Source organism: Phascolarctos cinereus, unplaced genomic scaffold (genome assembly GCF_003287225.1).
Source record: "Phascolarctos cinereus isolate Bilbo 61053 unplaced genomic scaffold, phaCin_HiC Scaffold_5;HRSCAF=322, whole genome shotgun sequence".
Taxonomy (NCBI): Eukaryota; Metazoa; Chordata; class Mammalia; order Diprotodontia; family Phascolarctidae; genus Phascolarctos; species Phascolarctos cinereus.
This window is the reverse complement of record NW_027555958.1, coordinates 35,091,364-35,163,452: the sequence shown is the minus strand read 5'-3', so window position 1 is coordinate 35,163,452 and position 72,089 is coordinate 35,091,364. Positions and strand designations below refer to the sequence as shown.

The following is a 72,089-nucleotide window of genomic DNA, read 5'->3' as shown; positions in this document are numbered from 1 at the left end:
AGGGATCAATAAAGGCTTTGAAACATGGGTGCGCTCAGAGTGTTTGGATGTGGGACTCCTTTAATTATCATTGTGGTAAATGCGGTATGTAGGAGGTAGGGGAGAGGGAGGTTCCTGAGTAACCATGTTTTTCTGATTGTATTTCATGTTGCTGCTGAGCCGCCATGCATACCGTGTACTGCTGTGGAGGAAAAAAAGGTGATGGTAAGGTTACAATATCAGATCCAGGCTATGATTGCCTATCTAAGTTATGGGAGCTAAGGCGGATCCTAATTCCTTGTGTGTTTCCATGCTGGCACTGGTATTGGGCTTACCTCATAGTCCCTGACAGGCATCTCTTATGTTCATGCAAATACCACTGACTTTCTTCCCTGTGTTTAGATTCCTCAGCCATCTTTTTGCAAATACCTTCAGATCCTCCTCCGGTCTTGGTGCCTGCATCCTGGCACTAACTTTTGGCTTAGCACATCTCCAACTAGCCCCACCCATGCCTCTATTTTACTTCTGCAACCTAGCTGCTTCAATTGATTTGAGTGAAGCCAGCAGCTCTCCACTCCTGCCCCAGGAACAACCTACAAAAAAGTCACTAGCTTTGACATGTCACCCAACTATGGCACGCAAAGAACTCTTGACTAAAACGTAAGTGGCACACATCTCCAGGAGCATTCTTCTCTTCTTAAAGATCAACTTCATAGTATAAATGCAGGAAGACAGGGAGAAGACATATGGGCTGTATTTAGTGTTGTATTCAGCCCAAGAAAGGAATATTTTACTAGTTCCGACAGCCTAAGCCTTTGTGAATAGTTTAGTGAGAAAAGTGAGCAGTTTGAGGTCCATAACTCTAGTTGTGAGGAGCTTCTTGTCAATCAGTCCAAAGGAACTTTCCTGATCTTTTTCATCAGGAACAGGAGAAAATAGGATGCTCTCAGAAAAACCTGGAAAGACTTACATGAGCTGATGCAAAATGAAATGTACTATACACAAAGTAACAGCAATATTGTAATGTAAATGACTTAGCTATTCTCAGTAACACAATGATCCAAGACAACTCTGAAGGACTTAGGATGAAAAACGCTATCCACACCCAGAGAAAGAACTGATAGTGTCTGAATGCAAATTGAAGTATACTTTTTTTAACTTTATTTTTCTTGAGGTTTTTTTGTCTATGTTTTTTTTTTCACAATATGATTAATATAGAAATATTCTGCATGACTACACATGTATAACCTATATCAAATTGCTTGCCTTCTCGATGAGGAGGAGGGTGGGGAGGGAGGAAGGGAGAGAATTTGGAACTCAGAGTTTTAAAAATGAATGTTAAAAAATGTTTTTACATATAACTGGGGGAAAATAAAATACTAAATAAATTCCAAAAAAAGAGATATCATTAATATGCTCTATGAAGACAATTATTTTCTTAATATTGAAATATCTGTATAATCTCTATAGGAATCTTTCTTGATCATAACAATTAATTTTGATGTTACTATATCCCATTTGACAATCACTTAATAAATGTTTCAATACTAAAAAAAAAAAGGTACCTGCTATAACCAGCATGTGACAAATATATTTTGAATAATATCTCAATTTGGCTTGTGTCTATAATGATGAAAGGAGTGGCTAAGAGATGTATGGAACATGTATGGAAAGAATGTTTGATAAGGAGACAGAGGTCCTGGATTCCATTTCCTATCTATGAGACCTTGGACTAGTCATGTAACCTCCTCTGGGTCTCATCTATAAAGCGAAGGGTTAGATTTGATGACCTCTAAGGTTCTATACACTCGAAACCTATAATCCTATAATCCATCCCCCAGTTGTAACTGAATCACAGAAAAGCTGAGCTGCTGAACACATGGTAGATGTGATCCAATAAAATCTATTGATGTCAAGATTATCCAGATAATGTTGGGTTAGTAGCAGTTTAATCTTCCCTCAGAATCAAGAAATTGTACTGCTTTTTCATGTCTTCATTTAATGTTTTTATTCTATTGTCTTCATGCCCTGTACTGACGTGTGCATTTTGCCGGAAGACAGGGATGGGATGGTTCTCTTTGAATAAGACTCACCCAGCATCAAATCATACATGATTGATCAATTGAAATAGATTATGTGATCATTACAGTGATGGATGACAAAGGCACGGTTGCCTAAAAACTTAGTAGGTTTTCATTTACCAAATTTATCATGATATAACCAAAATATAGCATCACACGCTGGAAAGAGCCCTACACCAGATGTCAAAAGACCCAAATCCAATCCTGTTTCTGCCACTAATTAGCTACATGGTCTGGAGCGAATTGTGTCATTTCTCTGGGCTCCTATTTCCTCGACCATTTAAAAATAGTAATAATAAAATGAAGAGCCCAGGTGAGGTGATCTCCGAAGAACCAAAAGGCTCTAACATTCTATGGACCTATTTGCTGCTGTTCAGTCATTTTCAGTTGTGCCCAACTCTTCATGACCCCTTTTGGGGTTTTCTTGGCAGAGATATTGCAGTGGTTTGCCATTTCCTTCTCTAGCTCATTTTTACAGATGAGGAAACTGAGGCAAGCAGGGTAAAGTGACTTGCCCAGGGTCACACAGCCAGTAAGTGTCTGAGGCCAGATTTGAACTCAGGAAATTGAGACTTCCTGACTCCAGGCCTGGCACTCTGTCCATTGCACCACATAGTCACCCTATGGATCTATGGATGCCATTAAATTCAATTCAGCAAATGTGTTACGGGTTTACTGATAAAATGATATAGAATGAAGAAATAGATAAAATCCAGATCTCCCTTGCTCTGTACAAATATATATGTATATATTTATATGAACATACACCTACTAGCTGTGTGACCCTGGGCAAGTCACTTAATCCCAATTGCCTCATCAAAAAAAAAAAAAAGAAAAAGAAAAAAAACATACATCTATACATAAACAGGTGTGTGAAAATACACACAGTGTGAACATATACATGTGCATAGATATATCTACACAGTCACTATATATGTATACATACAACACAAGGAAATCCTGAATTTTGTTTCCTTTTTTTCTTTATTATTTCATCAGCATGCACACATATCTATACCTGTGTCTACATGAATATGTGTGTACATATATGTGTGTGTGTGTGTGTGAGTGTGTACTTGTGTATATATGCCTCTTGCCTGTATTATCTCACTCAGTCCTCACAACAATCCTGGGAAGTAGGTGTGATATTACCCTCATTATATAAATGAGGAAAGTGAGGCACAGAATGATTAAGGGAATTGCCCAGCACCTAGTGTCTTAGGAAGGATTTGAATTCAGGTCTTCCTGATTCTAAGTTGAACAGACTATCCATGGTACCCCCTAGTTGTCTTAATGCATGTGTACCACACACACACACACACACACACACACACACACACACACACCAGTGAATGACAACATGCTGAAATAAGAAAGAGCACAGACTTTGTATCAGGATCTAAGTTCTTGTTCTGATGCTAACCTGAATATTTAACCATTGGTGTTTAACTCTGAATATGGGCAGATCACTCACTCGTTTATCAGCATCTGTAAAATGGGGGTGAATGATACTTACATTATCCACATTTTGTAAAGCATTAAACAAGTGAGGGAGAATCTGTAGGAGTGTCTATTCTGCCTGAAAGGATACGATTCAGACCATAAACACTGGCCAAATACTTGTAAACGCATAATTAGGCCTGTTCTCCATCCCCAGTGGTTCAGTGTTGATTCTGTCCTTTCAGAATGTGATACTGAGAGAATAATTTCCGTGAATCACTTTTGGTGACATTATCCTGAGGTGGCTCCTGACACTCCAACTCCTATTACCAGGCCCCAGAAATCAGAAATGATTAAGCAGGAAGGGAGATTCCAGAGAGCAGCCACTGAGCAGGAAAAAAATCCCTCTCCTCCCTATTCCCCACAAACAGAACAGAAATGTGATGATATCCAATTGGAAAAGCTTTCATAAGCAAGTCCAATGTTCTCAATGGCTTGAGATGGGGTGGGGGGAATTACCCTCAGAGCCATACACCTAGAAGAGACTTCCATCTAGTCTATCTCCCTCGTTTTACAGATGAGGAAACTGAGGCACAGAGGGGTTAAGTGACTTAAGACCATGTATGACCATGTATGTAGAAAGCAGCTAGGTGGCACCATGGCACCACTGGGCCTGGAGTCAGGAAAATCTAAGTTCAAATCCAGCCTCAGATACTTACTAGCTGTGTGACCCTGAGCACTCTGTTTGCCTTAATCCACTCGTGAAGAAAAAGGCAAACCACTCCACTATCTCTGCAAAAAAGCAAGAAACAAAACCAAAAAACCAACCCATGGACAGTATGGTCTGTGGGATCACAAAGATTTGGACAAGTCTGAACAATAACAACACGTAGAAAGCATGACATAATTTCTGGAATCTGAACTCATGTTCTCAGACTCCAGAGCCAGTGGCCATAGGCCCATTGGTAAATATCTGGAAAAGACCTTAAAGGTCCTCTAGTGCACCCCCCTCATTTTATAGATAAGGATACTGAGGCACAGTAGGATTAAGTGACTTGTATGAAGTCATATGAGCAGTAAATATGAAAGGCAAGATTTGAACTCAGCCTCCAGATCCAGTGGCCATAGGCCCATCGGTATATCACTGGAAGACACTCTGGAGGTCTTCAAGTCAACCCTCTTACTTGACCACTGAGTTAACTGAGAACGTGTCATAATCCGACTCCAGTTGGGTGATTAGTAGGCAAGGTAAGTCCTCTGTTTTCAAATCTGGGATCCCCTCCATTCCACTTGCCTCCAAAGAACTTTGAACTATTACTCAGTGATACTGTTAATTCTCATCTTTGACAATGTTCTCATCCATCGTTCACTGGTAAAGACAAGTAGGTCTAAATTGAAAGGATCGTGGTGTATTGAAGAAGAGCCCCAATTTGGAAGTCAAAGGAACCATTTTCAAACATGAACTCTGCTACTTTCCACCTGCATAAACTCAGGTAACCAAGTTAGTCACCCTCTGTGGGCCTCAGTTTCCTTCTCTGTAAAAGGAGGGGTTGAATTATCTGTCCCTTCTAGGTCTAAATTCTGAGCATAATCTGGAAGAGGAGGAGCAGAAGCACATGTTCCTTTTTGATGGTAAACTCTTTGAGGGCAGGGACCAGACATCTATATACTTTATTACTCCCTCTGGGACTAACACACCAGCTGAATGGGCCTCTAATATTTGTTGACAGCTGATTCTCAATATAAAACATGAAAAATTCATACTGGTAACTCTGGCCAAGCCTCTATTGATTGCAGAGCAATGGGTGTGTTGTTCTCTGTCATCAAAACACAACGAAGGAATTTGCTGGGCAAGCAGCACCCAATAAATCGTTCAATCTTTCTGCTTTGTCTTCTACCACCTTCCAAAAAAGACTGGCTGCTTAGGCAACATAGCAGTTAGGTTGTGTTCTAATCAGCTGATGTCACCTCCATTGATGGCAGTTAGACAAAATACAGTGATCAATGAATGTTGGGGTACATTGGGAGGAAGAATTCATGGATGAAGGTCATGGGATCAGAGATTTGGGGGCTGAAGTTTTATGAATCCTAGGTTCATAAACTTAGAATGGGACCTTAGAGGCCATCTAATCCAACCTCCTCATTTTACAGATGAGGAAACTGAGGCGTAGAGCAGTGAAGTGACATGTAATCACATAGAAGTAATCACATAGATTAGTAAGTAGTAGGGGTGGTATTTGAACCTATATCCTCTGACTCCAAAGTCAGTGCTCTTCCCATAGAAAAGAAGAATATTAAAGGAGTTCGGAAACCAGGCTAGGGGTAGCAATTCTGCCCCAGAAAGTAACACTCACCTCCCTAAGGAGGAGGAATGGTGGACTGACACGTGTCCCATCTCCCAGCCTGCCCCACATGCCCCAACCAATTAACCATTCACCAGGCATTTTAAAGCACCTGTGTGCCAAGCACTGTGCTAAATGCTGGGGCTACAAGGACAAAAAATAGAATCATCTCTCCTCTAAGGGACTTTTATGCTATCAGGAGAAACACAATGTACATATGTAAGAACTTAAAAATATATATATTTGGTAATTTGGGGTTGGGGAGAGGCTGCAAGGGGTCCCAGCAGAAACAACACCGATGGCAAATACAGCCAGAAAGATTCATGGGTGGACAGAAGTGAGGGAAGGGAGAGGTCTCCTGCATCTCCCTCTAAGTCCAAGGCTATTTCTATGATGGATGGAATGATCTTACCCCAGGGACCTCTCCCAAGCACCATGAGCATCACGTTGGAATGTGGTCAGGTCACATTTCCCATCTTCAAAGGCAGTTTCTCCATCTCTGGGCACATGCCAGGAAGCAAAAACTTGGCTTAGTTGGGGATTAGCAACGCATTTCTCTTTCCCCTGTCCTGGGAAAGGGTTGGTGTTTCTCCCCTAATTAAAAAGAAAATGGTAACTGAAGGCCAGGAGGTAACAGAAGGAAACTGTTGGGGGTTTTTCCTTAACAGTAAAGAGCTCCAGTTATCAAGGTCACATAGAGGAGCTGGGCCTGGTCCTTCCTTCAAACCACATAGCACATAGGGGCCCCTTTGAAGGCTGAGGCCAGAAATCTACATGTGCACGCCATTTTGTAGCGGAAGGCAGAAGGTGACATCTGGCTTACTCAAACCTAGGTTGTCACCAGCTCTTTAAAATGGTATCCTGGCAATGAGGCAGCAAAGCCTTCTTAATTCCTCCCCCAACAACTTGAAGATGGTAAAAATTCAGATTGGACTCTCCCAGCCTGAAGTTTATTGATCTGTGACCAAAAAATGTGTCTGAGACATAAATGTATACACACACACACACACACACACATATACGCACATACACATATATGTACATATATATGCACACACACATATATACATATATGCACACACATATATTTATATGTAGACACATATAATGCCCCAAATAACGTAAAGGGAAATAACAGTAAGAAAAAAGCTTGTTAACTGAAGCAAGCATAAGGACCAATCTTGCTTCCAAAGGACTGAAGATGAAGCCTATTTCCTGATTCTTAATAGAGAGGTGGGAGATTATGGACACAGCATGCTACATACACAGTGTCAGGAATGGTTGATGTGTCCACCAGTCACTCAATAGTCAAATGGCATTTATTAAATGCCTCCTGTATGCCAGGCACTGTGCAAAGCCCTGGACAAATGAAGAATGGCAAAGACAGTCCTGGCCTTCAAGGACCTCATAATCTTTTTTTTTTAATTAAGAACCTGATAATCTAATGAGATTTCCTGAAACCAGAGTATTGTTGTACTCAGATGTGCTTTGTACATAGTCAACGCTTAATAAATGCTTTATGCATTCATTCGTTCAAATCACCCAGGTCAGGAGCAATCTAGAGTTTGAAAAAGATCACAAAGGAGATGGCTAGGCTATATAGCCCAAACGACATGTGGATTATTGAGACTAGTTCTTGGTGCTGCATTTCTCTTAGAAAATATCAAATCGTGGAATACTACTGTGCTATGAGAAATGATGAGCTGTTGATGTTAGAAAAACATGGAAAGACTTGCACGAAATAATGAAAAGTGGAATGAGCAGAACCAAGAGAATACAATAAGAGCAACATTGTTTGGAGAATTGCTGTGAACGACTAAGTCATTTTCAGTATTATAAACACTCAAATCATCTTCAAAGGAAGATGCTATCCACCTCCAGAGAAAGAACTGATAAATAGAAGCATGCTTAGTGTGGTTTTACATATATGTGTGTGTGTGTATACATTTTTTTTGTTAAATGGTGGCCTTCTCTGGTGTGGAGTGGGGAAGGAGGGAAGGAGCCAATTCGCAATTAAAATGTAACAAAAAATAAAGAAAATTAAATAAAAAAGTAAAAAAGAAAATGTCAAATCAATTTTTACTTTCAATTACTTTAGGAGTTGAGAAAGATAAGAAAAAAGTGTAATTACGCAACACTGAAGATCATTACCATCAGTATCTTCTGTTTACTGTGGCAGGAAAAGCAATATATTTTAGAGGGATACATATATTTATGTATGCAATTATATGCATGAATTTTACATGTGTACATGAACATGTGTTTTATTGATGTCTTTTCTTTTTCTATCAATCACAAATCAAGAAAGTAATGAATAGTTTACCTGTCAGATCTATGGAGAAGGGAAGAATTTATGACCAAACAAGAGATAGAGAATATTAGAAGATGTAAAATGGACAATTTTGATTACCTTATAGTAAAAAAGCCTTGCATAAACAGAACAAAGGAAAGCATGATCAGAAAGAAAACAGAAAGCTGGGGAAAATTTTTTGGCACCAAGTGTCTCTGATAAAGGCCTCATTTCTCAAATATAGAGAGAACGGAGTCAAATTTATAAGAATACAAGAAATGCAAATTAAAACAACTCTGAGGTACAACCTCACACCTATCAGATTGGCTATGACAGAAAAGGAAAATGACACATGTTGGAGGGGATGTGGGACACTAATGTGCTGTTGGCAAAGTCGGGAACTAGTCCTGGACAGCAATTAACTATGCTTAAAGGGCTATAAAACTAGGCATATCCTTTGATCCAGCAATACCACTACTAGATCTGTATCCAAAAGTGATTTTTTAAAAATGTTTTTATTAATTTATTTTGATTTGTCATCAATCACCTCCATATGCTTTTGAGTTTTAAATTTTTCTCCCCCTCCCTCCCCAAGACAGCTCACAATCTGATATAGGTTATACATATACATTCCTATTAAACATATTTTCACATTAGTGATGTTGTAAGGAAGAATTAGAACCAATAGGAGGAACCACAAGAAAGAGGAAACAAAACCAAACAGAAGAAAAAAATAGCAAATAGTATGCTTCAATCTGCATTCAAACTCCATAGTTCTTTCTTCAGATGTGGATAGCATTTTCCATCATGAGACCTTTGCAGATGTCTTAGATTCTTGCATTACTGAGAAGGGCTAAGCCTATCAATGTTAGTCATTGTACAATGTGGCTGTTACTATGTACAACACTCTCCTGGTTCTGCTCACTTCACTCAGCATCAGTCCATATAAGCCTTTCCAGGTTTTTCTGAAGTCTGCCTGCTCATCATTTCTTATAGCACAATAGTATTCCATTACTTACATATAACACAACTTGTTCAGCCATTCCCCAGCTGATGGATATTCCCTAGATTTCCAATTCCCAAAGAGATTTCTTTAAAAGAGGAAAGGATTTTTCCTACAAAAATATTTATAGCAGCTCTTTTTGTGGTGGCAAAGAACGGGAAATTGAGGGGATGCCCATCAATTAAAGAATGACTGAACAAGGTATATAGTAATGGAATACTATTGTGCTATAAGAAATGAGGAGCAGTATGATTTTAGAAAAACCTGGAAAGACTTACATTAACTGATGCAAAGTGAAATGAGCATAACCAGAACTTTGTACACAGTAACAGCAATGCTGACGATTAGCTGTGGATGACTTAGCTATTCTCAGCAAGACAATTCCAAAGGACTGATGATGAAAAATGCTATCCACAACCCAGAGAAAGAACTGCTGGAGTCTGAATGCAGATCGAAGCACAACATTTTTCACTTCTTTACTTTTTTGTGGGTTTTTTTGGGGGGTGGGTCTTCTTTCACAACACAATTAATATGGAAATATGTTTTGCATGATTGCACATGTATAATCTGTAACAAATTGCTTATCGTTTCAGGGAAGGGAAAGGGGAAGGAGAAAAGGGGAGAATTTGGAACTCAAAATTTTGAAAAATGAAGGTTAAAATTGTTTTTACATGTCATTGGGAAAAATAAAATATTATTTGGAAAAGTTAAAAATGTTTAACAAAAAAAAACTGAAGTAAAAAAAAGGAAAATATGGGTCTTTGCTTCCATAGGAAGGTTGGAGTCGGTAAATGAGTTTTGCGATTTCTCAAAGTGTCCAGAGGGGTTGCCCTTTGGATGATGCCCTTTGCTTGGCTGGACATTTGCTTTTTACCTTCCATTGCTTCTTCTTGCTTTATGAGATTATGCTACTCATAATTGTTCATTATCACCATTCTTTACAAGGTTTCATATGCGAGTTTATATTCTAACCTGGTGCTGCCTTTGGCAACCATTTCTACTCATCTTGCAAGTAAGTCAGTTGATTGTTGACTAAGGTGCTTTCTGGGCTCTTTTGGTTTTCTTGTTGTGACAATTAATTTACAAAGATTACATTTGTGTGTGAAATTATTATCATCGGTTTCAGTTCTGTTGTCTATTCTTTATTTTCAATTTCTTGTTTAAATAAAAAGTAGAGACCCCTCGTTTTGAATTTAAATCACTCAGGGCACATAATAGGTGCTAAATAAAGGCCTAGATATTAGTAGGTCCTTGATAAATGCTTATTGTTTGCGTACATCATCTGGTTCTGTTTCCTTCTCTCTGCATCCATTCACATGTCTTGCCACGTTTCTTTCACTCCCCCCTGTTCCTCATTTGGTATTACACAAGAATATTCCATTATGTGCATCCTTCTCAACCCCACCTCATTTCATTGTTACCAACGTCTCCTACCCCCAAAGGTGAGGTGAGGGTTCCTTGGGGACATACTGAATGGAGCAAAGCCAAATGGAAAGCATCTGTGCAATATTGCATCGTGTCCCAAAGTTAGCTGTTCCTTCTCGCCCTTTCTCCCTTTGTTCCGTCCCAGCCTCATTATCATAATTTTATATGAATTATAGTCATTGCTCTGACTCTATGTGACAAGGCAGAGGCAGAAGAAGAGCCAAGAGGTATATTTCCTGTCCCTGAAGAGGGCAACATGAGGGCACAACACAGCCTGGTAACGTGGGTGGAAGGAGTCTCATTAAGGATGGGTGGAGAGTAGACATTCCAGCTTGTGGCTGCCCTCCAGGGCAGCCACGGAGCAGGGCAAGCTGTGTGTTCTCCTGGGTTCTTGGGAGGAGGCTTATTTTCAGTCCCAGAAGCTGGGGTGGAGGGAGTCAAAAGGGAACGTGGCAGTGTTGGGAGACACACCCAGGAAGGACAAACACTGCTTTCCCCATCAACCCCCCAAGAACAATCAAATTTATATTTATACAGGTGTATATGTGGAGGGCAGAGTGTAGATATGGATGTGTGCATATTTGCACACATAATAGCTATATGTATACTTTTCTAATTATAATATCTACATGTATGTTTGTCTAGACACATATATCTATGGATATAATTGTCTATATGACATCTATACAGATTTTGTCTCTATGTATGTATCTGCATACATACAATTGCCTATATATGTATTATATCCACCTATATGATTGTCCTGACTTATATACTATCTACACATATATTTATCTAAATATATATATATATACACACACAATTGTTTCTATATACCTACATATATAATTCTATATCTATACCTATTTTATCTCTATACATATAATCTCTACATATATTATCTCTATATAACTATATACGTATATGATGGTCTGTGTAGAATATTTACATATATTTGCAAACTATGTGTATGTTTGTGTCTATACACATATTATCTATGCTATATAATTGTCTATATACATCATATCTGCATACATGTAATTATATGCCGTAGCTTATATTTCTTTTTTTTTATTTTTAGGCAGTTGGGGTTAAGTGACTTGCCCAGGGTCACACAGCTAGTAAGAGTTAAGTGTTTGGTCTGAGGTTGGATTTGAACTCAGGTCCTCCTGACTCCAGCGCTGGTGCTCTATCTACTACACCACCTAACTGCTCCCAACAGCTTAAATTTCAAAAGTAAGTTATGCTTTCCAAGTCAACCAATCAACGCATTTATTAAGCACCTACTCTTTGACAGGCCATTTTTGTTATTTTTGTTGTTTGTCCTTCATTCCTGAAGAAGACCATGACATCAGGGAGGTGATGCCATGAGGGAGAACCATACAAAGTCATCAGCCTCCCTCTCTTCTCTGGAGCCATCGGGGTCTAGTGACAAGATATAGATCAGGATGACTGGATGCAGTGGGAGACTCTGGCCTTTTTAAGTTAAGGTCTTTTCTAGGTCTGTTTGACTGAGACAACCCTTTCACAGGCACTGAGGATACAAAAGAAATGAAGAAGAAGAGGAAGAAGAGGAAGAGGAAGAAGAAGAAGAAGAAGAAGAGGAAGAGGAAGAAGAAGAAGAAGAGGAAGAAGAAGAAGAAGAAGGAGGAGGAGGAGGAGGAGGAGGAGGAGGAGGAGGAGGAGGAGAAGGAGAAGAAGGAGAAGAAGGAGAAGAAGAAGGAGGAGGAGGAGGAGGAGGAGGAGGAGAAGGAGGAGGAGGAGGAGGAAGAACTATGAGCACATATTTTGTTTTTAGTCTTTTTATTATCACAAACAATGCCCATAGTTCACATATCCAGAACTGGAAGAGACATCTAGTCCAACCTTATCATTTTACAGATGGGGAAAATGAAGCCCAGAGAGGCAGGCAATGACTTTTCCAAGGTTACACATGTAGGAAGCATCAGAGTGAGATTTGAACCCAGGGCTTCTGGCTAGAAAGCCAGTGTTCTCTCCATTGTTTTTTCCATTGCTGCCAAAAACATTCGTGTACATGTAGGTCTTCTCTGACTGTCAATAATCTTCTTGGAATGTATCCCATTAGTGGAATCTCAGATTCAAAGGGCATGAAACCTCTAGTCATGTCTCTTTGCATAATTCCTATCATTTCAAAGGCCCACCAACACTAAATTAGTTCATATGTCTTCTGATAGCTACTCCACCAATGAATTTTTACAGCATTTTTTACCATCTTTTGGCATCTTTACTAACTTTAGGAGCATGAAATAACACCTCAGGTTTCTTTAAATTTTAATTCCTCTGATTATTAGTGATCCTGAACATCTTCCAGTACTTACTGGTAGTTTGCATTTCTTCTTTCGAAAACTCCTATCGCTGACCACTCGTCTATTGAGAAGGGTCTACCACAATTTTATCTTCTTTCTCTTCTTTCATTCTCCTCTCCCCTTTTCCCTCCCAAAGAGTAAAGAAGCAGAGGCCAGTCAAAAAACAACACTACAATAATCCAGGGGAAAACACAAGACTATTGTAATCAAAAGCCAAGGACACTATTTACAAATGCCAGGGATGGCTATTAACATTCTTCAGTTGTAAGAACATGGTTATGTAAGCGGCACATGTCATTTTCAAGACAATAAATTGAAATGCTCCAAGGTCTGTGCTAACCTTTTCGATGACTCACCTTAAGTCACCCCTCCTAAAGATAACCCGGATAGCTCACCTAGGTATAGAACTTTTCGACTGCAACATGCAAACACAGGCACTGTCTCTTTTGATCTTCCCAACAGCCCTAGGAGGTAAACAGAAGAGATACAATCCAAAAAAATCGAAAAAGAAAGTTCAGAAAGGCTTCGTGATTTCCCCACAAGTAAGCAGTAAAACGGAGATGGTAATCTCGTTCTCCAGACTTCTGGTTCAATGCTCTTGCCACTGCCCCAGAGTAGATCTAAGAGTTACTTCTTAGATCCACATTGTTTATTTCTACATACACACACACACACACACACACACACACACACACACACACACACACACACACTGCTTGCTGCTACCAACTCTAGAGTAACAACCTTAGGAAAAGGAAGCAGTGGTACAGATCATCCCAATGAATAAATAACCTAAAAATATGGCTTTTTATAGCAACAGATTTCACAGAATGCTATGGCTGGAGGAAACCAAGGTACAAACTTTCCCAAATGGTCAGCAGCAGAGCCAAGATCTGGCTCCAGATCTATACCCTCTACTCACTACACCATGCTTCCTCTCAACAGGGAAAGAAATCTCAGTGTTGCCAATGGGTGTTTTGAGGCAAAATGAATTTCTGCATCCTTAGTGGAAATAAGCCGAATGACAAGGAGAAAGAAAAATGTTTGAGATTCAAAACTGGCAATCCACAATGTGGAGAATTTACATTCAGATAATGGTGAGATGAAGGTAATTGGATCCCCAAGACCCCCCAAAAATGTTCCTTCCCTTCGGGACTCTAAGAATCCACAGAACAGAAGTCAGGTTTCCAAACCAAGAAATCCTCCTGGGTTCACCTCATTGTTTCAGATTGCTTTAAATCTCACATGTTTTTGAGTAAAGAAAGAGAAATTATGTGTTATATTATTGTAGCCCACGTAAGCTCTGAGGATTCTTCTCCCACCTTCCAGTTTCACTCTGGCTGATGAAGTGGGTTCCCAGATCTAGACTGACTACTTCTCCCCCTCAGGGTTCTAGGGGTAACGCTGAAGGGCCAGGGGTGATTCTCTAATGCCACTGGCCTGAGCTCCCACCAGTATACTTTTCCCCCGAAATTATTGAGAAGCAATTTAGTCAGCCAGCCTAAATTTAGAGCCATGTATTTACAAAGGTGGTACAAAAATAGCTGGTATAAAACATCCTCCCCCCCTCCAAAAAAACCCAGCCCATGACACACTCTTCCGCCAATATATACAAGGTCCAGGATCAAGAAAGATCCAGCTTAGAGAACACATATGCCTAAGGAGTAACTCACAGTTTTTGTTAAAACTTCCTTGTTGCCACTCATGAAGTGCTCAAGAAATTCCCCTTAGGCATTGAATAGTCTCTTCACTGGCCATGAATCTAGTCTGTCCTTGGCTCTCCATGGTGCAGACACTGCCACCAGCTGACCCAGGGATGGGAAGATGATTATCTCTTCTGTCATTGGGAATGATGCTGGGGCTTTGATGGGAAGATGGGAAGGTCCAGCATCCTCCAAACCCTCCAAAACTGTCAGAGGCCCTCTCTGGTCAAAGTGGGTGGAAGGAAATATAGGAGACGTGGTCAAGGTTGAAGCGAAGGCCTTTCCTTCCACCCCACACCACCCCTCAGGTAGTTTCTTCTCAGGAGTCCCGGCTAGAATGCCACATTCACTGTAGTCGTGGGAACTCACCCCCTTCTCGTCTTGATCATTTATAGATGATCCTCTGTGGTATAGTCAAGTTTCCTTGGTCTGTCCAAACGTGATTCTTGTGCGTGGTCATTCTAGTTTGAAGGCCTTTTCACACTCATTCTAAGGTCTTTTAATTAACTGTTAATTGATAGAGATGTGTCTCCGTTATCAGAATTAAAATGGGGTGAGATGGTTCCAACAAACATTTATTAAGTGTTCACCATGTGCCAGTCACTTTCCTGAAAGAGTTTAAGGGATGCAAAAAAAAAAAAAGGCAGGGGCAAAAACAGTTCCTGCTTTCAGGGAGCTTACATTCTAATAATAACCTCCTGAGAGGCACCATGCTAAAGTAGCTAGAAAGATGGTTGTGGAGCCAGCAAATATAAATTCAAACTCTATGTCTGCCACATACTGGCTATGGAACCTTGGGCAAATCACTTAACCCCTGTCTGTCTCAATTTTCCCAACTGTAAAATGGGGATAATAATAACACCTAGCTCCCAGGATTGTTGTGAAGCTCCAATGAGAAAATATGAGATAAAGTGCTTAGCAGAATACCTGGCACATAGTAAGCACTAAAAAAAGTTTTGTTTCCTTTCTTTTTTCCTTCTTTCCTTCATTCCTTCTCTTTCCCTCCTTCCTTCCTTTTCTTTTTCCTTCCTTCCTGTTTCCCTTCTTTTCTTCTCTTTCCTTCCTTCTTCCCTTCTCTCCTTCCTTTCTTCCTTCACTCCTTTTCCTTCTTCCTTTATCCCTTCTTTCCTTCTCTTTCCCTCCTTCCTTCCTTTTTTCACTTTTTTCCTTCTTCCTGCCCTCCTTCCTTTGTCCTGCCTACCTCCTTTCTACCTTCCTTCCTTCCATGACTGTTAGATACAAAGGAGGTGTGCCTACCTGCTTTGATAGAGGTTTTCATTAGGATCTCCCTAGACCCATGAAATCAGAGGTCCACTCCTTCATATGCCCTAGAGGCCAGATTCTTGCCCCCTGCAAATCTGGAAGAGTAGTCCTGGAGTTGAGGCAAGAGGCCAACCTAGCAGGAAAAACTCGAGCTTTGGAAAGTCTGAGTTCTAACCCCAGGCCCTGCCCTGGCTTCCTATGTGATCTTGGTCCTACAGTCTAGAACAGAGGTGGCAAACATGAGTCCATCAACACTCCTGAGTGCCACTGGAAGCAAATTTAAATGTAATTAGGAAATGTTTAACAAAGTAAATAAAAATACAATAGAGTATAGGTAATGTTAATATGTGGTTTTCTAAGTCAGTACCTGCAGGGATCCTTTTATACAGTTCAGCGGCTCCTTTTGATTTGACCCTACTGCTCTAGAATGTCAGAGAAGGAAGAGATCTTAAAAGACTATCCAGTCTAGGGGTTCTTAACCCGGGGGTTCATGGATTCATTTTTGAGAATGCTTTGATCATTTAAAAAATTTTAAGAGAATTTTATTTATTTCCAATTGTTTTTCCTTGTAATCCTGTGTATTTTATGCATCTAAAAAACATTATTATGAAGAGTCTAGAGGTTTCCCCAGACTGACTGTTCAAGGCAGACAGGAGACACACAACAAGATTAGGAAACCCATGGCTCATCCAATGCATTCGTTTTACAGAAAAAGAAACTAGAGCCCAGAGAGGGGAAGCCACTTCCCCGAAGTCACACAGCATGTGTGGATGCCAAGCCTCAGAACTCCTCAGACAGTTTCACTGCCTCATGACTTATCCTCTCTGCATTTGTTTCCATCTGTAAAACGGAACTAAACCCTCCCACAGGATGAGGAACTTGGTCTTGAAGGCGGAGGAGGCAACCAGATTGTCTGGCATGTCAAGTAAGAAAAACTCAGCACAACCAGCAGGCATCATTGCTCAAGGCTAAAGGTCATTTTTTGGCAGAAACTATTTCAGGAATAAGAAACTTCCTAGCAAGTAGGGACAGCTGGGGTGGAGCTGGGGTGGTGGTGGTGGCAGTGTGGGGTAGTAGAGAGAACACCCTTAGCCAATGGGATCAGCTCTGCTGCTTACAGGTCACTGGCTCTACAGATACAAGCCAGAGGCAGAAGAGGGGAGGATGGCTTGTGTAGGGTCCCAGAGGCTCCTGAGAGTTAGAGGTCCATGTGTGAGGAATAGGAGGAAGGACAGGTTGGCTGGACTGTAGGGCACACAAAGGGGCATAATGTATAATAAGGTTGGAAAGGCAGGTTGAAGCATGTGTGTGTATGTACGTGTATGTGTGTGTGTGTGTGTGTGTGTGGTCATCTACATGCCACAGTCAGAGCCCACTGCAGGATTAAAAGGGCTTTGTAGAAAGTCAAGATAAGCTAGCTGGTGCTAAGATCAAGAGGCCCTTTAGCTGGTGCTTTAGGGAAGGCATGAAGAGGTTCACATGGCTTATGTGGGGATGCCCATAAGCTCCATGACTCCACTCACCACCCCCACTATCCCAGATCTAGACATTTTTCCTTGGCTAGCCCCACCCCCACGTATGCTGTTTCTCATTAGTCCAGAGATTCTTAACTTTTTGTGTGTGTCCTGGGCCCCCAGGGTAGTCTGGTGAAGTCCACGGACCCCTTCTCAGGATAATATTTCAAAATGGATAAATGCATAAATTTATAAGGGAAAACATTTAATACTGAAATACAATGATCAGGGCAGCTAGGTGGCATAGTAGATAGAGTACCAGTCCTGGAGTCAAGAGGACCTGAATTCAAATCTGGTCTCAGATACTTACTAGCTGGGTGACCTTGGGCAAGTCATTTAACCTCAATTGCCTAAAAAAAATACAATGATCAAAATATTTTCTACAAAGTTCAAGGACCGCAGGTTAAGAACTCCAGTCCTGGTAGAATGTAACCTCCTTGGGCACAGGAATACCTCAAGTTTGTCTTTGTGGCCTCAGCTCTGCTAGCATAGAGCTTTGACAGAATCAGGACACACAATAAATATTTGCTTAGTAATTGGCGAAGCCCTTCTTCTTCAGTCATTATCACCAAATGTCACCTACATGCACTGAAATGGCAGCGAAATTGCTTCAACTTCTCTGCTCAGTGACAGAAAAAAACAAGTTCTAGAGAAGGAAACCTAGGGAAAGAAATGAATGTCACTCAGAAGAAACCAGTAAATATAGAGAGGTAGACATCAGCCAGTCAATAAACATTTATTAAGCTCCTAGTATGTACCAGGCTTCACCCTAAGCACTGGGGACAAGAAAAAAAAAAGCAAAAACAGGCCCTACTTCCCAAAGGGGAATGGGAGGAACAGCTTAATGGGGGGACAACAGGAACAGACGAGATAGAGACAGAATGAACAGGAGATCGTTAACAGAGGGGAGGCACTACAATGAAAGGGAAAAGCTTCCTGTAGAAGATGCAATTTTGAGCAAAGATTTGAAGGGAGCCAGGGAAGGCAGGAGGCAGAGGTGAGGAGGTATTCTAAGTATGGGGAACAGCCAGTGAAAAGGCCTGGAGATGAGAGATGGACTGTCTAATGTAAGAAACCGTAAGGAAGGGGCAGCTAGGTGGCACAGTCGATAGGACACTGGCCCCGGAGTCAGGAGGACCTCAGTTCAAATCTGACTTCAGACATATAACACTCACTAGCTGTGTGACCCTGGGCAAGTCACTTAACCCCCGATTGCCTAACCAAAAAAAAAGAAAAGAAAAGAAAAAGAAAGAAAGAAACCACAAGGAATCCTGGACTGAAGAGTATATGGAGGGGTGTAAGGAATAAAAAAGACTAGAAAGGTAAGTGGGGGGCCAAGTTGGGAAAAGCTTTGTAAGCCTAACAGAGAATTTTACATTTGATCCTTGAGGTAATAGGGAGCTACTACAGCTTACTGAGTGGAAGGGGTGGGAGTGAGGGGTAGGGTAAGCCAAGACCTGAGTTTGAATCTCAGCTCTGTCACTTACTACCTCGGTGATTTTTTTTTTAATTTTAGACTCAAACACCAGAACTCAAATACAGAATAGAGAAAAAAAAAATATATCATAAGATTAAATATTGAAACTTACATACAAAGTAAGAAAAGGAAAAAAAAAGCATGTCATGTGCACAGCAGAACATAAGAGGGGATTCAAAAAACATAGCGATAAATTTTCATTTCAAGAAAGCCTGTATGATAAATATTTCACGTTGTATTGAGAGCTGTCCATCTTTCCCCTGCTTCCTTGTAAGTTTTCTTTTGCTCTCTGCTGTGTGCTTCTTCCTTTGTACCTGGGGAATATTAAGCAAGCTAGTTCAGCTCTCTGGGCTTCAGTTTCCCATCAATAAAACAAAAAGGTTGGACTAGTCACCTAATAAATATTTGTTAAGCACCTACTATGTGCCAGGGTCACACAGGTGTCTGAGGCCAGATCTGAACTCAGGAAGATAAATCTTCTTGACTTCAAACCTAGTATTCTATCCACTGTGCCACCTAGCAACCCCTTCCACAGCTCCTCAGTTTTCCCCTATTGACCAGTCTGACAAATGCGTTGGCAACCTGGCAAGGACTGCTTGTCCCCTCTCTCCCAAGCTACAGTTGTATTTGACTATTATATATTTATATCTTTATATTTACATTTATTCCGTATATACTTACATATGGACTTGTTTTCTCTCTCAGAGAGAGAGGGCCAGTTCCATTCTTTATATCTCCGGCTCCTAGAACAGCTGTGTGGTACCTAGCAGCTACTCAATAAATACTAGTCGATTGATTATATAGCCAGCATTTGCGTATGATTCAAGATGTACAAAGCACTTTCCACACGTTATCCCATTTGGGCCCCAGAACGATCATGGGTCGTAGCTACTGCCTGCCTCTCAGGGTTGCTTGGCTTTCCCCAAACCCATATTAGCAATAATCAGAAAGTCCACCCCACCCCCACCCCAAGTTCTCTTCTAATCCTCCCTTAGGATTCCTTCCAACTGGAGGATTGCAGGAATCTATGATAAATATAACCACTAATTGGTAACTGAAGACAAGACCATGAAACTACTTGATGAAGAGCCCCTCTGGCATTCTGTGGATCTGCATTCTCATGGCCAGCGACGACAGAGCCTAGCGGAACGAGGAGATAATGGAAAGGTGAGCTCTACCAAGAAAAAGGCTCATTGTGAAGACATGTTGTTGGAATGATGCATGTGTCTTGTCTCTCAGAAACAGCATTTACAAGAGCCAAAAGGAAAGCCTGAACTTCAAGAATATGAAAAGATATGTCTTATGTAGACAGTTTGGGCTAATCCCTATAAACAGGGGCAGCTACTAGGAGGAAAAAACCTCATTGAAAAGTGCATGTACTGTCAGCCGGGGGAGGCGGGGGATGTGTTGGCCAGCTTTGCTGAAAAGTTTCCCCCTCCCCCTTCTTTTCCTATTTTATTACAGAGGATGGCTTGCTGCATAGGGCAGTGAGGAAAGATATGTTTGGAAATGAGAGGGCTGTCAAAACAAAAGGCACCAATAAAAATAAGACTAAAAAAAGAAGCATCACAGTAGGCTCTTAATAAATAAAACCTTGCCTCATTGTAAACATAAACAACTTGAAAGACATAAGAACTCTGCTAACGCAATGAGCAACCATGATTCCAGAGGGCTGCTGCTGCACTCTGCTGCCCACCTCCTGAAAGAAGTGGTGGAATCAGGGTGCAGAATGGGACATGAGCAATATGGGAACTTATCTTGCTTGACTCTGCATAGGTATTGCAAGGGTTTTATGTTTTCTTCATTTCTTTTAAACTGAGGGAGATAGGAAAAAGAAAAAACAAATGCTTATTAATTGAAAAATAAAAGATATTCCCCTCCCAAAAGTTTGCATCAGTCCAGTGCCCCACCAAAAACATTATGGAATACCTATTTCCCCACAGTCATGTCAATTTAAAATTTTGTCTTTCATTGCTATTTTTGTCCTTCTGGTGGATATAAGATAAATGCTGTAAGTTGGTCTTGATTTGTATTTCTTTGATTACTAGGGAATTACCATATCTTTCCATATTATTATTAACTTATATTTCCTTTTTCATATTGTCTGTGTCATTTGACCACTGGGGAGTATGCATTAGTGTTATTTATATCACCATGTGTGTTTCATATTTATTACAAATATTTGTTTCACTGTCAACTCCTTTTCTTTTAATTTTAGGAGTATTGGTTTTGGATATGCAGAATTCTCTTATTCATGTATAAATTCATCAATATTTGTTTCAGAAAAAAATAAAAGATAAGAAAAAAGGGAGTAAGGTAAAAGAAGATGGGAAAGGTAGGAGAGGACTAGGAGATGAAGAGCTTTGAATGGTTGAACACCAAACAGGATTTTGTATGGAGATAATAGGGAGTGCTAATTACACTTTTGACATTTTCCGCCTGTGGGACCTCGGGCAAGTTATTTAACTTTTCTGGGCCTCAGTTTCTGCAACTATCTTCAACCATCACCAAAAGTTTATATAAAATGCCTACGATGTGCAAGGCACCATGCTAAGGATACAAAAACAGACAAAAATTATTCATTCATGCATGCGTGAATTCATGCATTCATCCAATAAGCATGCATTAAGGGCCCACCATACGTCAAGCACTGTGTTAGGCATTGGAATACAAAATCAAAACAGTCCCAACCCACAAGAAGCTTACACCCTCCTGGGAGGTTATAAGATATACACAGACAAGTAAATACAAAACATATACAAAGTAATTCAGTGGCAGATGGGCAGGCAGCCTGGTGGGGTGGATAGAGTGGACAGAGCGCTGGCTTCTGCTTGAGTGTTCAGTCTCAGCTCTGACACTAACGGCTTCAGTTGTGATTGGGCCATTCATTTAACCTCTCAGTGCTTTCCCCCACCCCAGGTAACTCTCTAAGACTATAAATTGCAAAGTAGCTACCAATCTGAATCGGTAAAGGAGACTTTCTTCACTGGAAGTTCTCGACAGCAGTGAAATCATAGGTTCCAGAAAAAATTCCATTTTTTTTTTCACTAAATGGGCATTGCCTCAGTCAGACTGAGACCTGTTAATGACCTTAGCTTGTAAAGGCCAAGGTCGCCCACTGCATCCTGGGCCATCTCCAGTTGTCCTGATCTATGTCTGGCCACTGGACCCAGATGGTTCTGGAGAAGAAAGTAAGGCTGGTGACTTCGTACAGCCTCCCTCACTTAAATCCAATTCACTTGCATGTCATGGCATCACCTCCCTGATGTCACAGTCCTCTTCAAGAATGAAGGACAAACAGTGACAGCAACCCACAGATACTGGCAGCACCAGAAAAATGCCAGGGGAGCAGAATAGAGAAGCACATTAACACTTAGGCCCTCCCTGCTCAGCCTCCATCCCATCAACATTACTTTGTATAAAGTTTGTCTTGCACGTGAACTATTGCTTCTATCCGCCAATATTCCTTCACATTACATATGTAGTCCATTATGTGAGTTCACTCTCCCTATCCCCACAGGCACTGGTAGGTTTGGTCCCCAGAGAAAAATAACCACTGTTCTCAGGACTCTACCCTAAGAGATTGGCACTTCTAGAACTATCACTCATAGGTCCCCATCCAATGCGTTCCACGATATCAATTAACCAATTGACATAAGTTAACTTTTGCAAAAGGGTATTTACTGAGAAGGCATAGCAAAAATAGTAGTTACAAAACAATAATCCCCCCAAATTGGGGGAGGAACTCTCCCCTAGCATGCACAGATACATGGTCCCTGAAAAGAAGAGGTTCAAACCTAATAGTTCAAAGGTAGTTAGCTCTAGAAATTGGAGCTCCCTGATACCTCCAACATCAAATACAAAATACTCTGTTTGGAATTCAAAGCTCTTCATCACTTAGCCTCCTCCTAACTACCCAGTCTTCTTCCCCTTCCTCCCCAACAAGTAATCTTTGATCTAGTGACACCGGCCTCCTGGCTGCTCACAAACAAGACGCTCTTATCTCTGGACCCCAGGCATTTTCTCTGGCTCTCCCCATGCCCGGAATACTCTCCTTCCTCAGCAATGACTACTGACCTCCCTGGCTTCCTTTAAGTCTCCATTAAAATCCCATCTTCTGCAGGAAGTCCTTCCCAATTCCTTTTAATTCTAGTGTCTTCCCTCTCTTAATTATGTTCTATTTATCCTGCATGGAGTTTGTTTGTACATAGCCGTTTGCCTATTCTCTCTCCCATTAGGCTGTGAACTACTTGAGGGCAGGCACTGTCTTTTGCTTCTTTTTGTATCCTTGGCACAGTCCCTGGCACACAGTAGGCACTTAATAAATGTTTATTGACTGACTGACTAAACTCCTGGCAGATTTTCTTATCTACTTCCCTCCAGATCTTTGGACTTGGTCCCTGGCTCCCTGGGTTCTGTTAGATGAACTTCTATTCATCTTGCTTAGAATCAAGTAGCCAAATGACTTCCATGACATCTCCACCCCAGGCAAGCCTGATGCTTTCTCGTTCCCCTCTATGCTCCTCCAATATGTGTTGTCTTCACCTACAAGTATATAAGTTTCTTAAAAGCAGGGACATTCTTACTTGCTGGCACTTGTATTTCCAGTGCTCAGTACGGTACCTAGAAAGTAGTAAGCACTGGTCAACATTCTATCTCCCTACCTAAATAGTTCTTAATAGCTATCATTCATTCTTTGTTCTTGAAGAGAACCAATGACGTCAGGAGGGCAATGCCTTGACTTGCAAGTGAATTGGATTTAAGTAAGGCAGGGCTGCCTCCAAAAATATATTTATTTTGACAGCAAGAAAAGAACCACAATGTACCAATGAACCGATACGTCCCTCAGAGTTTTATAGTATCATGACTTGTGATGAGAGGAAGCTGAAAACAAAGCATATGTCCAGGTAGCAAATGACTGGACAGGCGTGAATGTAGGGGAATATAACTGTGCCTAAAGGAAAAGCAGATAAAGACAGTTCAGAAAACATGAGATTTAGCTCAAGTGGTGCAGAGCCAAAGGATATATGCAATGATTTTTTTTTTGCAGTTGGGGTTAAGTGACTTGCCCAGGGTCACACAGCTAGTAAGTGTCAAGTGTATGGTCTGAGATCGGATTTGAACTCAGGTCCTCCTGACTTCAGGGCTCTATCCACTGCGCCACCTAGCTGCCCCTTATGCAATGACTTTAACAATGGAATTGAAGATCACATTATAAGGTGCAATGACATTTAGGTAAACTACAACAGGCAGTGTTCCCACCATTCAATCATTTTTCAGCTGTTTCTGACTCTTCATGACCCCATTTGGAGTTTTCTTGGCAAAGATACTGGAGAGGTTTGCCATTTCCTTCTCGATCTCATTTTACAGATGAGGAAACTGAGGCAAACGGTTAAGCGACTTGCCCAGGGTCACACAGCTAGTAAGGGTCTGAGGCCAGATTTGAATTCAGGAAGATGAGTCTTCCCGATTCCAAGCCCAGTGCTTTGTGCACTATGGCTCCCCCTAGCTGCCCATGAGAGAATGTAAACTCTTTAATGTCAGGGATTGTTTTATTTTGTGTCTGGAGCATCATAGGTGCTTAATAAATACTTGCTGATGGGTTGGGGGCCACAGTCAGACACACTTGAATTTGTCTTTGTATCCTTAGCACCTAGAACAGTGCCTGACATGCACAGGTGCTAAATAAATGTTTCTTGCTTGTTCATTGGCATGAATTGAATGGCCTTTTCTCACTTGGTGTTCTGTGCACACAGCCAGGAAGACCTGGGTTCAAGTCCCCCACCCCTCACACATACTGGCTATATAACTTTGGGTAAATCTAAGATTCTACTTGAGACTGAGTGCCAGCCTGGATTGGCAGAAGGAGTTGCCTCAACCAGGAATTCTCTAAACCGACAAAATCATGACTGGGAGTCCTTGCTCCAACAAAATCACAGGTCCAGCCACTATTTCCATCCCTATCTTTTCTCACCTACAGAGGCCAATTCTCCTTCCAACAGAGGGGAAATATGGGAAGAACAAAATGAAAGTTGAAAGCGTATGTTCCAGAATAGTCTTTATCTCTCAGATGCTATAGGGAAACAGTGAGGGTGTCTTTCCCTTGGCCTCCTCCCCACTTTCAAGGACTGGGCAGACCTTCATCTTTCAGGGGCCATGGTTTGGTGTTTTAATAAACTACTTGGACTGAAAGAAGGTTTGAGCGATCAAATCCTTTCCAACCAGAACTGCGCCCTTAGCCCTTGCATTTTGAGGTTCCCAAGACCCTTAGATTGCAACAGTTTGGGCTCTCAAAGTCACCATCGACTTTTGGAGGCTTCCTGGTCAGGAGTCAACTGAATTCCAATCAGTGTGGGGACTCTACAGCAAGAGATCAGGTTATCTCAATCCTAGGACCTGGAAGGGTCTTTAGAAGTCATTGAGTACGACTCCATCAGTTCACAGATGAGGAAACTGAGGCCTGGAGAGGTGAAGAGTATTGCCAAAGATCACACAGCCAATAAGGGACAGAACCAGTAATCTCTACTTACTTTGTGACACTAGGCAAGTCACTTAACCTCTCAGCCTTGCCTTCCTCATTTGTTAAAAGAAAATGGCGATAATACTAACACCTATTTCCCAAGGTAGGCGCAACTAGGCGGTATAGTAGATAGTGAACCAGGCCTAGAGTCAGGAAGACTCAAGTTCAGATACTGTGTAAGCCTGGGCAAGTCACGTAACTCCGTTTGCCTCAGTTTCCTCATCTGTCAAACTAGCTGTAGGAGAAAATGGCACACCAGCCCAATATTTTTGCCAAGAAACTCCCACAGGTGTCACAGAGAGTCAAAAATGACTGACAGCTGAAAAACAACAACAAAAATTTCCCATGGCTGTTGTAGAGATCAGAAGAAACAGCCTATGTAAAGGGCTTTGTAAACCTTGCAGCACTGCAAAAATCCTAAATTGTTCCCTAAGGCTAACACTTCCGTACTCAAATCCAATGCTCTTTTCACTACTCCACCCCAGCTAATCTCTAGGAAGTTTCTTATTCCTGAAATAGTTTCTACTGAACAATGGCTTTGGGTCCTTAAGCAATGATGCCACCTGGTTGTGTTGTATTTTTCCTGCTTGATGGGACAGATAATCTTCTGCCTCCAGCTCAGGGCTCCAAATCCTATGGGAGTGTTCCCAATTTTCACATGGAAACAATTCCAGAGGGGATGAGTCATGATGTCTGGGGACAATGCTATTTGGGGAGTCAAGAGGCCAGCTGTGTCATAATTTGCTGCGTGACTTTCTATGAGACCCTCTCTGGGCTTTGGTTCTTCCCACTGAACTGAACAAAAGACACAAGGGAACAAAATGCAAAAAGGAATTAAATTCAAAATAATTACAAAATACATAAAACATCTGCATTAACATACCAAGATACATTCAGGACATATAAATATAAGTTACAAAACACTCATTACATAAGGAAAGAATTAAATAATTGGGGAAAGATGCATTGTTTGTGGTTGGGTCTTACCAATACAGCAAAAAATGACAATATTACTTAATTTACAGGTTTACGGTTAAAAGGATACTTTATAAAATTAAACAAACAATGAAATTAATTTTGAGGAACAAAAAATTTAGGATTTTAAGGTAAATAATGAGAAAAGTAGGAATGAGGGGGACAGAGCATGACTCAATCTCAACCTATATTCCACACAGTGATCATCAAAATTATTTGGTACTGGTTTAAAAATAGACAGTCAGTAGAAGAAAGCAAATTAATGGTGTCCAAAAATAAACTTCCCAACATGTATATTATGTATTATATATGTGTGCATGTGTGTGTTTACTTATGTATTGATAAATGTTTCTTACTTAATGATTGGCATGATCTGAACTACCTTATTTTTCTCACGTGAAGGAGCTGCCTCATCTAGGAGTTCCCTATATCAACAAAATCACAGGAAGTTAGATGGATTGGACTAGATAACTTCTGGGGCTAGACCAGGGGTGGGGAATTATTATTATTTACTAAAAGGATCTGTTCTGTAAAATTTGGATTCAGTCAAAAGGCCACACTTAAGGATCTAGAGGGCCATATGTGGCCTGAAGGCCACCAGTTCCCCACCCCTGGTCTAGACCTATGATTCCATGATCCAAAACAGATCAACAACAGAAAGGAAGATCCCAAATATAATAAAATATTCATCACTGCACTCTTTGAGGTCACCAAAAATAAGGAACAAAGCAGGTGTCCATCACCTTTGGAAATGACTGAACAAATTATGTGTACATAAATGTAGTGAAATATTATTTTGCCATAAGAAATGACAAACACAGAACATTTACATCTTCCCATGACAGAGAAAAGAATAAAACGAAAACACAAATCTACATAAATACAATAATATAAATGAAAATAATACAATGGCTGTCACACTCAGGTTGATTACGCTGGCCAGTCCTGGTCCCAGTAAAAAAGAGGAAGCAAAACATGGCTCCTCTTTTTCTAGAGGTCTGGGACCCAGTACAAATGTGCATATGCTCTTAGGCATGGTTACTTTGCGGTTGGATTTTATTTAGGGTTTTCTTTATTACAATGAGTCAGGGCATCTATTAAGGAATTATTTGGATTTTTAAGGGCATAAACAATAGTTATTATTTTGAAAAAACAAAATGACTGATTGGACTAGACGACATCTAGGGTTCCTTCCACATCGGACATTCTAGGCTTCTAGACTGCTTGCTCACCCCTTCCAGTTTCCTTCTATATATTTTCTTCTGCCCTCCCTTCCCCCATTGGAATATGAGCTTCTTGAGTTCAGGGGCTGTCTTTCTTTTTTATTGTATTTGTATGCCCAGGACTTAACCGACATAAGGGTTCAATACTCAAGAGCAAATTGATTCCCAATGGATGGGCCAGGCACATGTGGATAACCTCATTTGCATTTTCCACACTGCACCAGATTAGCTCCTTCATTCCTCTCTTACCTTGTAATCATATCTCATCAGCTGCATACTCTCGTGATTAAGATGTTAGGAACATCTTATGAACATTTGCAGCACAAATGCCTAGCTATTTGAAAACCATGATGGCTGGACATGCACATTATAAGTACTATCTTGAAACCATCACAGACCATCATGAATATTTTGCACAAACTCTCATTGCAATATTAAGGATGTTTTCCAATTTAAACTTATCTTCTCCACAGTAACTACCTAAACATTTCTGTTGGTTAGGTAGCTAAAATTTTTTTTTAAAAACTAATTCTTGTCTCTTAGCAAGACAGCTTATAAAATTCTTATAGCATTCTCTATAACATATTTCTGTGAGCAAACATTTTCAATTTATTCTCATTTTAAAACAAAGACTGGAAAAAAACTCAGTGCAGAACTAGATTTAAAACTATATAGGGAGAAGGCAGCAGCTAGGTGGCACAGTGGATAGCGCCCTGGCCCTGAAGTCAGGAGGACCTGAGTTCAACTCTGGCCTTAGTCACTTAGTAGCTGTATAACCCTGGGCAAGTCACTTAATCCTGATGGCCTCAAAAAAAAAATGTATCTGGTGTTCAGCCAAATATTGCAAAGTTTTGTTCAGACAAAAGTCTAACATTGCAATTAACTATTATATTATGTAACTTGTAACTTATTTCAAGTTGTAACTTATTTCGTTAAAAATGTTATTTTCAAGAAAATTTACAAAATAAAGAAATTCAGTACAAAATCCTGCAGATAACAATAAGCATATAAGGCCTTGCTAGATTACTGCCCCACAGAAAATGTTCATGATCATTTTATAAATATTTTTAAATTTTACATTTAGAATTTCCATAATTATGGACAGAATAAAATTTTATGTTTAATAATTATAATTGAATAATATAAATTTTAATTGGGAGCTTTGGGATACAAAAATCATCCTTGTTATTTTAAGTTCTTAGTGAATAAATATAAAATAATATTATGAGTAGTAAATTAAATTACTCTGATGGTTCACAAAACATTTTTTCTTGCTGTTGAAAAGGATTTGAGTAACAAAAAATATTGGGAACTGTTCTACTCCATACACCTCCCAAAGCTGACATTCTCTTCCTATTATGATACCATTGCACAGGCTGTCCCATGTGACACTCCCTTCTCACCTCTCCCCCCCAAAATATTTATCTTCATGGAAAGATCAACTCAGGTGTGACTTCTTATGGGAAGCTGCCCAGATTTCTCCCACTTGTTAGTGTACTCTCCCCCCTCAAATTGCTAATTTACCTACCTGTGCAAATGGTTGCACTACTCCTTGAGGGCAAGGACAGTTTCAATTTTGTCTAAATGCACATACTTAGAATATTGTTTAATTTCAATGCACTCAAATACCTGTGAATTTTGATCTTCACAACAGCTTTTTGAGATGAGGAATCCAGGCACAGTTGATGTTTCACCCTTTGCATATGTGTAAACTGAGGCCCAGAGAAGTGTATCTACTCATCCAAAGTTACACAGCCAGGTAATGAATGCACCCCTGGAAACCAGGTTCTGCAGTTCCCAGGCCAGTGTTCTTTTCTCTAAGCCACATTATTCTCTGCGGAAACAAAGCTCTCAGTCTTGGAAGTCTTTGGGCTATCATTACAACCATCAGAAGAACTTTCCAAAGTGTCCATATATATGGTGCCCTGCAGAAGACTGCTGTATTAGAAGATGTTCATTATCAGATCAATGGACACGACTCCTAATCTGTAGAAAGAAACTCATGTTTTAAAATAAAGGGCATGGATTTATTCTGGACTAAATGAACCAGGGCTTCAGTTTGGAGTGGCAAGAAACTAGAATATTAGTCTCTTCCTCAACCCTAACCATGTCCTTTCATCCTTCTACTCCTTTAAGAATTGGAAGAGAAAGGAGAATGGAAGGAGAAGTGCAGAAAAGTGAGATTATTACCTAACAGAATAATCAAAGAATATGAATAACTTTTGAAAGATCAAATATCAACAGTTACCTGAAATCACTAATAAGAAGAAAAATGTAAATAAAACAACCCCAAGGCATCACCTTCTAAGCATCAAGTGAGCAAAAATGCCAAGAGATGGGAAAAGCTCATTGTTGGAGGAGCTATAGAAAGACAGGCACATTAATTAATGTCCTTCTAGAAGAATTCTAATCAACTCAACTTCTGGAAAACTACTTGGTCTTATGCAAGAAATGCTACTAAATTATTCACATTCTTTGTCTCAGAGGTTTCACTCCTGGGACTGCATCCAAGCAGCTTACTAAAAGCAAGAAAAGACCCAAAGTTACAGAAGTGTCCATAGCAATATTATTTGTTATAACATAGACATGGAAACAGGAGATTCAGGAGAAAGTAGTAAAAAGAAAACCCAGAGAAGAGAGATTGTCCAAAAGGAGAAGGGTGACTGACAGTGTCAAAGGTTGCAGAGAGGTACAGCTAATTGAGGACCGAGGCAAGGCTATTAGAATTGGAAGTTATGAGATTGCTGTTAACAGTTTCAGTGGAATAATGAGGTTGGAAGCCAGATTGTGGAGAGTTAAAAAGAGAGTGAGAGAGGATAAATGGAGACATGAAGAGAAGACAGCTCTCACAAGGAATCCATGAAGGGGAAAAAAGATAAAAGACAGAAGATACCGTGGATGATAGGATCAAGTGAGAGTCTCTTTATGGGATGAAGGAGACTTGGGCATGTTTTCAGGCATCAAGGAAGAAGATGAATAGGGAGAGACTGAACATGAGAGAGAGTGGGGAGAGGATCACTCTAAGCTTCAGGCAAGTCTCTCAGGACAACCTACTAAATTACAGACACGTAATCTTTGTGGGTAGGGATTCGTATACCAATTAAATCAGGGATTCTTGACCAAATAATTATCATCACCCAAAATTATAAATAATCCCACAAATTGGGACAAGCCACAAATTTTGTCCCTTCATCTAAGGCGCCAAATGAAGCTAAATTGATGGGGCAGAAATGTTTAACCTGGAAATGAAAAGACTTGGGGAGGGGCATGAAAGCTGCCTTCATTATTCAAAGACCTGCTAGTGGAGGAGAGATCAGCCTTGCTCAGGGAATCCCCAGAGTACAGAGAGAACCTTAGACACAATAGGAAGAAAATCTCTCTAATGATGAGTATATTGTAGCAAAGATTCTTGTTCTTATGCTGGTTGGACCAAAGTCCAGTAACAGATCTGGTTTTGAACCCGGGTCTTTTGACTCCAAATCTAGCCCTCTTTGCACTCTGCCACGCAGCGGCAGTCATTTCTACTCACCCAAAACATATTCACCCAGGTGAGCCAACAGCCACTTCCAAAGTTGCCTAAGAGGATATTACTGCCCTTTGGAGCCTCCAAATTCTCCTAAGGAACTACGGGAATGCTCTACTCTGATCTCGGATACCGAGCATGAGACGAGACAATGGCCAAACTGCCTTGCAGTGCACTGCCACCTAGAGGCCAAAGCTTGTAAAATGCATGCCTGGAAATCGTCTTGGAGCTAAGAGGGGTTTAGAACTTTAGTTAGCCACGCGGGGCAGCTAGGTAATGCAATGGATAGAGCGCCGGGCCTGGAATCGGGGAGACTTCAGTTCAAATCCAGCCTCAGACACTTCCTAGCTGTGTGACCCTGGATAGGTCACTTAACCCTGTTTGACTCAGTTTCCTCATCTGTAAAAGAGCTGGAGCAAGAAATGGCAACCACTCCAGTACTTTTGCCAAGAAAACCCCAAAACAACAGATAGGCACTGATTCCCTCAGAGAGTGGGAGCTAGGCCCATGCAGACTCTTACTGTGACCCTGTTGAATAAGAAAGCCAACATGGTGGGTCACTAAGTCAGTTGAAAAGCACAGCAAAGAATGTTGGCTTTGGAATCAGTACTTGAGTTGGAATACCACCTTCGCCACTTAACCACCTATGTGACCTGGACAAATCATTTCACCTTGATGTGCCTCAGTTTCCCCCTCTGTAAAGTGGGGGTTTTAGACTCGACAGCCACTAAAATCCTGCTCCAGATTATGATCCCATGTTCAGAAGCCTTTTAAAAATTGTTTTTCAGTATTTTGTATTCAAAATTCCACATGAGAGGTTGCCTGATGTGACCTCCAATTAAGCAAGTTATAACAGTAATTACCATACTTCTTCCGACCTACCCATTAATATTATTAGATAGAAAGTATGAGCTCATCTTGAATCCAAAGACTTAATGAAATATTTAAAAGCCTATTTTTTTTAAAGAAAGCATATATTGAGTGCTTACTGTGTGCCAGGCACTGTACTAGCACTTTACAACTACCTCATTTTATCCTCACAATAACCCTGAGAGGTAGGTGCTATTATTATTCCCATTTTATAGATGAAGAAACTGAGGCAGGTCTTCCTGACTCCAAGTCGGGCTCTATGGACTATACCACCTATCTACTATAGCCCTTTTAAGCTGTTTCTGCAATGAGGGCACTAAAATAGTGTTATAATGAGTCTACTGTGTATAATCATCACTATTATTATCAGTTTTTTTTATTAATGAGGATGTTTTTCACACGCTGTGCAAAACAGCTTTGCAAAGCCAAGGACTTAATCTTCAAAAGAGGAAAAATCATCACACACACAAAAAATGCTCAGCCACGCTAATAATCAGAAAGAAATACCAGTGAAAGCCACTTTCTGGGAAGAGCTCCACTCATCAAACTGGAACCGAGAATTGGAGGCTGCCAAACGCACGCTCGCGGGGTCATCACAAAACAAGGGCATTCATTCATTTCTCATCCAAGAAGCGGCCTCCCCCTCCCCTCACTGAAGCCTGACGTTCTTTAACAGGAGATGACCCCTTCTTCACTTCACAGCTGAGGGGTCTCTTTTGAGGTTTAGGGTGAACTTGACGCTTCTAAGATCCGGTCCAGCTCCGAGCCCACGGTGGCCCTGGGTTAAGTTGCTTCCCCTCCAGAGATTGGCCTTCAGTAGGCACCTCTGAGAAATGGAAAAGTTGGACTGGGTGATCGCCAAGGTCTCTCCCGGCTCTAAAGCCTATGATCCCCTAAGTCCGGGCAGCTGGTAAAAGAGATGCGGGCAGGTAGCATCTGGGAGCGCGGGTCACCTGCCTCGGGGGATTCCGGCAGCAGACAGGTACCCACCAGCAGTAACTGAGGCGGAACCAGGCAAGCCAGAGGCTCGGCTTGTATGCACCTCTGTCTTTTAGCCACTTCACTCTTTGTTATTTTAAACCCCTGCCCGGTAAACAATAAAAACCCCAGAAAGGTTGTGGGCTGCAGGCAGGGGAGCGGGGCAGGAGAGAAGAGGAGCCGCCCAAGGTGCGAGAAATTTGTGGCAGCAAAAAGCCCACTAGGGGGAGCCTGTGAGCCAAGCCCAGTAGCTCCCAGGCAGGAAGGAAAGAAAAAAAAAGTGTGAATTGTAGAGTCGGCCCTGCTTAGGTTACTGTAGCAAAAGGACAATGAATTTTGTTACTAGTAGGGTTATCAAAATCAACCCAGCTCTAACACACTATGTCATAGAATCACAGATCTGATCCGTGTCCTCTGAGATCACCTAGCCCCCTCATTTTACGAAGCAGAAGGCTAAAGCCCTAGGAGGCTAATGTCACATAGGTAGACAGTAGCTGAGCTGGGATTAGAAGCCAGGTCTACCAGCTCCACATTCAGCATCCTCCACACAACCATCAGTTAAGAAACAACTGGCTTGTGGGGTCAAATATTATCAGCTATGCGGGTTAGCAATCCTAGGGAAAGAAGGGAGGGAGGGAGGGAGAGAGGAGGAAGGGAGGGAGGAGAGGGAGGGAGGGAGGGAGGGAGGGAGGAAGGGAGGGAGGGAAGGGAGGGAGAGAGGGAGGGAGGGAGGGAGGGAGGGAGGGAGGGGGAGAGGGAGGGAGGAGGGAGGGAGGGAGGGAGGGAGAGAGGAAGGGAGGGGGAGAGAGGAAGGAGGGAGGAGGGAAGGAGGGAGGGAGGGAGGGAGGGAGGGAGGAGAAGGAAGGGAGGGAAGGAGGAGGAGGGAGGGAGGGGGGAGGGAGGGAGGGAGGGAGGGAGGAGGAGGGAGGGGAGGAAGGGGAGGGGGAGGGAGGGAGGGAGGGAGGAAGGGAGGAAGAAGCCCTCTCCTATGTGCTAGATGCTATGTGCACTATGCTAGATTTATGTTGACTTTTTGGGGGAGGTGGGGGGAAAAAAGAGCAGAGAGAAAATGTCTGTTTTCTTTTTATTTATTTAGCAACCATCAACAAACAGAATCTGAATACACAAACAAGAATTTATATCTAAAAGTACAATTCAGAACAAACAGCAATTATACACGAAGCCATAAACATCAGTTATATGCCATTTGTTTAGGGGGATTAAGTACACTAAGAAGCTAGTAAGAGAACCCTCCTTCTTGTTTTGGGGTCCCCCAACTGTCTTTATCTTGTTTTTCTGGATCTTGCTGCTGCTACATAGAAGTAGCAGATGCCACATGAGTCAGGACAGATCTGGATTTAAATCCCCTCATCCAGCACTCAGTAGCTCAGTAACGCTGGGCTCAGCCTTTCCATTCGCCTCAGGTAACTTCCTAGGACTTATCTACAAAGCTACAGATGAACTGTGATGTGCCTTGGTACAGCAAATTTCATACAGTTCCCCACCTTAGGGGCTGCTAGATGGCCCAATGGATGGAGCATCGGCCCTGGATTCAGGAGGACCTGAGTTCAAATCCAGCCTCAGACACATAACACTAGCTGTGTGACCCTGGGCAAGTCACTTAACCCCACTGCCTAGCCCCGCCCTCCCCAAATTCCCCACATTGACAAAATCCCAGGGTCTTAGGTGAATTTGCATATTTATACTGACAGTAACTAGGATTAAATATAAAACCCCCTCCTTCAAAGCCCTTCATAACCTGCCTCTCCCTGCCCCCACCTTTCCAGTCTTCTTACACCTCACCACATAACTCTTCCATCCAGTGACACTGGCCTCTATGCTCCATCTAGAACAAGGTGCTTCATCTCCTGACTCCTGGCATTTGCTCTGGCTGTCCCCCACCCATTGGATGCTGTCCTCCATCTCTGCCTCCTGGCTTCCCTGGCTTTCTTCAAGTCCTGGCAAAAGCCCTACCTTCCCCAAGCAATCTTTCCCAAGGCCTCCTAACCCTAGAACCTCTCCACTATCAATTATCTCCACTGTATCTTTCTGCAGCTCATTTGTACATAGCTGTTTGTATGTTGTCTTCCCCATTAGACTGTGAACTCCTGGAAGGCAGAGACTTCTGTATTTTTTTTGTCTCCCTGGCACACAGTAGGTACTAAATAAATATTTGTGGACTGACTATAGTCACCATGCATGTTATTTTGCATTTGCTTTATTCACTCAGACCTGCATCATGTAACTTTTTTGGCTAAACATCCCCAGTTCCTTCAACTGACCTTCATGTCATGGACTCAAGGCCCTCCGCCATCTTGGATGGCACACTCTGGATGACTCTCTGGCTCATCACTGTCCTTTCTCAAACGTGGCCTTTGGAACTGAAAACAGTACTCTGGATATCCGGATGTATGGTGACACCATCACCTGACTCATCGTGGACCCTGGGCATCTCCAAACAAGGCCTAAAATTGCATCAGCTTTTTTGGCCACCCTGTCCTGAGGCTGACTCATCCTGAAGATGGACACTCTCCAGTTTATCAATGTCCTTCTTACATTCTGGCACCCAGAACTTAGCATGAATACTCCATAAGGTCTGATAAGGATACAATAGCATCGCTCTTCCTGAAAGCTGTGTCTGCCTTAATGCTGCCCAAAGTCACATTAGTGCTTTTGGCTTCCAAACGCCACTGCTGGCTTATATTGAGCTTGCAGTCTATTAAAAAAAAAATCCTGGCTCTTTTCTTTTCTTGAGACTGGGTGTCCCTATCTTGCTCAGGCTAGAAGTAGAGCCGCCACTCTGAGGCTCGATCCCATCACTGATTGGCATGAAAGCTTTGACTTCTTCCTACCTGGGCTGATTCCTCCTCTACTTAGGTCCCCTGCCTCTACTGGTTCACCATATTGATGCCAGAGGACACATGCAGTCGTCCTGATCTATATCTGGCCACTGGACCCAGATGGCTCTGGAGGAGAAAGTGAGGCTGGTGACTCTGCACAGCCCTGCCTCACTTACATCCAATTCACTTGCAAATCACCTCCCTGATGTCTTGGTCCTCTTTGAGAACAAAGGACAAACAACAGCATATTGATGCCACACTTAGTGTGAACACCCAATCAGCTTTAGCCCTGCTGAGCTCAGAATGCCCACCAGCCTCAGCCTGTCCAGTAGGAAGGACTACAGAGAGGTGATATCTCACCGGGCTTCCAGGATCTTTTTTCAACAATTCTCTCCCCTGTCCCTTTTTGAATGTGTGTATTTTTTTCTTTTTTTTTTTTTGCCCCCAAGTGTAAGGCTTTTTCCTATTTAATTTCATCCGATTTGGTTCAGCCCATGTCAAATACCAGTAGGCTGCCTGAGCCAGATTAAAATGTAATTGGGAAATACTGAAAAAAATAAAACTATCACAAAACACAGATAACATTACCTCTGAAAACTAAGTCAATGGAGGTCCATGGGGACCCTTATACATGGATCAGTGACCCGTTTCTACTTGAGTTTGACACCTCTGCTCTACTTTGTCAAGACCTTTTGGAATCCTGACTCTGTTGTCCAAGGTATTAGCTATCCCTTCCTGCTTGGTGTCACCTGGTAATTTAATAAACAGCCATCTGTGTCTTTATTTAAGTCACTGATAAAAATGTTAAACAGCACAGGGCTAAGCACAAATCCATGAGGCACTCACTCCTTCCAGCCACAATGACATTTAACTATTAACAATTCCTCTTAGTCTGACCATCTTCATCTAATTATCTAATTGTATTATCATCTCTACATCTCACCATCTTCTCCACAAGAATAATAAGAGCTAGTTTTATCAAAAGCTTTGCTAGAATCTAACTATTATTTCCAGCACGTCCCTCTTCTAATCATTTACTAGTCCTGTCAGAAAAGCAAATGAGGTTACATTGGCAGGACCCGGCCTTAATGGAGCCACATTGGCTCTCAGTAATCACCAGTTCCCTTTTAAGCCGTTCACCAACCATCTTTTTAATAATGTTTTAGGATTTTTCTAGAAGTCAGTGAAGCTCACAAGCCTATAATTTACACTCTGTTCTCTTCCCTTTATTGAAAATTAAAACATTTGCCTTTCTCCAATCTTGCGGCCAGGGCAGATGGGTGATACAGTGGACAGAGTGCCAGGCCTGGGGTCAAGAAAATCAAAGTTCAAAACTGACTTCAAACACTTACTAGCTGTGTAACCCTGGGCAAGTCACTTCATCCTGTTTGCCTCAGTTTCCTCATTTGTAAAATAAGCCAGAGAAGGAAACAGCAAACCACTCCAGTATCTTTGCCTAGAAAACCCCAAATGAGGTCACAATCAGACACAACTGAAATGACACTTCTCCCTTTTTCACGATCTTGCAAATATCATTTGACAGAGGCTCAACAATCTTATCTACCCATTCTTTTGGTATTCAGGAACTTCGCTAAAAGGGGTCAAGTGACTTGAACTCTTCTAGGGCAGCTAGGTACCTCTTTACTTATTGTGGGTGTCAACTCTATTAGCCACTTCTGTTCCATCATCTTCAATGCAAAAGTCATTCTCTTTGACAGAGAAAAAAGAAGCAAAGACAAGAGAGGTAAGAAGCTCTGTATGTTCACCAAAGAGTGGCAGCATGGCGTACTGGTGATGGGATCAGAACGCCTGGGTGCAAGTCCTGCTTCCAACACACAGAGACTGGGTGACCCTAAGCACATCCCTTAACCTCTTATTTCCCCAGGAAACTAAGACTGTAGGCTGCAGAACAACGGCCACTGTCTATCAGTAGAAGGAATTTCCTCACTGGGAGATGCCCTGCATCTGTGAAATCAAATACGAGAAAGTCAGAGGAAATGTGAAGCTTTGTATGAACTGATGAAAAGTGGAAAAAGCAGAATCCAAAGAGTAATATACACAATGACTATATTTACGTAAATGAAATGAAAAAGTCACTGAAAGGAAGCCAGGCTCTGAATAATGGAAAAACCAATAATGGTTCCAGAAAGGAGATCATCTTCCCTCCTAGCACTCAGAAGCTAGCATCACGGGACCAGAGTTTGATCGCCACCACAGCACGTGTGATTTTGGACAGGTTATCTATCCTCTCTGGGCTAACATTTGTGTATTTGTGTGTATGTGTGTATGTGTGTGTGTGTGTGTGTGTGTGTATAAATACATAATTTTATATAAATATAATTTTTTTTCGTAGCTTATCTTCATTCTATCTCACAGACTGCTCAAATGTACCCAACACCTTTCCATCAGTCTTGCACAGCCTAATCACTATTAACCAAGTATTTGAAAAATCCTTGATCTTATTTTATGTGGAAGCAACACTGGGTGCAAAGAATACAAACAGAAACTGATTCTTGATATCTGTCAGTGGGGGTAGAACTGAGGCTCATAACTACGTTCACATGTGCCTCTTGTAAAAAATCTGTAGTAAGGTTCCATTCAAAAACATATCTTACAGAGGGAATAGGGTTGTAAATTTTATACAATAGCATTAAAAATAAATCCTAAATGACAGCGCTCCAATCTTTAAACATTTCTTCAGAACACCTTCAGCAATAGCAAACAGCCATCTACTAGTATTCAGTATTTGAAGGCCTATCTTTTTAAAGAAACTACAAAATATTTTAAAAGCCTAAATGTCATTCTTTCTCCACTCAAATAATGTCAGCAGAAAAATGACAGATGATAAGCATGTTTATTAACTTCACCTAACACGTTTTCCCTTTCCCCTTCCCTCCCAACCCCCCATCCTCCCTTATACCTAGGCACTGAATACAACAACCAATTTCCAGGCATTTGCATGTACAAATCCACCCTACTTTTAACTATTTATCTTTACAGCAGCATCTCTGCTCCAGACTTATCACAGGACATCTCACTTTAGCCAAAAGGCTGATCAGATCTCCAAGTTCAAAATCAAAATTATGCCTAGATTTTGAACACACCCTATCCACAGCACTAGATAAAATGACACCATTTTTAAAGTTACTTTTCTGTGGTTGTGGCAGTCAGTTTTTCAGTGGGGAAGAAAAATGCCCCCATTCCACTCTTGAATTCAAATAGCATTTTCACATTAGCACCATCATTATATATTATGTGTGCGTAATCTGTATGTGTGCGTATTAATAACGTCCACGCATCAATATGTGTGTGAACGTTATACTCAGCCTTTGTTCTATAAGCATTCTCAAAAATATGCTTACTCACTTACAAAGGCTGTCCAAAACACGTTTTTACTACAAAAATAACACAACAAAAAACATTTCTAAGTTAAAGACAGTTCTAGGTATAATATCATCTTTTATCCTATATATTTAACAAATTTAACAATGAACAATTAACACATTCTCTCTACCCTTTCACCCCCATATATCAAGAAATCAAACACCAAGCCTTTAAAAGAAAATATATTCTGGAACGAAGGCTAAATCTTGGAAGAATGATGCTTTTAAAAAATATTTCCCTCGAGTATTATAAAAAGTGAGTCCCTCTCCCCCACAAATGATCTGCTTATAGTAAAGTTATATTGTGGACCCCTTTGGTAGTCTCATGAAGCCTATGAACCCTAAGTTCAAATGAAAGAAATAATAAATTTCAGTTTGAAATTAGTTGAAATAATGATGTGATTTCCCCCCCCAAGTTTATAGAACCCTTGAAATCTAACCACTGACCTCATGGAAGTCTGTGGATCCCAGATTAAGGACTCCTGGCTCATAGCAAAGTTACCATAAATGAATTGGTCCCATTGGCAAATAATCTTTTTTTTTTTTTACAAAAATACACATTGACAGGCCATGGGAAGAAATTTTAACTTTAGTTTCTAAAAGATTAGAAGTGCAAGCTGGTTTCTGCTGTTATCACTGTCTTCTATATGAGCCTAAGTCACAGCACCTCTCTAACACAAATGTACTCTGGAAAATGTGTGGAGGAGGTAACAGATCGCAGAGAGCCTTGGCTCACCATCTCTCACCAGACCGGGAAAGGGAACAAGCTTGGACTGTCAACTTGATTGGGCCAAAGAGAAAGTTAAAATTTAAAAGCACATGAAATGAATGGGGGCGGGGACAGGGAATGGTTATTTCACCAGGTGGTCAATGAAACTAAATATATAATCAGAACCACAATAACACTAAGGGCATGAATTTGTCATACAGAAGTGGGTTAAAAAAATTATTTTATCTTTTTATAATGGAAGCACTGTTATTCACCCTAAATTCTCCTTTAACCCAATTTCTCAAATAGAATCAACTTTTGGAAAAGAAAAATCTATTTCTGGACATCTCTAAAGAGTAAAACAAAAAAAAAAAAAGGAATAAAATGAAACAACCTAAGATGTCTCCATTTCCTCCCATCCCCCTAGCCTACCCCCCCAAATACACTCTCATATACAAAGACCAGTAAAAGCTCCATAATGAAAACCTACAACAGAAAAAGACTCCCATTCTAAGAAGTTAAATATATTGAGCTTAAGGACATTAAGTATGTAAGTACATTAAGCTCGAACAGAGCAGCCAATTCAAATTTAAGCTGGCCTTCAAAAAAACCTCATCAAAATATGCATTTTTCATTTGTCTTTTAAATTAAAATAATTATTTTTTAAAAAAGTTTAAAGAATTCACAAGCAGTAGGATGACTAGTTTCATGACCATCCTGGAGCAGGGGCTCAACCATTTTGAGTGTCTTGGACCCCTTCAGCAAGTCTATGGACTCTTTTTCAGAATGTTTTAAATGTATAAAATAGCATACATAGGATTACAAAGGAAATCAAAAGTCCCTTTTCCCTATCCAAATCGCAACCCGCCCCCCCCAAACCTATTCATAAATCCTGTGGGGGGGGGTGGTTCATGGATCTCAGGTTAAGAACCCTTAATAATTTTATTATATAATTTAATTTATTTAGGTCCAAGATGGCAACATGCAAGCAACAGTCATCTTCCAAAGTCAATTTTCTCCCAATGTAAAATACCCACATCATGTAGGAGGGAAGATAGAGAATTTCCTTTGAGAATTTCAGAGAACAGTAAAACTAGCTCCACTGTTTTTCACAGAGTTTTTCAGAAGGCTTCAAATGCATATAGCTGTTCCGTGTAAAAGTATTTTCCATCCTGTTTCGGTCCTTTCACCAAAAGGTCAAGAATCAGTCTGAGAAATTCCCACATAGCATCTCCTCATGGGGATGGAGAGATGGGAACAGCTGTCACTGTTTATCACATTATCGAACATTCTCTCCTCTTTGATGTTACCTCCTTCAGTACTAGAAGACAGTCCTCTTTTGGTAACAGATGGAGCTCTTTTAAGATTGTAAAGATAACTCCACTTGTCTTACACATGTATTTATTCCACGCATCAATCACCATTTGGTAAATCTCTATCACAGTGATTATCTTAGGTTCCAATGTGACTGTTTTATAACAGACTTCCATTTCCACCTTCAAAATCCTTTGCCAGTGTTATCTTCCTTCCCTTTGCCTGTTATGACCTGTATACACTCCAAGCCACTCTGCTTTCCACCGAGCACAAGAATATTTCCAAACTGCTTTGAACACAGAATTTTAGAGTTCTTTTAAGGTGAAATCTTCATCAAACGCTATTTTCTTTATGTCATACCCAAGTAGGTGTTCATCAGCTGTGATCCCATGGTCATTAAACAACGGCTGTCAATCACTTTAATCTCCCAATTCCGCCATGACAGTTCTTCCATTCCCTCTCCTACTTTGTTTGGTGGATTGTCAATGTCTTCTCTTCCTTTCATGTCACAGCTGTGACTCCACACATCCGCCCACATGAATCCACATGAGCAGATTCTCAAACTGTCAAAACTGCCATTTTTTGTTCATGTAGGTTGCTAAATAACCACAATCTTCCTAGGTATGGATTATGTTACTATCTGCTCTTCAGAATATGACCGTAGACCTTTCAAAATGGGATCTTCATCAGCTTTTGCACTGAGCTTGAACCTGAGGGTGCTATCCTGCAGCTGCCATGGTGAAGAGCCCAGCGTCACACGCCATAACCAATACTACTTCTGTACACTCATGGGGGTTGGCCTTAATTTCCCCAGCTATAAAATGAGGAGTTTGGCTAAGTGATTTATTCAGGTCTGTCATGACTGAAATTAAGGTAGACTGTCTCAGCTCTAAATCTATAAGCTGTGACCCTCACAATAGAGGCAGTCAGCTGGTCGGTCAATGGCGCCAGTCAATAGGCATTTATTAAGCCTTTACTCTATGCCAGGCACTGTGCTAAGTGCAGGGGATATAAAGAGAGGCAAAAAATACCATCCCTGCCCTCAAGGAGCTCACATGCTAATGGGGGAGACAATATGCAAATAACTATGTATGTACAAGATGCATATTTATTATAAATGAGAGGTGATCTCAGGCTGGAGACTATTAGGGCAGAATGTGGGGTACGCTGTCAGATGAGGTTACCTTATTGGGTTTTTCTGTTAATGCTTTTATATTATGGGGGGAGGGTCAAAGGCATTCCCCAAAATGACTAATATTAAAAACAAAGGGCATCAATGCACCCTATTTGGAAAAAAAAAAGCAACAAGTTCTCATTGTTTTTCTCTTAGGGCTAGGTCCTCCTAGAATTCACCCCCTTCTCTTGCCAAAGGAGGTAGAATCCAAAAGCCCCTTTTGATCTCTCCTCATCACTTCTACTGTTCAGTTCCTTAGCTAACAGAGACTCCAGATCGGGACTACAATAGGTATTAATTAGCCCAAGTATGACTCACTTACATTTTAGGTCAGAGGTGCTTAATCCAGAAGTCATGGATAGATGGGGGTGGGGAAAGTCCATGAACTTGGAAGGTAAAAAATATCTTGATGACTGAATTTCAGTAGAACTGGTTTCTTTTGCAATCCTATGCGTTTTTATTTTATGCATTTAAAAGCATTATTCTGAGAAGGGGTCCGTAGGTTTCACCAGACTGCTGCCACACAGTCTATGACTCAAAAAAGGCTAAAGACCATTACCTGAGGTGAACTTCCAAGCTGACCGCCTCTAAAGTAAGTGACTTTCTTTTTCAACCTGACCCCTTCGTATCACGCAGGAGGGTTCATTAGAAAGATTTAAAGCATAAAATTCTATGTTTTCTTTCATAACATGACTATTATGGATATTTTTGCATGACTACACATAAATAATTTATATCAAATTGCATGCCTTCTCAATGGGGGGGTGAGGAAGAAGGGAGAGAATTTGGAACTTAAAGCTTTAAAAACAAATGTTATAAATTGTTTTTACACGTAACTGGGGAAAATAAAATACTAAAAAAAAAGTCACACGATTTCAGCACAAGAGGAATTATGGGTGTTATGGCAAAGGGGGGGAGGGTTCAGGGCGCTATCATGCAGCTACCATGGTGAAGTGCCCAGTCTCATGCCTGGAGGGACATGACTGTACTATGTACTTCTGTACCATGAGTTCAAGTCTATGAGGCTGAGAAGACCTGATGTAAGAACTGTCTCTGACACACATTGGCAGTATGACCCTAGACAAGTCACTTAACCTCTCACTCAAAATAATTCTTTAAGACTCAAGTTACAGGAGTAACAAGTTAAGTCGCTCTCACCCTTCCTTACTGACTTCTGAAAGGTCAGGAAATATCACCCCAGGAAAAACCCTGCAACAGCTGAACCATCAGAAAGACAGGGTACAGCAGTGCTGTAGCCCAGGAATCTTGGGGGATTAACAGGAAAGGCCCCTCTAGCTCTGGGGGCGGGGGAGCAGTATAGGACAAGAGGTGCCCCAGGAAGCCAGCGGCAAGCCCCACCTCAGCATACCAGGGGAGATACTGAGCGCCAGGGTGGTGGAGCAGGCAAGAGCCAACAACAGGACCCCGATGCCTCAGTACAGGTAGGACAATGGGCAGACACCAGCTCAGAAAACCACCACGTGCGACGGCATTCTCCAGCGGCCCAAATCTCCCAGTACCTCAGCACAACTCTGGGAAGCACGATTCTAAGAGGCAAAGCTCCAGGCTGACAGACATCCTCCAGCAGCCAAGCATACGAATGCAAGGCCCAGGTGGGCAGGCAGCCCGCAGGGGCCAGACTCCCCACCCCCACCCGAGAGCTCCAGTGCTGCTAACCCCAGCCCAGCACTGGGTAAGCTGCCAAACCCCTAGAGCCCCCGAATGCTAGCACCTGAGGCCCCAGCACACACAGCCAGTGACCAGGTCCTGGGCTTCCAGCACAAGAAGCTTGGGTCAGTGCCCCCTGCACTCCAGCAGAGAGCTCTGCTTTTTTAAAAGTCAGGAAATAAGCAAACACCATGAGCAAAAAGCAGAAATGGACAACCACCACAGATTCTTATTATGGAGACAGGGAAGATGAGGGCACAAATTCAGGAGAGGACAATATTGCCAACATACCCACATCCAAAACCTCAAAGGGGAATGTGAACTGGTCTCAAGCCCAAAAAGCCTTCTTGGAAGAGCTCAAGAAGGATTTTAAAAGTCAAGTAAGAGAGGTGGAAAAGAAATGAGAAGGACGCACGAGAGAGTCAATAGCTTGGAAAAGGAAGGACAAAAATTAACTGTAGAAAACAAGTCCTTAAAAATACAATGGGCCAAATGGAAAAAAAGTACACTGAAGAAAACAAGGCCCTAAAAAATACAATTGGCCAACTGGGAAAAAAAAGTACACTGAAGAAAACAACTCCTTAAAAAGGAGAATTGGCCAAATGGAAAAGGAGGCACAAAAACTCACTGAAGGGAAGAATTCCTTTAAAAAAAAAAAAAGACTCAAGTTACAGAGGTGTTGTTCATGTGCATTGGGGAAAGGAGTTTCCATGCAGGGAAGTTCCCACACTGATGAAATATAAAATGAAATAAAAAAATTAAATGAAATTAAAAATCATTGGCACACTGCTCCCCCATCCAAAAAAAGAAACAAAAAACCCCAGCACACTAGTGTCTCTAATTTGACGACAGTCTCCTAAGTCAGGAGCACTTAATTTGGGAAGTCCATGAGTTTGATTTTTAAAAAATGTTTTGATAACTATAATCCTGTGTATTTTATTTTACATATTTAAAAGCATTTTTCTGAAAAGGGTTCACAGGCTTCACTAGCCTGCTGTCAAAGGGTCCAGGAAACAAAAAAGGTTAAGGACTCCACCCTGAGTTCCAATTCCCTGTTCACTGATCAGCAGTAAGTATTTTCCTGCAGGGAAACAAGGGGGACTAACTCTGTCTTACCATCCAATCTAACACATGTACAATTTCCCTTGTACTCTATTTAATGAAGTCACATTGCATGGATGAATGAGCATATGAATAAATAAAGAAAAAACATTTACTAAGAGAAGAATCATTCAAAAACTCCCCAGACAAGTCGCTGAACCAGTCTCACTTTTCTTCTCTGTTAAGCGCAGGGACCTGCCCCACTTCCCTCATCGGACTGCTAGGTTCAGCTGAGAACCTCATTTGAGAAAGGAGCCTGGAAAAGCTGATTCCATCTGGAGGCGATACCCAAGACAGAAGGGACTGGTGCATTCATGCTGTTTCTAAGTCCTGCCTTCCTGCATTTCTTTCCTTCTTTCACTCAGCTCTTGCTGCTGTCGGCAACTTGTCTCCTACCTTCCTTGGATTTCCCTCCTTGCAGGTGAGAGGGCGTGAGGCAGAAGAGCTGGGTTCTTTGAGAAGACACACGCACACACGCGAAGTGTTACGACGGGAAAGAGCGCTGATTCTGACATCAGTCAGTCAGTCGATAAGCATTTATTAAGGGTCTACTTCACGCCGGGCACTGTGCTAAGCACTAGGGATGGAAAGAAAGGCAAGAGATTTCTAATTCTCTTCTTCCCTCCCCCAGCATGGTGCTAGGCACGCAAGACAGGTTCAATAAACACTTCTTTCTTGGTCTCTGACTAGACTGCTGATAATTATTTGAGGAGCAAATGGATAAACAATGAATAAATACAGGCAACCAAACTTAGCAATGAAGTTGAGAACTCCCTCTCCAAACTGGCCGCCCAATGGCAGATGTGGCCCAAATCCAACGCCAGGTGCGAAGGATACTGCTGATCGTGTGCACGTGGCTCTGGAAGCATCCGACCCTCCAGATTGTCCCCTCTGCCTCGACACTCTGAGTCAGCCGGGCACATCTGCACTCGAAGGCGTCGCCAATAATTCACCCCAGGGGCGCTGGCATCTCAGAGCCTCCGCTGACGGCAAATGGGTTTTGCGCTCTGGGCTCTAAAGGCCTCGGTGGCTTCTTAGTTTTGCTTCTGATACTGCAAAGGGGAGACAGAATGTGAGGAGGTGAGGACGGCACAACACAAGCCAGGGAGGAGGGTCTCTGCTCTGCAAAGCTCAAACATCCTGAATGCCCTGCTCCTGATCTCACTCCTGGCTGGGAGCAAACGCGCAGTGACTCGGCACTTAGAATCTGCCCTGGGAGCGTAGCCTAGCAGCCGGGGCACTACACTCTGGCTCAAATCCCACTCTAGCCATGAGTTACCTGACCCTGGGCAAGGCAAATAGCTCTGTGCCTCAGTTTCCACATCTGTAAAATAAAAGTGAGACCCGATGGTCTCTAAGGTCCCTTCTGGCCCTATGATCCCATGAGCTGAGTCTGTTTTCCCAGCCACAAAATGGAGGTACTACATGACCAACCTTTTTAAGCCTTAACTTTCCCATCTCTAAAATGGGGTAATATCCCCACTTACACTAAGTCTTACCTGACAGGTCTGCTGTGAGGAAATGATCTGCGAACTCGAAGCTGCCAAATAAATGACACCCCTCCCCTAAGTGCTGCTGCCCTCCCTCCCAGCCCTGGGCTGATTCTGCGTTGATTCTACACACACTGATCTCTGCACACACGAGCTCCCCTGACACAGCGGACACCGCTGCTGTGAGTCAGAGGGCAGAGAGCCAGCCTTGGGCCAAGGAAGGTCCAAGTCTGAGTCCAGCCTGTGCCCCTCCCGGCTGGGTGAAGCCGGGCCAGTGACGCGGGAGATTCTCTAAGACGCGAGATTGCCCGGGAAGTGCCAGCCCGCACGGGCGCTCCTCAGAGTAACGAATCATAGCTCCAGTCCTACCCACGCACCAGGCACGCAGCAGGTGATTGATACACCTTGCTGACTGACTGAGGTGTGACGACGGTTAGCATTCTCATCACCACCACCCTTGCCTTGAGCCCCTTCTCTCCTCCGATGAAGCGGGGGGCAGAGCAAGGAGGCCGGCGAGCTCCCAGGAAGCAGGGGCTGCCATCGGCTCTGTCCATCCCCTCGACGCCCAGCACAGGGCTTGGCACACGGTACGTGCCAAATAACTGTCTGCTGAACGTGACTGACACGAAAGGAATGTGAGCCAGGGAAAGCGGAGGTTCTTGTTAGATTAGCGCGGGTGTCTGTTACTTCCAGAAAACGAACTCTCACTCCCAGCCCACACACCACGGTATGGAGGCGGGCTACACTACGTAGGCAGGATTGTGTGTTATAGTTTTTTTCAAAAACTCCCGTCTCCTCTTCCCCTTCCTCGTCCCCTCATCCGGGCTCAGCCGCCACTAACTGACAACAGCCTGACTTTACGCAGTTAGTGTGGTAGCCCCCACCTCCATGGTTTCCCTTCCTTCCCATATAGTTTGTGGCCTGGGAGACAATAAAATTAATGGCTAGCATTTATAGAGGTAAGATTTATCCCCACTTTACAGAGGAGGAAACTGAGGCAAACAGAGGTTAAATGCCTTGCCCAGGGTCACATAGCTAGTAAGCAAATGAAGCCAGATCTGGACTCAGGTCTTCCTATCCACCACACTGCCTAGAGGCATTTCTATAGGACTCTAAGTTTTGCAAAGTGCTTTGCCTATCTTATCTCATCTGATCCTCACAACAACAATGGGAGGCAGGTGCTATTATTATCCCCATTTTACAGATGAGGAAGCTGAGGCTAGGCAGCTTGCCCAGGGCTGCACAGCTAACCAAGGTGTCTGCAGCAGGATCCTAACTCTGGCTTTCTTATCTCCAAGTCAAGAGCGCCATCTACTGGCCACCAGGCAAGAGGGCTGGACTGGGGCACCGGAGGACGGGACTCTGGATCCCAGGCCTGCAATGCACTGTCTCTGTGGCCTTGGACAAGTATTTAAACTGTCGAGTTCCATAAAATGAGGGTCCCTCAGCTGGGGCCAGGCTGAATGCGGAAGAGGCCCAACCACCGGGAGGTAGGGGCAACCCCTAGTGGTTAAGGAGATCTTGGCTTGCACTCATCTCTCCCACTAGACCACTCAATCTCCCACCATGAGCAGCTTGCTGAGACCATGTTAAAGTCATGGAACTCACCTTGTTCATGACCCAATCAGCATCTTCAATGGCTCTTCTAATAATCTGCTGGATTCTCTCCGGGTTGTCTTCATCTGCATGGACTCGGAAACTCTGGAAGGTGTAAGCACGAGAAGAAATGATTGAGCAGAATTTGTAATGATGGCTAATTTATCACAGAAGAACTGGGTTTTGTGAGCACTGGAGGTGAGGGTAAGGGTTCAGTCCCGACTTAAAACTCCCAGTGTAGAACCTCCCTACGCCAATACAGCAACTTGACTATACGACAGAGATACAGAGAAGTATCCATGAAAGTAAGGATCCACATGCCTGAAAATCAGGCCAGAGTGAAAGAGAATTAAATGGCAGGCCCAAGACACCTTTAGGGCCTACTTCCCTTTGGTTTCATTTCAACAAGTTGTTGTTATAGAAGGGACGACTAGGAAGGAGAAAAGGAGCACTAGGTCGTCAGGGCCAAAAGGAAGCTACAAGCCTCCAATCTCCTGATAACTCATGCTCACTCTGAAATCTCATGATAATTAATAATAATACTATGGGTTCTCCCATTCCTTCGGCCCACAGCACAACACAGAAAGACTCCTTTAACTACAAAGTACCAGCTGACTCCCAACCTGGATTCATGAGGGGCCTTCCTTTCATGAGGCAAAGCGATATACTGGAATGAGTGCTAGTCTTGGGTTCAAATTCTGCCTCTCATACTTGTAAGAGCCATGGGTTAAGTCACTCAACTCCTGTGAGCCTCAGTATCCTTACCTGTAAAATGGGGATAATATCTTTAACTGGCTCACAAGGCTGCTGTGAGGCTCAGATGAGATTTGCAAACTTTAAATACAAGCTATATAGATGTAATTAATATCATTGTTGTTATTATTTAATGTGGAATCATGTAATTAAAAATAAACTTTGTGTGGGTGCCAGTGGGGAGGCGGCAGAGAAGCCCTACTGCAACGCTCAGATAACAAGATGGGGACTTAAGGAAGTGGGGGTCAAGTAACCAAAAAAAAAAAAAAAGACTGCAGTATATCAGAAAGACCAAGTCTGGGGCTGCCACTTATGGGCGGTGCGACCATCAGCAATTCACATCCTCTCTCTGGGCCTCAGTTTCCTCACTTTTAAAATGGGGGGAATGCCCCCTAAGCTCCCTCTCAGCTCTAAACTGATGACCACAATGTCTAAAGGTCATCTGGAGCGTTTTGTGAAAATTCAATCCTCGTAGGGGCCAGCCAACCCCCTAGTCTGCAGGCTGGTGTGTCAGCACCTAGGACAGCACCCTACCCCCAGAGGGCCTCCCAACTGCTTCTGTGCAGACAGCGCCCTTTGGGTAAGGGGCTATTGGTTTAGGGAGATGGCAGCGATTCCTCAGGAAGTGTTTTCGGGAGAAGGCAGCGTGGAAAGAGCCCTGGGCCAGAAATCTGGAGGCCTCAGCTCTAGTGCCAGGCCTGCGAAATGAGACAGCTGAACTGGATGATCAGAACAGCTAACACTTATACAGGACCTACTACGTGCCAGGCACTGTGCTAAACACTTTACAATTATCACCCCACGTGGTCCTCACACCAACCCTGGGAGGTAGGTGCTATTACTATTCCCATTTCACAGCTGAGGAAACGGAGGCAAACAGGGATAAGTGACCTGCCCAGGGACACACAGGTAAGTGTCTGAGGCAGGTTCTGAATTCAGGTCTTCCTAACTCCAGGCCTACAGCCCTATCCACTGGACTCCCTAGAAGCTGCCTAAGGTCCCTTGCAGCTCTGATAGTCTATGCCAATGGATCAGAGACTATTTCTTTGAAGTGTGAAGCACAATGGCTAGCGAATAGAGCACTGGGTCTGGCATCAGGAAGACCTGAGTTCCAATCTCGCTGGCAGAGGGTCTGTTGAAGCCCCCGCCACTGAACAGAACCAAAAGCGTCAAAGAGAAAGATTCTATCAGGGACGGAACTCAGAGGCTCCAGGGCCAGCAAATTCCAGAATCTGGGCTCACAGCTCCTGGGAGAAACCAATTCCTGCCCCAGGCCCTGGGACTGAATCCTATCTCTGATACTTACTAGCTGTGTGACTCTGGGTAAGTTATTTAACCTCTTGTGCCTCAGTTTCCTCATCTGTAAAATGGAGGAGCTAGATACAACGTTCACTCCCAACTCTAAATCCATGATCCTATAATCAATTTCCTCCTCCAAGAAAATGGGATGACCACAGGAACCCACAGTGAGTAATCCCGGACCTAAAGGACTGTAGGGTCCTTTCTCAATACTGAACAAAGGCAGTGGTGGGGACAATCCAACTAACCCTTTGGCTTTCAAGGCTGGGGTTTTTTTCTTTAGTGGCAGCAGCAGCGGCAGCAGCTTAACTTCTAATTGGGATTGCCTTTGGCTGGCATGAAAACAAGCAGACATTTCCCAAGCTCACAACTGTTGGCAAAAGGGATATTTAGAAAAGCTGGGAAGCCAGCTTGAAGTTAAACACCGTTTAACTGCAGAGAAGTACAACACAGTCTATTAAGCACTGGCTGTATACAAACCAATCCATCAATGAGCAGTTTTTAAGCACCTACTCTGTGCCAAGGCACTGCTCCTGCCCTCACGGAGCTGACGTTCTATCAGGAGACAACACGGACCCATCTAGGTTATATGCCTTCAGACAAAGCCCGTGACGAGGTCACTGGAGGGTGAGGGAAGCCCTCACGACAGGGATGACACCCAGCTGAGCTCTGCAGGCAGCTAAGAGGCGGGGGTGGGGAGACGGTACCATGGGTGAGCAAGAGCAGGAAGGGCGGCCCGGCTGGGCTCAGAGTGTGAGCAGTGAGCTGGCTGGGGGCTGGACGAGGCAGGCTAAGGCCTACAGGATGGCGGGCGGTCTGCCCCCGCAGAGCAGGCACAAGCTGAATGGAGGCCGCGCCCTGCGGCAGGGGCCTCCTCCCACCTGTCTGATGGCGTGCTTATAGTGCTCCTGGATGTTCCTGGCTGGCAGCCGGCGACAGCAGCGCAGCAGGTAACGGTACAGCTGCAGCGGCGTCTGGACTAACTCGGCGCCCGGCAGCGGGCCCATCGGCATCACCTTCTTCCCCTAGAGAGCACAGGAGAGAGGACCCAAGGTGAGGGAGAGGAAGAAGGGAACAATTGTTAAATACCTACTAAGGGCCACTGCCAGGTACTGTGCTAAAGCCCTTCACAGATATGCTCTCACCTGATTTTCACAACCACCACAGGAGGTGCTAGTATGATCCCCATTTTACAGTTGAGGAAACTGAGGCAGACAGCGGTTAAGTGACTTGCCCAGGGTCACACAGCTAGTAAATGTCTAGGGCCACATTTCAACTCAGGTCTTCCTGACTCCAGCTTATCCACTGGGCCCCTCAGCTGCCAGCATGGTATAGCAGAAAGAGCCCCTAACAAGGATTCCAGGCTCAGCTCTGCCACTTACCAGCTAGGTTACCTTGGACAGGTCCCTTCACTTACCCCTCCCCCTTGTTTCCTCTCATCTGTGAACTGATGGGCTTGGATCAGAAGACCACCAAAGGAAGCCAGCACTGAGTGTCACAGATCTCTCACCCTTCCTGGGCTTCAGTGTCCTCTGGTGTGATAGGCTAGGATTTCCTGCCCCTTCGCCCTGAGGATCAAGCTAAATCCTCCAGAAAACTGAAAAGCTGTCCCTGAGACTAGACTGGGCCAGAGAGCTCAGGCTAAATGCCCCCTCTTAAAAGCTGATGCCACTTTCTGGTGGCCTCAGGCCATGCTCACTTGGCTTCCTGGTCACCTAAGGGCTTAAAAAGGAACATTTGGAGCTGGGGCCCTTCAGACCTAGCTGATGTGCCAAGGCCAAGAGAGAAAGGACTTCTAGAGGGAGGAAGGGGAGGAGTGTGATACTGTCTATCTCTTCTTTTATCAACTACTAGATGAGCCAGGAATGTCTCACATCTCTCCAATACTGGATGGCTGGCTGGAGTCAGGTTCAGCCCCCACATCTGTGTAAGGAAGGAGTGGATTGGACAGCTAGCTCTACGTCTCCTCCAGCTCTGACCTTCTAGGCATCGGAGCATCACAGACTTGGAGCCGGAAGGGCCCTCAGAAGTCATCTGATCCAACCCAAATCATTTTACAGGTGGATAAACTAAGGCTCAAACGGACTGAATGAACTGTCCAAGGTCACAGGGTGGGGCTGCAGTGCATACAGCCCAGTCAGGAAGTCCAGAGCTCACATCTAGCCTCAGACAGATCGTGGCTGTGTGATCCTGGGCAAGTCCCTTAATATCTGTTCGCCTTGGCTTCCTCATCTGTAAAATGGGGATAATAACCCTACCACTACCACCCCACTGTAAGGATCAGATGCAGCTGTAAAGCCCTCAGCACAGTGTCTGCCTGGCACATAGTAGGAACTATGTAAATGTCAGCTATTGTTATCACCATTATTACTGGCCTCAGTACACTTCTCACAAGACAGTTTCCTAAGTAATACCTAGCACATAGTGCTAAGCACACAGTAGGTGCTATATAAACGTTTCTCGATTGATTACTGCTGCCAAAAATAGAAGGAAAAGAGAGAAAAGCCATCTCTCTCATGTTCTCACTTCTTCCTCAAACAAACAAATAAAAAATCCCAGCTTCTCCCCTAGAGAAGTACAAGCAGAGAAAACAACACGCTTCCCAAGTGTCCTTGGCCACCCCTCCAAGGTGGTCCCCAGGAAGGCGGGGGGACAACGTGGAGGATTCCACACAATCCATCCCAACTACGTAACAACAACTCCAAACAGCCGCCCTGGCACGTCTGGGTGGGCGCGTGTCACCGGTGAGATCCTCCTGCCCCAAAGCAGGCCCGCTCCGTACCTCATCCTGGGCAGGGCAGACACCAAGTGATGTTATCTAGTGCCTTAAAGTCTGCAAAGCCCTTAACAGACATCACCTACTTTCAGCCTTACAGACACCTTGGGATTGAGCTGCTGTATGTCTTATTATCCGCATTTCTGTATGGGAAACTAAGCCTTAGGGAAATGACGAGTCTCTCTCATGGCAGCAAAGATTGTGAGAGCATAGATTTTAGACATGGAAGGAAACCCAGAAGTCTTCGAGCCCAACCCCCTCATTTTACAGATGGAGAAACTGAGGCCCAGAGACGGTGTCTAGTCCGTGCTGTCTCAGAGAGCAGGATCAGAAATTAAAAGCTGGGAGGTAACTCAGAGGTCACTGAGTCACACCCCTCCATTTTATACATGGGGAAACCGAGGCCTGAGAGGACAAGCAACCGGGCCAGCCAGTAAGCGTCAGAGACAAGAGTGGAACCCAGGGCTCTGGGACACCAAGGCCAGTGCTCAATCCACTAGGCCACATTGGTCAGGAAGGGATTTGTGAGCAGGTCTAGGGACAGCTGAGTTTAGTTGTTATTATCAGTAATAATAATAATAGTAGTAATAAGTTGTTGTTATTAGTAATAATAACAATAATAAAATTTATCTCCTCATAACAAGCCACGAGACAGTTAATCTCCCAGCTTTTGGCAAAGAGACTTATTTTTAGCTCTCCTTAGGGCTCTTAAGAGAAAATTCTAGCAGGAGACAGAAAATAACAGAATGTCAATAATGTAACTCTATATAGAAGCATTTTAGGACACCCCCCCAAAAAACCCCATTATTTCCCATTTAATTGCTATTCTATCTTCCCATTCCACAAGAATGATTCTTCCCATTTTAAAGAACAAGAAATCAAGGGCCAGATATTAAGTGATTGTATAGACTGGAGCAGAAAAGAAACAAGAGCCCAACCCAATGTACAGCTTTAAATTAAGAAAAAAGGTCTAATGATTGTTTTTTCTGATTTTATGTCACATTTGGGGCCCCTTAAAACCACCCACACCAAAAGTAATTTTGTATTCTCCCGGAATTCAATTTAAAAAACATTTATTATACGCCAACTACGTGTCCAGGTACTGTTCTAGGACATAGTGAATAAATGAATAGAGGGAGGAGGAAGGCAAGAGGGGAGGCAGGGAGGAAGAGAGGGAGAGAAAAGAGGGAAGGAAAGAAGAAGGGAAGGGAGGAGGGAGCGAGGAAGGAAAGAAGAGGGCAGGAAGGGAAGGCAAGGGAAGGAAGGGAGGAAGGGGGAAGGAAGGAAGGGAGGGAGGGAGAGAGGGAAGGAGGGAGGGAGGGAAGAAGGAAGGAAGGGGGAAGGAAGGAAGAAGAAGGAAGGAAGGAAGGAAGGAAGGAAGGAAGGGTGGAAGGAAGGAAGGGGGGAAGGAATGGAGAAGGAAGGCAGGGAGGGAGGCAGGAAGGGAGGCAGGAAGGGAGGGAGAGAGGGAAGGAGGAAGGGAGGGAGGAAGGAAGATGGAAGGGAGAAAGGAGGGAGGGAGGGAAGAAGACTGCATAACTGTGTCTCACTTTAATCCAATTCACTCAAAAGTCAAGGCATCACTCACTGCATCATGACGTCATTGGGCCTTTTGGAAAAGGAAGGGTAAACAACCAGTCGAGGACACTAGCTGTCCCCACCACAGATGGGGAGCAGGGTTTGTTTTGAAAAGACCTGGGGATGATGAGGGAAGGAAGACAAATACAAAAACAAAACCTTCCCTGTCTTCAGGGTGTTGACCTTTTACAGAAAATAGCCATCCATGCAACAAATGGACTGATTCAATTCAAGCAGTACCATTTCACTGGGTGCTCTTGGGCCATCTGTTTCAAAGCCTCACAGCCTCCTGCCTTGTCGAAGGACAAACTTCTGGCCTGGGGCTGCCTCTCCTGGGCCACTCTAACCCCCCCGGCCCCAAATTGCCACTTTGTTCCCACTCTCTGGCCTTGGCTTGCCCTGCCTCCCCAACTTCCAGTTCTGAAACCACAAACCATGCTCACATCAATTCAGTCATTCTTCCTGGTTAGAGCAGGTCCATCTGCTCCCCAAAGCCACTCCCCACTATCCCTACAACTTTTCCAACCAGAGCACCCCTCCCAGGCCACCTCCAGGTACCATCTTCCCCAAGAGAATATAATTTCCTTAAAGGCAGGGACTGTCTGCTTTTGCTCACAACACATACTTCATAAATGCTTTTTCATTTATTTGTTCATTCACACTATATGGCAAGGATTCTTAAATGGGGGCTCACAAACTCTTTTAAAATATTTAATAAAACAAAATGTATTAACAAAATTAAACTGATTAATAAAAAATAATTTCATCACAGTATTTCAACATCATTAGTTTCCTTTGCAATTTTCTGTGTTTTATGTTACGAACTGAAGAACATCATTCCGAAAGGGGTGCATGGGTGTCCCCAGACTGCCAGAAAGGTCAGAGCCACAACAGAGGTCAGGAACTCTCAGTAGGTGGAAAGCCGCAGCCTTTCCAGCCTTCCAGGACCCAGCTTTGACATCAGTCTTATAAATCCAACTTCCTAATGGGTATGGGTGGTGACAACCCAAGGAAAATGCATGAAGGAGGATGGAATGAATTTAGTTCTCAAAGCTATTCTTCATAAAAATCAGCGATCAGTTACCAGGTTCCAGTCCCAGCTTTCAACCTGACCGGGGCAGAGACGCAACACCCAGCACAACCAGGACTTCTGACCGCTGCCCTAAAGGCACCCTGGCCCAACCCGGAGACTGCCGCCAAATTTTTCCCGAAGTGGCCTGCAAGACTGTACTGGCAGGTCTACCCTCGCCATACAAAGTGCTAATCAAATATTGTAAATTGCTAGTCACGTAACAGATGGCTACCATCTGTAGCCTTCCAAATGAACATTTGGAGAGAGTGTAACTTTGAAATATTACCCAAAGATGCAAGCAATCCTTAGTAACTAACTCAGCAAGTAGGGGTGGGAGGTTATTTTAGTCACAGTCGGTAATATCCAGTAGCTGATCCACGTGGATTCACTTAAAGATCTGAACCAAAAAAGGGGGGAAAAAGTTCATTTAACATGTGGGTATACGATGAGCTGAGTCACCCCGAATGCTCCTGCATCACTCCCAAAAGCATAACCTAACATTTTAGTAGTCTTCCTTCTTTTCCAAGGCAGCAGCACAACCAGCTCTAACTTACTTAGTGGATAAAAGGACTCATAACTAGGGCAGGGCAACTAGCACTTTGCCCTAGGGCGCCAAAATTGTGAGGGTGCTGGTAGTTCTTATACGCCAGAAACACAAAAACAGTTGAATTTATCACCTAGTTACCAAAAATAAGTAAAATGTGACTCTATCAGGAAGCCCAGATTCATTCCATGGTGAGGGGGAAGCTGTACCCCAAGTGACCATCATAGCTCTAGAGCTGGAAAGGGCCTAAGAGGCAAATGAGGAAATTGAGGCCCAGAGAAGTCACGTGTCAGAGGTGGGATTGGAAGCCATATCTCCTGCCTCCAGTATTCTGCTGAACCTGGATCTGCTTCTCCCAAGCTAAATCTGTCTTAAAGTTAATCTGAGAGTAGTTTTCACCTGGGATGTGTTTATGAAGGTTGGCCTGAAAAACAAATAAGTAAACAAAAAACCTACTACCAACGTGTGGTTTATCCAGCCCCTTTCTAGCCTCAATGTCTTCCTCCCCCACTAACAAATCTCTGGGTCGTTTTCTGTGATTTCTTTGTGTGCACCAGAGCAAAAGGTCATCCAGCTTGGAGGTCATCGAATTTCTCGGTGTTATTCTCTTTGAAAGTATCAGCCAGAAGGCTTGGTGGGAAGATGGCAGTTAAGGATAGAAAAGGAGGATGTAGGGATAAGCTGAGGACTGGACCTCTCTACATACCCAGAGGAAAGAAATGAAACCACAGATCAGTCCTGATCACAGGATCATAAATGCAGAGCCTGCATGGATCTTAGCACCCACCTGGTCCAACCTCCACACTACAGATATAAAGCCCAAGGGGAAAATGATCTACCCAAGGTCACACAGTAGCAAGAAGAGACAGGATCTGAATGCAGATCGGGTGATTCCAGTGCCATCCTTCTTTCCCTAGCAACACACTACTTTTATCTTTTCTTTCTGGAGAAGAACTGAACCTTAAATCAAAGAGGGTGACACAAGGAATTTAAGGGTCCCCAAGTCAGAAGCCTCTCAAATCTAAGTGTTATGAACCTTTCCAATCACTGTTCCTCTGTTATGGCAGGAACTCTAAGTGGAGAGTAATGGTACCCAGAGCCAAGAAGGGGAAAAATGGTTATGAATATAGCAACATGGAAGAGTAGGGTAAGGGGGCTGTGGAAAGAGGGCTGGATTCTGAGTCAGAGAACCCGGGTCTGAATCCTGGCCCTTCCATGTACTACCTGTGTGACACTGGACAAGGAGCTTCACCTCACTCTGAGCCTCAGTTTCCTCATCTGTAAAACGATGAGTCCAGATGACCCCTACGGTTCCTTCCAGCTCTAAATATCCGATCCCACAGTAGAATGACTACTTCCCACTTAACCCAATCCAGAAACCAAGGAAAACCCTCCCTACCAGTTTCCTGGGAGCCTCTAGAGGAGCTGGCCGAGCAGTACACCCCCTTGTGGAAGCCCTGCTTTGGGTCAAGACCTCTAATGGCTCCACAAACTCTGTGCCAAGAATTTTCCCCCAGCTCCTCTACTCCACAATTTTCTTACTTAGTTTACCTTTCTAGGAAAGCGTTCTGGCAAGACAACCTCGACCACAGGAGTCTCCATAGAGTCATGTCAACACCTTTATTTTCTCTTTGTATACAGCACAGGCCTTAGCACATTTTTTTTTCTTTTGGACTGGACTCAGGATTTCACGTGGTGCAGAGGACCAGCCTTTACCAACGCAGCCGTCAGTCAATAAACAGGTATGAGGCGCCGACTATATGCCAGGCACTTCGGTAAGTACCCGGGACACAGTCCCTGCTCTCAAGAGGAGACAGGCGGGCTGCTGGCACTCGGTGGGTGCTGAATTGAATTCCACCCCTCCCACGGCAGAGTCTCCCAAGGCGGAGTCAAGGCGCTACAAAGCGTCAGAGGCAGAATGCAAAGCCAGATCCCAAGTCCCTGGCTGCCTGCCTGAAAGCAAGGGTTCCCAGAAATGCGCAACACTCGCCCCTCCACCGCGAGAACACTGACCTCCACAAAAGTCCTTGGTGGACGGCCGTCTGTCCTGGATTTTTATGCACTTGGAGAAAGGAACGAAGTGAAAGTGGAAAACGTTGTGTTGTTTCAGTGGTGAGCCTGAAGCCTAGAGCCTTCTACTCCACTTCACGTTTAACTCATTTCCCAAGAAACCCTACACCAGGAGCCAAGGTTACCCGTCCGGCAAGGTCAGGGATCGAGTGCCTAGGGCCTCAGGAGACAGTGCAAAGCACAGTGACTCTGGCTTCTGCCTGCGATCTTGGGCGTCACGTCACCTCCCTGGGCCTCAGCAGGCCTCTCTGGGGTCCCTGGCTCCACGACCCCACGCGATGCGCACTCCGGGGGGCCGCCTCGGTGGGGGGGGGGCAGGAAGGCGCTGCGGCCCCGCAGAGCGTCCTCCGCCAGCCAACTTTAAAGGGCCTGGTCAATATCATCGCAGGGAGCTCCACGCGGGCTGCGCGGCGCCTGCGCGCGATGGGAGGGCAGCCCCTCCCCCCACCCCCACCGCGGTCCGCTCCCGTCCCGGGCCCTGGTTCTGACCTAGCTCGGCGGGCGGGCGACGCTGCGTTCTAGTTTGGAACGTCGGCCCGGAGGAGGAGGCGGCGGTAGCGACGACGGCAGCCGCTGCAACAACGGCTGCCGGGACTGCGGCACGAGATGGCGCCTGCGCACACGGGCGCTGGCGCGTGCGGGCGCGCGCCAGATCGTCGTGCGCGCGCGAGCTGGGGCTCGCTCCAGCTCCGGGCGGGGAGGAGAGACGGGGACACGTGCACTGCCTCGAGCGCCCTCTGCCGGCTGATCTCTGGAACCTCGGCGTCGTGTCAAGCCAGTTGTCAGTCGCTGGGAATCTGCGGACCTGTCAATCAAATGTGGGCTGGGAGGGATCTGGGGGTGGAACACGCCCCAGGGACTCCGCACCAGCCTGACCAACCCACCAATTTCTCCGCTCCATCGAATCCTCAAGTTCTCTCTTTACCAACTTCTCCCCTCCAAATTCCCCAATTCCTTTCCCACTTTTGCCCAACAACTTCTCCAGTTCCCTAGTTTACTTTATACTATAAAGCATGCGCTAATTATGCCTCCCCCAACTTCTCCCACCAATATTCCTTTCCCCACTTTCCCTTTGCAACGTATTCCCTAATTTCCCTCCGACGAACTCGACCCCATCTCTAGTCCCAATTCTCCCCCAAAAATTCTTCTACTCCATCCGTTTTCCATTCCCACCATATTTCGGATTTCCCTTCCCATCAATTTCTCCTGGTCCGGTTCACTCCTCACCAAATACCTTCGTTTCCTCCCCACAAACGTCTCTCCTCCAAATTTCTTAGTTCCCTATATGACAAGGGCATTTTATAGATAAAGCATGCCTTAGTTACTTCTCCCAGCCAGTTTTTCTTTTCCCCAGTATCCTTTGCCAACGAATACCCTAGTCTCCTCCCTACAAACGTTCCCCCTCCCATTTCCCCGTCAAATTCTTTTCCACCAATTTCTCCTTCCTACTATATTCTCTCATTCCCTTCCTACTAACTTCTCCCTACCTGTTTCTCTTTTCCCCAGCTTCTCTTGCTAACAAATGCCCTCATTTCCACCCTACCAACTTTCTCTCTCAGTTCCCTCCCTATCAAATTTTTCTCCACCAACTTTCTCTTCCCACCATATTCCCTATTCCCTCCATACCAACTTCTTGCCCCCAATTGAATTTCCCAGTTTCTTTCCTACCAACTTTCCTCCCTCCAAATTCCATACCTGCCTTCCCACAAACTTCCCTAATCCCCCCTCTCTTAATCAAATTCTTCCCACTCAATGTCCTCCACATCAATTCCCTCTCAGTCTTTGGACCTTAACACCAAAACATCAAAGGTGTTAAAAGCAGAGGCTTATAAGCCCCAAACTCCTCTGAGGAATCCCATTTCTCCCAAGCCTCTTGTATTAAGGGGAATCCTATCCCCTGGATGGGAATCTGCCAAGGAAGAGTTCTGTGCCTCTCCTCGGTTTTGAGTCATTACATCAAATCACAGCCCCATAGCACCTGTCAAAAGAATAACTATGACAGTAATGCAGTCGTGTTTCCTTTTAGACCCATCTATAATTATAATTGAGGGAAAGAATTGTGGGATTTCATCAGAGGCAGAAGCTTCCACAACCACTCTCTGGAAATGGAATAATGATGTCTTATTAAAGAGGCCCTCCCCAGCTCACTAATGTTCAAAGCTGAAGTGCTTCTCTGAATTGATTTAAATGCAAGTTTTATATCCTGAAAGAAATAAAGATGAGGCTTTATGCTAAGACAAACCCGGTACGTGGTGATGCTGCAGCTCTTGCTGAGATAGGTGGATGAGAGCTCGGTTGTTAGTTCTGCTTCTTTTCAGTTCTCTCTTCCCTAGGACTATTTCAGCTTACTTGAAATGAAGAGCTATATACCCCCCCACAAAACAGCTTCCCTTCCATGCACACTTGAGTATACTTTTAGTATCCTTTTCTTAAAAGAGAAAAAAAAATCACTCCACCTCATCTCCTATTCCCATTGGAACTGGATTCAATGAGCATGCTGTAGCCTTTTGAAGAGGAAGAAGAGATGTTTCCGGAACAGAAAGCACTCCCACAATTTTTTTGAGTCTCAAACCTTCTTTCAGCTCTTCAGTAATCTTAGGCAAGTCACTCCCTCCTTGTATTTGCCTCTTAGAAAATCTCTCTTCCTTGGAGCCTATGCCCAGGTGCCACCTCCTACAGGAGAGTTATCCCAATCTCCTCACTTGTCCTCCAAAAAATTACTTTGCATATTTATTTTGTATTTACTTTTATATTTTTTTTCTTCCTGGTAGAATGTATGCTCCCTGAGGGGCAGGGATTAATTCAAGATTTTTTGTCTTTGTAACACCAATGCACAATACCTGGGCACAAAGTAGATCCTTAATAAATGCTTGTCGAGAGCCTTTCTTCATAGATAAACACAGGATGTGAACCGGCAATTTTCAAAGGAAGAAATTCAAGCTATCAACAACCGTATAAAAAGTTCACAGGGGGCAGCTAGGTGGCACCAGCCCTGGAGTCAGGAGGACCTGAGTTCAAAACTGGCCTTAGACACATAACACTCACTAGCTGTGTAACTCTGGGCAAGTCACTTAACCCGGATTGCCTAACCAAAAGCAAAAAAACGAAAACAGAAACAAAAAACACCAAATCATTAATACCTAGAAAAATGCAAGTTAAAACAACTCTGAGGTTCCACCTCACATCCATTAGATTGACAGAACGACAAATGTAGAAAGGGCTGGAGCAGGCATGTTAATACGTTGTTGGTAGACTCGTGAATTGGTCCAGCCATTCTGGAAAATGATTGGGAACTATGCCGCAGGAATCATTTTAACCAAGGAAAAGAACCTATATATACAAACATATGTACAGCAGATCTTTGTATAGTATCAGAGAATTGGTAGCCACTGCCCAGCAATACCTTCCAAAACACACAGACACACAAAGAGAAAAAAGAAAAGAGTATTTTTAAATGAGCTAAAGGAAGGCCAGAAAAAATCACAGAGAAACATAGAAGCTTTGAAAGCTACATGTATGAATTGTCATTTATAATAGCATTATTTAGAAACGTTCTTTATATTGTAAATGAAGAGTCAAGCTGCATATAGTATAGATTCACAGTTTCATTACAATCCTCATTTTTCTGTTCCATTATTAAATGCCTATTTTGTTTGAGGTTAAGTTTTGAATAAAAATTTTTAAACTGTTTATTGAATGAACAAATGAATGAATGAAAAAAATTTATTAAGCACAAAATGTAAGAATCAGGAATTTATAATGTATTTGGTAAACAATGGAGAGCCCCTGAAGGATTTTTTAGGCAGTGATCAGAGATATATATGTTAGGAAGAATGATCCTTCGACCGGAGCAGAGAAACGAATTAGTGAGCAGCGATGATAGTCTAAAGCAGCTAGGTGGCGCCATCGTGCACAGAGTGCCAGGCCTGGAGTCAGGAAGACCTGAGTTCAAATGGTACTTCATACAATTACCAGCTGTGTGACCCTGAGCAAGTCACTTCACCCTGTTTGCCTCAGTTTCTTTATCTGTAAAATGAGCTGGAGAAGGAAATGGCAAATCATTCCAGTATCTTTACCAAGAAAACCCCACATGGGGTCACATAGAATCGGACATGACGAAAAACAACTCAACGGCAAAAATGATGGTCTAGTGAGAGGTGGTGAGGACTTGAATGAAGGTGACGGCAGTGGGGGTAGAGAGGAGGTTTACAGGTGCCTGAGATGTTGTGACGTTGAAAGGGACGGCCTTTGGCAAACTGATTCAGGGGGTAAATGGATGGGCGAGGAGTCCAAGATTTTGAGTCTGAGTGACTGAGTGGATGGAGGCGACATCATCATAAATCCGAAAATTAGCCAAATATGGAGGAACAAGAACAGGATTTAGAGTCAAATAACCTGGGTTCAAAACCCTGTTCTATGCCTTTGTGAACATGGGCAAAATCACTTAACCTCTCTGGGCCTCAGTTTCCTCATCCATAAAATAATAATAGCTAACATTTACTGAGTGCTTTGGCTTTACAGTTGATCCTTACAACAAAGTTGGTGCAGTTATTATCCCCATTTTACAGATGAGGAAACTGAGGCTAAGAGTGTAGGTGACTTGCCAAGGATCATACAGTTAGCATGCATCTGAGGCAAGATTGGAACTCAGGGCTCTCTGACTCCAAATCCCAAATTCTGACGCTGCCACCTGGGCAAGTGGTCCTTTCCAGCACTGCTTCGAGATTAACTTCCTCCTGGTAGAAACGAACCGCGTGTACCTAAAACATACAGATTAACAAACTTTCCTGCAAATCAACCCCTCTTATTTACACCCAAGCAGGGTACACCGTGAAGGCAGATCCAGTCGATAAATCATTAAGCTTTTAAAGCCATTATTAGGCACAATCTGCTGGAAGGGAGAGCCTCCACTGGTTTCTCTGCCTTCTCTTTTGTTTAACCCTCGGGAAAGCGCCAGATCTTTCTTTTGTTTTGTTTGAACAAGCTTAATATTTTGCCAGAAATTTTACCATCAGTCCTTTCACCTCTTCTTCTATTGTTCCCAGATCATCGAGTTCCTGAATCAGAAACGTTGTTCTAATACCAAAAGCTCATAAAATATTCAGGTAGCAAGCTGTTCCCTTTACCTTGGAGTACCTTCAGTCATTCAGGCCCTCCCTTTCTGCCCTTACAAGAGCAAATCCAAGATGCTACCGTTCACAAAACACAGTGGTGATTGGAAAATGTTTCCTAAAGGAAGGTCAAAAAATGCAGACCTCTTCTCCACTCCACCCTAAAATCAAAAACAAAAGGAAGTCCAATAGGTTTGCATTCGACCACAGTCTTCAAATTTTTTGTCAAAAAGAAAAAAGATAAATCCAGGGATTTTGTGTTTTAAAGGATAATTTTCAAAGCAATAATAATCAAAGTTCATTCTATCGGCATTTATTAAGCTCCCACTATGTGCAGTTTCAAGAGGAGGAGAATGCTATTTATTAACTAGGGAAGACCAAGAAAGGCCTCATGCAGCAGATAGCCCCTAAGCTGGGCTTTGGAGAAAGGTAGGGATTCTGAGGCAAGAGGTGAGGACTTTCCAGACTTAGGGGATTTTAGGCGGAGGCTAGGGATGGAGGGAGAAGCTAGCAGTCTTGTGTGACTGAAAAGGAGAGAGGCTGAAAGGGGAAAGTGTGGAATAACTCTGGAAAGGCAATTGGGAATTGGATTGTGGAGAGTTTTAAATGCCCTGCTGATCATTTTGTATTGTGTCCCAGGGACAATAAGAAATGGGGAGGGGGCAAGTAGGGAGGAGTGAGAGGAGTGTGTGATGGAACTGTTGTCATTAACAGAACTTCACCATCTGCAGGATGGAGAGGAATCGTGACTTGGGAAATAGAGGGTCTGGGTGTGTAGCTTCAGTATCCTCATCTGTAAAACAAGGGTGACGATAATAATAGCTCCTAGAGATAATATCTGAGAAGAGCTTAGCAAACTTTAAAGTGCTCTATAAATAATGGTTATTCTGATTCTTCATTACTTGGCAAATAGGTCCCAGGGTGTTTCTTGAGGCACACAAAGGTTAAATGATTCACCCAGAGTCCAAACTCAGTTGTGTCAGAAGGGGGATTTGAACAAGGGTCTTTCCCTGATTTCAAGCAGTACCTCTTCATCTGCTAGCCTACAGTCTGCCTCTGTTTTCCTTTAGAATCACGTAAAAATTGTGGCAGACTCACCCTGTGACTCTCATGGATGAAGCCCAAGCTATTCCTGGCATGTGCAGGCTCACTTTTCTTTTATTACTCCCTAGTATCAGAGAAACAGACACCCTCATGCTTACACTTGCCTCATTATTTGGGCGTAAACAGAAGAAAGGGAAGCTTTTTTGTTTTTAAATGTTAAATTTGAAGAATCCGTTGCCCAAGAGTTAAGTGTTCAAGTCATGTTCTTACAGGGCAGTTAATTTGCTTTGCCAAGAAAAATGTCCCTGCTTTCTCTTGAAATCTGACACTGTCACTTAAATTGACACCCGAGAGTTTACAACCACACATTTAGAGCAAAATAAAAAATCAAAATGTTTTCCTGGCAGAAGCGTTTAGGTTGTATCTTTTTTTTTTTAATCCACATTTCAGCTTTAAAGAAGCAAGTATACATTTGCATGCAGTGATTAAACCTAGCCATTGTCTCAGAGGCTGACCATGTAAATAATTCAAATGAATTCATCAATATAGAATAGATTTAATAAGCATAATGAACGCTTTGACGAAAGCACTTAAGACACTCAGTCGGCCCCAGCTTCCTCCTCCTCTCTAGGATTTCAGATTTCCCAGGGAACCGAAGCGAAGCCTGGTTGCTCCCTCTCATTCAAATTATGCAAAGTTGCTATTTACCCGGTTGCAATTTGCATGTCTCAGATCTTGCCAAAGCCTGGCATTTAAGGGGCATGGGGTGAGGAATGAATGTGCCAAAATGGAATACTGGGGAGAAGAAAGGAAAACACATGGAGTTGAGTGCATCCTCCCTTTCCCCAGCACATCCCCAAATGTAAATGATTTAGAGGACCTCTCAGGGCTCCAGAATTCCATGCTTCTACTAAAGATTCCCCCCCACCCCCACCCCACAAATGGCAGCTTTTTTTTTTTCTTAGAAGAAGGCAGCCTGGTATAGTTCACAGAAATGCCAGACTTCAAGTCAGGGAGGCAGTGTGCTCCAGCGAAAGGAGGCTTGGCTCTAGGGTCATCCTGCTTCTGATGCTTACTGCTAATAGCTGTGTGAGACTCTGAGCAAAAGCCTAACTCACAGGATGGCTGCAAGGCTCAAATGAAAGCACCTGTTTTCACCATCTTGATTTTTAAGTCAGCTTAAATCTCCAAAATCTGTAGTATCTCTCCTATTGGCATCTTAGAATGGAAGCCCACTGAAGGCAAAGGATGTTTCCTCTGTTTTTGTCTCTCAGAGCTTAGCACAGTGCTTAGCAGAGAGTAAGCACTTAATAAGTACTTGTTGATTTAGTGATTGAAATGAGCAAGCATTAAAAAAATTATTTTTTTTTTAAGGAACAGATCTTAGACTAGTGATTTCAAGGGTCAGAGAACTCCCAGATAAGGAAACTCCCTCTGCTAATGCAGGTCATCCCCTTCTCTGCTCTTTAGTCTTTTTTAAATAAAATTTTATTTTCTCCCCAATTACATGTAAAAACAACTTTAACATTGTATTTAGTTCATTTTTTATTTTTAAATTTTTAAAAATTAGTGTTTAAATTTTGAATTTCAAATTCTATCCCTCTCTCATTTCCCTCCCCTCTCCCTGACATGGTAAGTAATCTGATATAGGTTATACATGTCAGCAATTTAGTCTTAAGCAGGGGTTCTTATCTGTCTTTGACAGTCTGGGGAAGCCTATGGACACCTTCTCAGAATCATGTTTTTAAATTCATAAAATAAAATACATAGGAAACCAATAACATTAAAATACAGTCATCAACATCTTTTGGGGGGGGAAATTCAGGACCCAAAGTTAAGAATCTGACTTACCTAGAGCACCATAGACCATCTAGAGCAGAGCGTCATGCTCTGGAGTGGAACCTAGACCAGATCAAAATGTATTTGTGAAATATTTAACAAAATAAGTAAAAATACAATAGAACATAGATAATGTTAATGTGTGGTTTTCTAAGACAACATGCAGCCTGCAGTGACTGTTTAGTGGCTCAGGTTTCTATTTGTGTTTGACACCACTGACCTACACCCCTGAAAAGTTAAATGATTTGCCCAGAAGTCACACAGCCAGTCCATTCCAGAGACTAAAATTGAACATGGATCTTCTCGGTTCCAGGGTCATGCCACATTCTCTCCAGTTTGTTTTTCTTAAAAATGCAAAATCTCTGAGAAGTTACGTGACTTGCCCAGGCGTCACGTTATCCATATGTGTCTAAAAACAGGTTTATGCCTCGGTGTTCCTGGTTCCAAGGTCATCTCTCTATGCACTATGCCCTACTTTTGCTCAGATTTAGAACAAAAAACAAAAAACATAGACAAAATCCCTATTCCTGCCTGAGAGCTAGCAGTACCTGAATCTCTGCACTATTTTTTCCATGTCCACCCCTTAAAAAAAAAAAGCAAACAAAAAAGTTTATAAAATTCTATTAAATGAAGCAGTGGGGTGTAGTGCTAGGGCATAGGATGTGCTGTCAGAAAAAAAAACTGGGTTCAAATCCCAGCTCTGACAATTACTAGCTGTGTGGCCCTGAGCAAGATTTACAATCTCAATGAACTTCAACCTTTTTTTTTTTTAACTGAATTACAGATCAGTGGTAGTGGTGGTAGGAATTCCCAGCCAATGAAATCACAGATACTTAAGGTAATAAGGGGTATTGCCCAGTAATATAGTACATAGGGTGTTCAGGTTAATAAAATATATGTGACTGAAGGTTTCCAGCTATGCCATGCATGCTTTTCCAAAGTCTAAGATAATAAACAGCTCTTTCTGGTTATCTCTTATTTAATGTCCAAGGCCCACGCTGTGTTGTGCTGCTCAGTGCTGAAGCACAATCCAAATGGATAAATGATAAAACTACAATCCATAGGCAAGACACAATAAAATTATTGACTATCTAAAAATGGGGAGAGGCAGCTGTTTCCTGGAGATGGTCGTGTTCAGAAAATTTAGGGAAAGTCTCACACTATAAGCACTCACCCACCCACCCGCCCACATCCAGACTGACATGTATATGTGTATGTGTGTGTGTGTGTATATATGTATATATGTATATGTACACACATATATATATGCATATACGTACACATAAAATACATATATATATGCATACACATACACATACACACACCCCTGGGGGGTGGTGGAGGATGGTTCATCTACAGGAAACCTAGTGCTGCAAACTGTTAAACCTAGAGCAGAAGGTCACCTAGTCCAACCTTTTTTCCGTTCATTGTCAGATTCTCAAGGGCAAGTACTCTTTTTTTGCCTATTTTTGTATCTATAGCGCTTAGCACATAGTAGGTGCTTAATAAATATAGAATGATTGATTGATTCTCATTTTATGAGTTGAAAGAGATCAAGTGATTTACCCAAGCTCATGCAGCTAGGAAGTAAGCCCAGGCCACCGAAACATGGAATTTTAGACATGGAAGGGACCTCCAAGGTCATCTTATCCAACCCAGACCTGAAAATGAAATGCCTTCTGTGAGAAGTCAAGCCTTTATTTCAAGTAGGGGGAAGGGATGACCTCCAGAGGCAACCCAGCTCCCATTTGAATAGCTCTGATTGTTTGATCAACAAGATCCAGTCTCATTTCTCTTACAGCCTTTCACTTTCTTGAAGACAGCCAACCGGTTTTCCCTACCCCTGTTAAGCCTTCTCCCCTCCAGGCTCTACACCCCCAGTTCCTTTACATAGTCCTCATATTGTGGTCCCCAGGCTCTCTGCTGATTTGTTTATTATCTTTTGGATACTCCCAGGTTATCAACATCTTTCCTTAAAGGACTGTGATTCCAGTAGTCATAACCTATGTCATGATAGAACCCCTAGGTCCATCACTGGGCAATTTCTTTGAGCAAGACTCGGAGAAATAATACTGATCTTTCCATCTGGACCAAGACTTGAACTAGCCCTTCTAGGCTCCTTGACGGCAGAAGGCAATGGTTAACTTACACTTTGTAATTGGTCAGATGCCTCTCTTTTCCTTTTATGGTTTTCACAGCTTTTGGCTTTTTGATCGCAATCGCAGATTTTGAAGCATGTCAGGCCCTCATACATTTCCCTTTCCCTCCACCACCAAAAAGGACTGGTACTTTCTGGATTTTATTTATGACCCCATTGTACCATTTCTTCTTCTCTCTCCATTAATTTCAAGTTGAGCCACAGGGAGCTTAAATGGTCTATTATCTACCCCCTGAATCCACATTTCTTTCCGGGAGATAACCTCATTCATGAAAATGAGGTCTCCCCTAATTAATGTTGCTTTTTCTCCAGCATCTGTCTTCCTAAGAAAGAGTGGCTCATTTAAGCTACAGTTTTGATCAATTGGGGGGAGATTGCCTGAACCCCCTTCCAGAATGACCTCAGCTCGTATATCAGTCCTAGAGGCTGATTTGAACCCAAAGCGGATTGGTCATTGGGCGCTTCTATCTTAAACATCCTTTCTAGCCACAGAATAAACCTCTCTTTCTCCTGTGCTCAGCCTGTCACCCTCTTTAACCCTTTCCTTCCTCAGTAGATGCTGTGTGATGTGGTAAAGAACACAATGAATCCAGCCCCAGAAGAATGGATCTGAACCCAGAAGGAATCCCCACTCTGATGTCACTTTCCCCTCTTAAGGCCTCAGTGTCTTCGCCTATACAATGAAGGGGTTGAGGGATGGTCTCAAAGGCCCTTCCAGCTCTATATGCTGTGACCCAGCTGCCTCTGTCGGAAGCAGTTTATGTCGTTTCTGATTTGGAAGGCTGGTTGCTGTTCCCCATACTGTTACACACCCTTTTCTCAGGCTCTAAAAATTTCACGAGCATTTTCTAGGATCATAGATTGGGCTTAGAGACCGTATAATCCAAACCCCTCATTTTATAGGTGAGGAGGCTGAGGCACAGAGAAGGCAAATGACATATCCAGGATCACACAGCCAGTGTCTGAAGCGTGATTTGAACCTAGCTCTTCTTCATTCTGAATGTAATACCCTATCCACTACACCAAAAATATTTTCCTTACGTTATCTCATTTTATCCTCACAAAAACTCTATGAGGTAGGTGATATTATTGTCCCCATTTTACAGAAAAGGAAACTGAGGCAAATAGCTTAAGTGATTTTCCAGGGTCACATGGCTAGTAAGTCTAAGGTGAGATCTGAATTTCTGTCTGACTTCAGATATCCACACTGCCATGCCCACTCTCTAAGCCTATGTGAAGCACCTACTATGTGCTAGGCACTGTTTTGCTCACTGAGAATACAAAGCCAACAACAAAATAACCCTAGTCCTCGGGGAGCTTTCCTGCTATTGGAGGGAAGCAGCATGTGCAGAGCTGGCTTTCTTTAGACTCAGACTTTTCCTGTGTAACCCATCCACTAGTGCCTTCCCCTCAAAGGCTTCCTTCCATCTGTTCTGTCTTTATCTCATACGTATCAATTTATATACATGTCATCTTTCCCATTAGAACGTAAGCTTCCTGAGGGCAGGGGCTGTTTCTTTTTCCTTGCATCCCCAGGGAGTGCTGGCACTAGTGAGTAGTAATTAAGTTTTCATAAATGACTGATCAACTGCGTAAATTATTTACATTGCCTCTAGAGCTGAGAGTATAGAAGGGGGGGGCAAACCATCCCCCCTCTGTGATCAGACCCCAAGCTCTCCTGCTTCCTGCACCCTAGTGCTCCTCTTTCTGACCCTAAAAACTATGTCCTTTGCCTTGAGAAGCGACAAGGTAGAATATAAAAAGAGAACTGGGCCTGGAGTCAGGAAGAGCTGAATTTAAATCCAGCTTTAGTTATTCACTAACTTTGTGACTCTGGGCAAGTCACTTCACCTGTCTGCCTCAGTTTCCTCAATTGTAAAATACGGGTATTAATACCTCTCATGTTGTGAGGATCATATGTATGTGCTATAGAAATGCTGGTTGTTCTTGAAAAGAGCACTGACTTTGAAGCCAGAGGAACTTTAAAGTTCAAATCCTGGCTACTACTTATTGACTGTGTGACCTTGGATGAGTCACTTTGCCTCTCTAGGCCATGGTTTTCTCCTTTATTAATTGAAAGCAGTTGAACTGGACTCTATCTGTGGTTACTTCTGACTCTAATGTCTGTGGTTGTAACCTTTGGTAGCTGCCTGTAGCCTTACCTGTCTCCCTAAACCCTTCCTCTTTCCTACCTAGCTAGACATGGGATTCTGATTCCTTTCTAGATAGACCTGCCCAAATGGGCACAAGGCGTATCTGTGCAGGTCTGTCCAGAAAGGGGGAGGGGTCGAAGGATTAGACCCTTAGGGTAATGGATGCCAGGCATCTGAGAGGAGAAGAAAATTACATGTGGGGGCAAAAGATACCAAACCAGGAGGCTGGATGCACTGAGGGGAGCTTTTTACAGGGCTTCCTAGTTTTGTCTAGGGTCGGCCCTGGCTTCACAGCTCTACTTACAGACAGATATGTAACATAATATGGGACGTTTGAGAATCAAACAGAACAGATGCCATCCGAAATGAATTTATTCATTCGTGTCTATTGGCCTGTAGCTGGGAGGCTGTGGCTGTCCTCTCAAATGGAATCTGTTTCCTTGACATTGCCGGATCAGTTCCTCCTTTCTCATATGAACAGATTTCCATTTTTTACTCTGGCTTGCCTAGAATGCAGAAGAAAAATACACATTTCTAAAGTTCCAGCAACCAAGTGACAGGCATCATGTGCTACATTTTAAGTCAGAGAACCTGACTTAGTCTACCCCTCTCCCCAGTGTAGGTCCCTTCAGGGCAGAACTGTCTCATTTTTGTCTAGGTATTGTGTATACTGGAAGTTCTCAAGGGACAGCTAATAAGCCCCCGCTGGTAAGAGCCCTCCGTGATTATCAGGTGATATCAATTAGTCATCCAGAGTTAAACAGCTTTTTGAAGCTAGTGTTTACTAAATAGACAGCATTCATATAAAACATCCCCCTCCCCTCCCTCTTCCCCTCACTAGTATATACAGAGTCCAGGGAGAAGTAGAATCAAACAGTTTATGTAGCAAAAGAGATAAGCTCCTGGTAGTCTATTTGCAGAAGTCTTTAAAATGTTTCTTTAGATATAGACTAGCTCCTCTGCTAGACTCTTTGTAGAGCCCTGACTCTGCCTTTCTTCATCAAGTCCCATCTGTCCTCATCTGATACCTGACACTACCACCAGCCACTGCTGTCCCTAAGACACTGCAAAGGCACCAGTGAAAAAATCCAAATCCTCTGACCCTCTGAAGTTAACAAGATCCTCCTTGGGTGAAGGAGAAAACTAAGGCTGAGGCCCTAGCACTTTCTTCCCCACCCACTCAGGGGCTTGGCCAAAGGTTCCACCTCTAAGTTGCTAGATGCTTAAATTCTTAATTCTGACTAGCTTGGTGGCAGCCCCACAGGGTGTGACTAAATCTCTCATTGGGAACAGATTTCCTGAACAACATCACTCCAGTTCATCTAATAGATTTTCACAGGCATATCAATTAATTGATCAAGGATTTTTACACATAGTCTAAAGCAGGGATCCTTAACCTGGGGGTCCATATGTTTTTTTTTTGTTTTTTTTTCAGGCAATTGGGGTTAAGTGACTTGCCCAGGGTCACACAGCTAGTAAGTGTC

The 72,089-nt window shown here is 43.2% G+C and overlaps 1 protein-coding gene across 3 annotated transcripts; it reads right to left on the bottom strand.

Moving 5' to 3' along the window:
- Positions 1 to 34,005: 34,005 nt before the first annotated feature.
- On the bottom strand, positions 34,006 to 58,936 carry LYRM9 (LYR motif containing 9). Of its 3 annotated transcripts, none has more exons than XM_020963353.2 (4): positions 58,790 to 58,936; positions 51,142 to 51,285; positions 48,221 to 48,313; positions 34,006 to 46,174 (listed from the first exon to the last, which is right to left on the bottom strand). In XM_020963353.2, exons 2-4 carry the CDS (start codon positions 51,271 to 51,273, stop codon positions 46,157 to 46,159), a joined length of 243 nt encoding a protein of 80 aa, XP_020819012.1. In that variant the 5' UTR covers positions 51,274 to 51,285; positions 58,790 to 58,936; the 3' UTR covers positions 34,006 to 46,156. The 3 variants fall into 3 exon arrangements, with proteins under 3 accessions (XP_020819012.1, XP_020819013.1, XP_020819011.1); XM_020963354.2 differs by lacking the exon at positions 58,790 to 58,936 and adding an exon at positions 58,244 to 58,776; XM_020963352.2 differs by lacking the exon at positions 58,790 to 58,936 and adding an exon at positions 57,782 to 58,237.
- Between the last annotated feature and the right edge of the window lie 13,153 nt (positions 58,937 to 72,089).

Excerpts from the sequence above, each read along its gene's own strand:
- LYRM9 (XM_020963352.2), bottom strand. The coding sequence starts at position 57,832 with ATGGAGACTCCTGTGGTCGAGGTTGTCTTGCCAGAACGCTTTCCTAGA. Across the intron at positions 51,286-57,781 it reads CAGAACGCTTTCCTAGAAAG|GGGAAGAAGGTGATGCCGAT; the intron begins GTAAACTAAGTA and ends TGTGCTCTCTAG. Across the intron at positions 48,314-51,141 it reads ATAAGCACGCCATCAGACAG|AGTTTCCGAGTCCATGCAGA; the intron begins GTGGGAGGAGGC and ends TACACCTTCCAG.